Consider the following 72,089-nt stretch of genomic DNA (forward strand, 5'->3'; position numbering starts at 1 on the left):
TGGAGACCTCTACAACGGCAGGCTACAGGAGAAGAGAGTATAATTAAAGAAGAAATGAATAGAAGTCTGATTGCAAAGCAGGAGGAGGGGCCGAACCTGGTTGGCGACCGGAGATGCCGGATTAGGGGAAGACGGCGTAGTTTCCCTCCGGACCTTTCTGACAAGAACCTTCCTCGTCTTAGCGCGAGCCCGGGGGGCGACAGCTTCAGAGAGTCGTTTTCGTTTAGGGGTCAACTTAACGGTGCTCGGCTAGATCTGCATCACGCTTTTTGAAGGAGGAGGTGCATTCTTGCCGAAGAGGACCACAGGAGCAACTGGCAGGAAACAAAAGGGCGTTCCATCATCGTTCATCGGCTCTGGGCCATCTTCTTGCTGAACAGACAAAAATGGAGTCAGGAGGAGTCTAGCAAAAGTTAAAAGAAGAAACGTTAATCAAAAAGCGGTACCTCTCCGGCGGGAATGTCATACTCGGGATGGATTTTCTGTAGCATCGGACCCAAAGCTCTTCGGAAAACGTGAGTTTTCCACATCGACCACCATCCCTCAAAGTCGACAGCCGAAGAAGTGAAGGTAAGATTGGCAGGGACAAATAAGGGAAGGTCTGTAAACAGACTGTAGCACCTTTGGGTGGTCAAAGCATCAGGGAGGTCCACCCTGTTTGATGTCAAGAAGTGGAGAAGAAAATGGGGAGGCACCTGCCCCAGACCAAGCTGCCAGGCTGCTACGACCGGCTGATAGAATTCGTAACCGGGCTTGAGGATCCGATTAGAGGTACTCATGCCAACTGGGAGAAGGCAGGGCCGAACCATAATGGAGTAAAGGCGCCTAGTGTCGGCGTCATGGGCAATATCGGCCAATCAGAAGGTAGCCGGGTTCTCGAAAAGTTCAGAATCGGCATAAGGAAGAAAGTTTGGGTTATCAAGGCCTTTATAGAAAATCCTGAGCCAGCTGGAAGCATCTGGAGGATTCAATTTCCCACCAGGGAGACTGTACAAAGCCTGCCCGAAACTAGTGCACCTAATCTATCTCCCACTCAGATCAGGGAAGGAATTGCCGACCAAGGAAGGGAAATTGGGGTCAGAACTTTGGAAATAAAGATGGGCCCACAATTGGATGAACCACCATGGACCACCAGTTCTGACTTTCTTCTGAGAAAGAAGGCTAGAGGTCATCAAGTGGAGATATCTGTAAAGTTCCCCAAGAAATAGTTTACCAAGGCCAATAGGTTGACCCCTGGCCAGCTCATATGCCAAGGAGAGGTAATTCTTGGTCAGGGCAAGGGAAGGGCCACAGAAGAGGAAATGTTCAAGCCATAGGTTTAGAAAGGCTGTGTGCTCCTTCTCCGATACAAGACCCTTACTTTTCTGGTGTTGGTTCATGTATGTGCTCCAGTTGGTACATTCAGTTTTGGAAGACAGTTTGAAAGGGACTACACGGAGGCTGTAAGCGGAGGGGCAGGCTGATGATATGTCCAAGCCGGTGATCATCACAACATCCAGCAGTGTTGGTGCCAACAGGCTGTGCCCGAAAAGAAAACAATTCAAGGCGTCAGACCAGAAATAGCCGATGGTCTTCAGAAGGTTCTCATCTTTTTCAAGGGGGGAGAGGGACAGAGACAGAGCATCGGCTATTCCGATGGATTCCCATAAGGGCTGGTAGGTGTCCACTACTCTGTTGTACCAAACTGTCCAACCTTCAGGAGGATTTGGCCAAGCGCGGAGACTATCCGACCAAGATTCTAGGTCTATATCCTGACTTACGAAGGGTATTCGATTGGCCTTAGACGAGATCAGATCTATGGGTTTCTCGTAGGAATGAGGCCCGAGGCAGAAAGAATTGGGGGAAGAAGGGTGCGGCAAGAAGATATCGGAAGCCTGAAAAACCCCAAGAAAACAAGATTGCCGAGGAAAAAGTCACTGAACCGCGCAGTAAAATGTATGGATGCCGCGTTAAATTAATGGGGGTCGGAGTTTACCTTCAGACCGAAGACGGCGGCGGCGGTACGCGAAGATTCTGCCATCGGGAATCCTGAATCGAGACCTTGGAGAGTGGATCTGGGTTTGGTGGCGCAAGATCGGATATGCGTCTCAAGGACCAGGGGAGAATCTTGCGGCTAGGGTTTGCGAGCAAAAGGAGATCGGAGTTAACCTGGATCTCAAAATCTCCAGAGATTTGTGTCGGATTGAAAGACTGGCGGGGGGTAAAGTAAATTGAAAGGTTATTTCGGATCCGGATCGGTATATTCTAAGGCCGATGCGTTGCCATCGGCACTTAAACAGATTGTTGTGCACAAGAAAAGTTACTGATACAAAAGAAGATTTTGTTCACAGCGAGGCAATAAATACAAAAGAGGAGCTAACTACTCCTAGAGATAGCCTAGTGGGGATACTACGGCCTACCACCAGTACGCGCCAGAAGTCTTGCGGCGTTTGGACGGCAGAGCAATGCTAGTGCCGCTGCTACTGCTATCACTGCTGCCGTCGACGTCATCCCCGCTACCATTGCTAGTAAAGCTGTCATCGTCTTCGGCTCCTTCGGTGCCGTCGGAAGTTTCGTCCGATGACCTGCCAAAAAGGAAGGTACCTGCCATCGGGTCTTTCTCGGAGGAGAAGGAATCGGCTCTTTCTTCCGAGGAAGAGAGGTCTTCTCCCCAAGATGCGTCGTCTTCATCTTCTTCCAGCTCGGCTCCGAGGAAGAACGCGAGATCTTCGCCATCAGTCAGGGGCTCATCATCCTCTGACTGGTAACGGAAGTCCCACTCCTCTGCATCCCAATGCAGGGGGCACAGACTTCATAAGCGGCGATTGGGTCGTATTCTGGAGTTGGTTCTCGGGAGGATTCGGATTCATAAGAAATAATGGAGGAAGCAGAGGAAGAAGAAGCCATGGCGAAAGAAGAGGAGGAGTGTAGTTGATAATGGCTGTGAGAAAAGATGTCTGGGGAGGTTGCCGAGGGTAAGTTTATAAAGGTAAATCGAGGGGTGAAGTGAATCGGCACCGTGACGGTTCCCGAGGAGATTGGTACAGGGCAGTCGTATTGGTTGGAAGTCAAAAAGGCATATACGGTTCGGAAGTTGAAGGGTCGAGGTGATTTTAAAATAAATGATTTCGGAATTACCATCACCGAAACCAGGCGGGCATGTGTTATCGCCATATTCTAGACGGGCCAAAAGTGGGCCGTGGAGCAAGAAGGGCCTAGGACATGGTTACGGTAAGCTTGCGGATCGAACCTTGTACGAGTGTTTGGGGCCAGTAAGGCCGTGTAAACTCAGATATAGGCAGTTAGGATTCGTGTCATGTTTGGTTAGGGTTAGTTAAAAGAAAACAAGTCTACGGACTATAAATATGTACTGCGAATAAACAAGAAAGGGAATCATTCATCAACAACTCACGGCGTATCGCCTCCCCTGTTACAGGGTTTTCATCGGGTAAGTGTCATGCGGCCCCGATCACGCTCTGCGTGATCGGGGGCGCATTGCGCTTGCTTGTTCGTTTCATATGTTGCTCGTTCTGAAGCCTTGTAGCATTAGTTATCATAGCGCGCATAGAGTAATGTTATTTTCTTTATATCATGATCATGCTCTGTTCGTTGTTCTTGCGCGCCCTGCAATCATCATGTTCAATCATGAATGCGATGATTGCGTCTTGCTTTGTTTGTATTAATAGATCCAATCTGTTATGGCTGGTTTCTATCTATTAGAGATTTAGCTCGATATGTGCATGATTAGGCCTTGCAAACGAGTTGAAAGTTCCGGCAGTATGTTAGTATCGGATCGTAGCCTGAGTAGAGGTTTTTCTAGGAATCGGCTCTTCAGCTGTTTTTAGGATCTTTATTTAGGTTGATTATTCTGGTGCTTCTGCGTATTCGTTAGGCTCAATCACGTGTAGGATGTTCCGATCGTGTAGTGAGGGCTTAGTTGTCGTAGATTGGATTGGATTGATATCTATGAAGTAAGCTTTACTTCATTATTATATATGTACATTGCCTGTCCCAAAGATCCGATCCGGTGTTGATGCAATCGGCTCTTCATAGCCGATACCGGGGAGGAGCGATGAGCCGATCACGGCTCGGACTAACCTTTACAAGTGTCTGCGCTTACAGGAATTTTACGAATCACACCTTCCTGATCGGGTGCAGGATCAGGTGGCACGCCTAGCGACTCCAAGCCAGGGTGTGCGCCAGATCGTTGGGCCGTTGACCGAGGGACCGGGGCCCACCAGCCGTCCCGGGAGCCTCCTGGCTCCTCGTGTTGCCTGTCGTCATTCGCCGGTGGGTTTCGATCGACAACAATCCCCATCCTTGCTAACCTCCACATCAGCTTCGCCTCACTGCCAGGAAGCTCCCCAAGCCCGCCACTCACCACCCCGGCCCGTGCAACGGCCAGAATTTCACCCGACGTTGCCACCGGTAATTTGCTCCGCCACCTTGATTCCTCACTGCCAGTGGTTCTCTGACCATCTTAACCCCCGTAGCATCTCCGCAGGAGCTTCACGAGCCGAACCGTGGAGTCCAGGAGCCCAGAGGTGCCCTGCATCACCCTTCCCCACGAGCGCCGCCCCGTCTCCGCCGCCGGTCAACGTCGCCGACACCCCTACACGTCCATCCAGCCCGGACCAAGCCCTCGGTGAGCATCAGCATGTCCCCCTGGTCCTTTTGGCGCTAGATTTCATAGACCTTAGCCCTTGCTTAGGCCGGTACAGCGCGTGCCGGCATGCACAGCCGTGCAGATCTGCCCCCGCCGTCGTAACCGCGTCCCCGAGCCTTGCCGAGCCCCGTTAAGGCCCTAGGTGGATTACCCATGTCGCACTGACCCTCCCTGACGCAAACCCGAGCCTTGTTGACCCCTGGAGCACCGTTTACAGTGAAGTCCGGCGAACCCCGAGCCGCACCGCCGTGGGATTTGGTCGCCGGCGTTGCAGCACCGCCGCCCCGCGCACCCAGCTGACCCGAGCCGTAGGATCCAGAGCCAACGCCCACGATTAGATCGCGGATCACTTACATCTGAGCCGCGAGATCGGGATCCAATGGATCAGATCCAAACGTACCGGTTCGCCCCGACGCTTTTGTTAAAGAGCCCCTGAGTTTCTTCGGAATCAACCCGCAGTCCACGTTAGTTCAAAAGTAATTCCAGTTGAGCCCCTGTTTTTGCACCGAAGCCCCTGAGCTTTCACGATTTGGGGTCTGCCATTTTAATACTGTATGCCTATAAGGATGTCCTAGCCACTTTTATCCTTTATATAAATACCTTGGATTGCATATTGGTAACTTGTGCTAGGTGCTGCGCTCTCACACATTTTGGTGCTTTTTAATTAAATTTGATTAATGGTATATGCAACTTGATTCTGAGAGTGGCCCTCTGTGCTGTATGCTTGAGCGGCTCACGTCTCGTTAAAAAATGTTTTTATTAGAAACATGGTTTAGGGGGCCATCACGGTGCTTAGTTCTTGGTTGGCCACTCTCCCTAAGGACCGGTTCATAGAGGGACAACCTGGGACAACCGCATAACCACAAGACTGTAATGGGACGGTCTTGACTTACCAATTAGGTCATTTTGGTTTGGGAGTAACTTACCTGCAGGGCAAGAGGGGTGGTAAGCTTCAATGGTCCCTGCTCCTCCGGCTTGGTCTGTGCTGTGTGCTTGTATCCCCGTGAGGTGAGCCCCATCGTTGCCGATCCAGAAACCTTAGCGGTTACACCTTACTAACGTAATCCTATGTAACAGTCTTGTAGTGTGTTTGCTAGTCATCTCACCTAAGGAAGTGTGATGAACAACTAGCGTAGCTCACGGCTTGTGGGTAAAGTTGTGCAACCTCTCGAGAGCGTAAAACTGGTATACTAGCCGTGCTCACAGTTATGAGCGGCCCAGATCCTCCGTCTGATTAGTGGGGTTTATCTTTGGTGGTTTGGATTGGTTCTTAGTAAACTCATGATTAATTAATTATTTCTGTAACTTGGGTTATGGTAATTCATCCACTTATAGAAAATAGCTTTAATAAAATTTGCTAAGATTAAAAGCTAACGTAGCTGAGTCAGCTAACCGTAGAGCCTCATCATTCGTGTTATACTTGTTGAGTACAAGTTGTGTACTCACACTTGTTTTCTCCACTCTTCTGTTCTCTTTGGGATATCTTCGACTGTTGCTCAGTACCAGGCGACGTGGAGGACTACATCAGCGGACTAGATGATTACTAGGCGTTTGTCTCCTAGCCGACGTCCCTGTGGCGCCCTGTTCTTCATGTATTTACTTTACGCTTTCGTACTTCTTGAACCGATTCTTGATTCGGTTGTAATAAAGATATTTATTTATAATTTATACGCTTTTATTTCGTGATATGTGTTGTGATATCTTGATAATTCTGTTGTATATATGCGTAACTTGATCCTGGCTCATATATGATTGCTCGGTTTATGTCTTTATAAATCGGGTGTGACACCGTGCCCAAGCTCCTTCCCCCAACCTGCAGCCGCCGCTTTCGCTGAAACCCTAAGCACCTGAGCCCTTCCGCCGCCGCCATTGCCGCCGTACTTTAGCCGCTCGCCGCGCTGACGCTCCGCCGCTCCCCACCATCGAGCCAGCATTCTAGAAGCTTCACGTTGTGGTGAGGATAGTCGCCAGCCGCTTTTCCCTCTCTCCCCTGCCTTCCCGTGCGCACGATTGCTCGCCGGAGCAATGCGGCCACGACTCGCCGTCACCTACCTCCCTCGGTCGCCAGCGCTCCATCTTAACCTCGTAGACGCATTCCTCACATCACCCTTTTGCTCCCAGGCCAAACCCGAGCCTAAACCGAGGCCGGAGTCGCGTTTACATGAAAACTCTAGCGAGCTGGCACCGCCGCCATGAAACCCCGCCGCCGGCACCCCACGCCGCCGCCCGACGCCGTTAGCCACATCACAGCCGTAGGATCTCGATCCAATGGGTTAGATTAGATCTAACCCAAGTCAATAGAACCAGGTACTGGTCAAACCAAGAAAGTTTTGCATTTTTGCCCCTGAGTTTCATAGAAATCAACCCGCAGTCCACGGTAGTTCAAAAGTATTCATGAATAGATCCTTTTTCTTCCATTTAGGCCCCTTTCTTTTCCAAAAATATAACCTGCAGTCCTAAACCTTTCTGTTTTACAATCTAGACCCTAGATCTAATGTTTAATTATGTTCTAGCCCTCGGTTTCTTTGGAATCATAACTTCTCCATTTTAACTCCGTTTTCATCAATTCTTGCGCTCATGCGATCCTCGCGACATATACAGTAGCTTTATAATGATATTTTACTATGTTTATATTGTTTGGTGTATTTTTTCTTATTTATTCTATTTGTTTGCTTGTATGTACTTGTGTGTTATGATAGACGGTACGCAGTTCAAGGGTCCGCAAGAGCCAAGCTTTGAAGACGTTCCCGAGCAGCAGCAGTTCTTTGATGAAGGCAAGTGGTCCTTGATCATACTTCAGTCCAAATAACTTTATAAATACACATATTTACTTCATATGCATGCATGTGTCGAGAATATGATGGATCCCAAACTAAGGATATGCCTAGATTCTATTGAACTTCCTTGATTAAACCTAGGTTATTATATTATTGTTGTAGCTACGCTAGTTGCTATTACTTAAACTTTGGTTGGATAGTCTGATATCATGCTACACTGGTTTACTCATGTTCTGGAATATTTTATTGGTGATAACTAAGATCATTGCAATAATTGGAATATGGAGAACCACCTAGGAAAACAGTGCAACCACAATACTACATGGCTCTGGTCTTGGCTAATTAATTAGAAACTCTAGCTTATGATGATCTTACCGAAAGGGCAAGAGGGGTGGCATCGTCGGGGTATAGCTCGGTCCTCTTGAGGGTGTGCTATGGTCCTAGGTAAGGCGTCTGCCTCATTAGGCAGAGTTATGACCGCTTTGACTTGAAACCTTAGCGGATTGTCATAAGTTAGGGAATCTTTGTAAAGGCCTCGTAGTGAATCCCTGCCACTCACCTCGGAAGTGTTTAAGGGCCTTGTAAACCCGGGCATCAAGGGAAACACGAGTTGTGGGTAAAGTATACAACCTCTGCAGAGTGAAAACTGATATATCAGTCGTGCTCACGGTTAAGAGCGGCTTGGACCCTCATGTGATAATTGAACTTAAAGATGATCTAAATCGATGTTCTTTATTTATTTATGTTGTTGATTATTTGTTACTGATATTTGTTTAAGGGTTGGTATATACTTACACTTATATAATGCTTGCTTAATAAAACTTGACAACCTAAAAATGCTTATCGTAGTCAAACCATGTCAGCTTTTCCTTGATTATAGCCTTGCATGTCATATAATTTACTCCACTTGCTGAGTACCAACCATAAGTGTACTCACACTTGCTTTATTAAAACCAATGCTACTCAGAACAAGATAACTATCCGGAGTTCCCTGAAGATTTTGAAGAATACTAGGCGTATGTCTCCCAGTCATCTGCCTGTGAAGTCAGAGTCCGCTGCTAGTTATCCACGTTTATTTATTCGCTTAAGATTAAGATTGTCGGTCATGTAATAAAGCACTATTATAATCTATTTCGTTAATGCATTGTTTTGGGTATACACTTATGACGTGTATCATATGTATAGAACTTGATCCTTGCGCACATATGGGATGCATTCAGTTACCTTTTCAAAACCGATTGTGACAGAAGTGGCATCAGAGCAGTGTTGACTGTAGATCGTTAGCCTAGTTAGTAATGATCGAATTTTAAGACTTATCTTGCTTAGTAGCCTAGCTTCTACTTGCTTGCTTTTGAAAACTACTTATTTCTTGATTATATTGCTATTATCTCATCCTTGGCTTCATACTTGCCTCTCAAGTGTGTGGGTGTTTTCCAAAACTCAATCTTGCTTTAAGGTCACCTATAACATTTTCTAAATATCCTCTATCTTACGTTGTCCCCACTTTTGCTACAGATGGCCAGAACCAGGCAGACCGCCCACAAGAGCACCTGTGGACCGTCGCATCTGATCCATCATCCGCAGGAAGTGCCCGACCAGGAGGAGCCCGAACAGCTAGAGCCCGAGTTTGTGATACTCAAAGATGACGATGATGACTACTACGACTACCACGTAGAAGGCTGGGTGGACACTGACACTGAGGAGGAGCCCATGGAGTTGCCTGAGGACCACCCTAAGGTCTCAAGTGGCAGCAATGAGGATCCTGTAGGAGGAGACAGTTCCGATCCAGGTGCCACAGGCGGAGACGAGGATGAAGATGGTGACGATGACCCAGCCGCACCTGATGGTGGTGACGATGACCCAGATGATGATCCAGAGCCAGCCGTTGCCGCAAGCCCACCGCCACCTGAGCCCCACTACAAGAAGCAGATACATCGCTTGGACTTTGCTGAAGGTCCATTCCCCGCACTTCTCTAGAGGGCTATGCAGAGAATCGGCTTCCCGCTGATGCCACGCTATGAAGCTTGCTTGTACAAGAATGCCCAGCAGGAGGAGTAGTGGTTGGTGGCAGTGGTGATCAGTGTTCTAGATGAGAGATATGGCAGTCGGATGGAGTATGACAAGCACTTTGATGACGTGCCCAGGAGGACATTGGACGCAGGGACTAGTGAAGCCGCCAGGAGAGCGCTCTACTATCTCTGCCATGCTTACAGGGATGAACTTCAGGGCACTGAGTTCCAGCTATTTCCATGATGCAAGAAGGGAGCCACCTGTGTGCAGATTCCTACCCTACCCCTTGGGGAAGGAAGCTTGCTCATGGACACTACGCAAGAGTTGGTACTATCAGCACAGACTTGGATGCTGCCAGAGCAGAGATCCAGGAGGTCAAGAGAAAGCTGATAAAGACCATCAGGGAGAAGGCGATTCTAGAAGCTCAGCTGAGGGGAGATCCCGAGTTACCCCCGGAGTACGACAGCGATGAGTCCATCGAGTACCTGCGAGAGTCACCTCCTCACAAGCACGTTCACTACGGAGAGCACGGCTACTGCACTCGCTATTGTTAGAGATGATAGGTCTAGGAGTTAAGTTAGGAGTGTTTCTAAGATATGAGTTCTTCTAAGAGTCCTTTGTAATCGCTAGTTCGAACGGTCTTTATAGTTTGTTTAATTTAGGTTAATGTGCTTGTGTGCTTGGTTTTGTGAGAACAACATGATTTGGATCTTTGTAATGATTGCGATAAATTGTGGAGTGATGACCAAAATTATATCAAATTTATAATAAAGATAGATAGTTTAGTAAAGCTTGGGGTTGTCTATCTTCTTACTATCTTTATCTTATCCTTGCTCTTACCCTTTTTGCATGATTAATTTCATGAGTCTTATTTTTCTAACCGATCAGATAGTGAACACCAGGTCTGGGTCAGGAGTTGATCAGCCTGCAGTGCCGACATAGGGAACGAGCAACAATACCAACCCCGATCCTCAGCAGAGCCAACAGCCCCAGGCGCCACCTGCAGGGATGGAGCAGTTTCTCGCCGCCCAGACTCAGCTGCTTACCAACATGGTGAACACTATCGCCAACATGCAGGCTCAGATGAACCAAGCTCCACCATCGCCACCACCACCAGCTAGAGACAGGCACAAGAAGTTCATGAGCCACAAACCTTCCTCATTTTCACACTCACCTGATCATCTGCAAGCTGATGACTAGATCAAGACGGTGGAGAAGATGCTGAACATCGTCCAATGTACTGACATGGAGAAGGTCCTTTATGCTTCAGGCAGATTAGAAGGAACCACAACAGATTGATGGGATGCTTACACTGCAGCTCATGACACCCCCAACACCATCACCTGGCAAGAGTTCAGGAGAAAATTCAGGGAGCAGCACATACCTAAAGACCTGATGAAGCTCAAGAAGCAAGAGTTCCTTATGCTGAAACAGAGATCAATGTCTGTGAGTGAGTACCGGGACAAGTTCATCCAATTGTCTCGCTACGCTCCTGCAGACGTAGCAGATGATGCAGAGAAGCAGGATCACTTCAGGGATGGTCTGATTGGTCCTATCCAATATCAGCTGATGGTGCACACCTTCAAGAATTTCCAGAAGATAGTGAATAGTGCCATCATGGTGGAGCATGCTCGCAAAGAGATGGGTGAGCAGAAGAGAAATTTTGAGTCATCAGGGCAGTTCAGCAGCAACTCCCGCCCTCGTTTCTCGCCCCCGCTAGGGACACCTTTTCGCACTGGAGGATAGAATGTCAACTACAGGCAGAATCAGTACCAGCGCCCCAACCAACAGGTTCAGCAGCAGCAAGCTCAGTGTGCCGGTCAGTCAGCACAGCGTCCCAACTTTTCGTAGAATCTCCAGGGCACCACTACTGGAACACCTGTGAGGAACAATACCCCTATTTCCACTGGTGGTAACATGTGCTTCCGAGGTGGTGAAGCGGGGCACTACACCAATCGTTGTCCCAAGGGAAATGCCCAGAACACTCCAGGCCAGTTCAACAACAGTGGACAGAGGCAGACTCCATAGCAGCAACAGCCCAGGAACAACAACCAGGTACCGCAGAACAACAAGCGTCAGCAGAACTTCATCCGCGGGCGAGTGAATTATGTGGCCGCGGAGACCGCTCAGGAGGCTCAGGACGTTGTGTTCGGTATGTTCCTCGTCAACTTATCCCCTGCATCAGTTTTATTTGATTCTGGAGCATCGCATTCTTTTATTTATGCTCAGTTTGTCGCAAAACATAGCATTCCCATGCATTCCATGCCCAACCACATGCTAGTTAGTTCGCCTCGGGGAAATATGAAGGCCATGTATCAGTGCCTAGGCGTCAATTTCAAGATTGTGGGCAGTGAATTTCGTGCAAATTTTGTGGTGCTGGATTCCAAGGGAATAGATATCATACTCAGGATAGGATGGCTGAGCAAGGTTGATGTAGTTATTCAGTGTGCCAGAAGGTCAGTGGTCCTCACAAGCCCAGAAGGTCAATGGTTTGAGTTCGTTGCAACACTCCCGTCAACAGTAGACTGTGCAGTGAATCAGTTGAAGGCAGATTCGATTGAGGATATCAGAGTCGTATGTGACTACCCAGATGTCTTCCCTGATGATTTGCCATGTGTGCCACCTGAACGCGATATTGAGTTCATCATAGATCTTTTACCTGGTACTGCACCTATTGCTAAAAGGCCATATAGAATGTCAGTTGGTGAACTAGAAGAACTTAAGAAACAGCTAAAAGAATTGTTAGATAAACAGTTCATCCATCCTAGTTCTTCACCTTGGGGAGCACCCGTGATATTCGTTGAAAAGAAAGATGGTACATAGAGGATGTGTGTTCATTATAGAGCTTTGAATGAGATTACCATCAAGAACAAGTACCCATTGCCTCGTATAGAAGACCTGTTTGATCAGTTGAAGGGAGCCAGAGCATTCTCCAAAATTGATTTGAGGTTAGGGTATCATCAGCTGACGATACAACCCTCAGATATTGCCAAGACAGCTTTCACTACCAGATACGGGCTATATGAATACACGGTCATGTCATTTGGGTTGACTAATACTCTAGCCTACTTCATGTATCTGATGAATAAAGTGTTTATGGAGTATCTTGACAAGTTCGTGGTGGTATTCATTGATGATATTTTGGTGTACTCCAGGAATGAGGAGGAACACAAGGAACACTTGAGGCTTGTTCTATAGAAACTCAGAGATAATCAGTTGTATGGCAAGTTCAGCAAGTGTGAATTCTGGTTGAAGGACGTCTCGTTCCTTAGCCATGTTATCACAAGTGGAGGTATTGCAGTGGATCCAAGAAAGGTTAGAGATGTGTTGAATTGGGAACCACCGACGACAGTGTCATAGATCCGGAGTTTCTTAGGACTCATGGGATATTACAGGAGATTTATAGAAGGCTTCTCTAAGATAGTGAAACCACTTACATCACTACTAGAGAAAGACAAGAAGTTTATATGGTCAGAGGCATGTGAGAACAGCTTTGATGAGTTGAGGAAAAGGTTGACTACCGCACCAGTGTTGGCTATGCCTGATATTCACAAGAGTTTTGACATCTACTGTGATGCTTCAAAACAAGGTCTTGGCTATGTATTGATGCAGGAGGGACACGTGATTGCATATGCATCCCGTCAGTTGAGGAAGCATGAGTAGAACAATCCTACACATGACTTGGAGTTAGCAATAGTGATACATGCTCTGAAGATATGGAGGCACTATTTGTTGGGTCACAGATGTCAGATATATACCGATCACAAGAGTCTGAAGTATATTTTCACTCAGAATGACCTCAACCTAAGATAGCGAAGATGGTTAGAGCTCATAAAGGATTATGACCTGGAGATACACTATCATCCAGGGAAGGCAAATGTGGTTGCCGATGCTTTGAGTCGCAAGAGTTATGTGAACACAACAATGGTTAGCCAGATGCCTTGGGAGTTATATAAAGAGTTTGAACGACTCAATCTTGGGTTCATTGCTCATACGAAAGGAATCACTATAGAGGTAGAGCCAACTCTCGAGCAAGAGATACGGAGCGATCAGCTTGAGGATCCTAAGATTCAGGAGATAAATGAGATGATAGAAGCAGGCAAGGCACCTGACTTCACATAACTGTGTGGTTCTGAAAGAGGATATGTGTGCTTGATGTGGATCATCTTCATAGAAAATTTTGCAGGAAGCTCATAACTCAGCTTATTCTATCCATCTGGGTAGTACCAAGATGTATCAAGATCTGTGGTGGTATGGCATGAAGCGTGATGTTGCAGCTCATGTGGCAATGTGTGATGTGTGTCAAAGGGTCAAGGCAGAACATCAGAGACCAGCCGGTTCGTTACAGCCATTGAAGGTGCCATAATGGAAATGGGAAGAAATTGGTATGGATTTTATCATGGGATTACACCGCACATGTGATGGTTATGATTCTATATGGGTTATAGTGGATCATTTGATCCAAGTAGCTCACTTCATACTAGTGAAGACTACCTACATAGGGGCACGATTACTCGGAGTTATACATATCTCGAATTGTGTGTTTGCATGGGGTACCTAAGAAGATAGTGTCAGACAGAGGTACTTAGTTCACATCTCGGTTTTGGTAGAAGTTGCATGAGTCGATGGACACAAAGTTGAATTTCAGCTCTGCTTATCATCCACACACTGATGGGCAGACGGAAAGGACCAACCAAGTGTCGGAAAATATGCTTAGGGCTTGTGCCCTAAAACACAAAGGCAGTTGGGATAAGTGTTTGCTGTTCACAGAGTTCTCCTACAACAACAGTTATCAGGCGAGTTTGAAGATGGCACCGTTTGAGGCATTGTATGACAAGAAGTGCAGAACTCCGTTGTATTGGAGTGAGACAGGTGAAAGTCAGTTGTTTGGGCCTAAGATCATTAAAGAGGTTGAACGATAGGTACAGGTTGTCCGTGAGAATCTGAAAGTGGCTCAGTCAAGGCAGAAAAGTTATGCAGATACTCGATGACGAGAGTTGACCTTTGAGGAAGGAGACTTTGTGTATCTGAAAGTGTCGCCTATCAGAGGTTTGCACAGATTCAAGGTCAAAGGGAAGTTGTCACCTCGTTACATTGGTCCGTTCAGGATATTGGAATGGAAAGGCAAGGTAGCTTACCATGTAGAGCTACCTGCGCGACTGTCAGATGTTCACAACGTGTTCCACATATCATAGTTGAAAAAGTGTTTGAGGGTACCAGAGGAACACTTGGCACTGGAGGAGTTGAGCGTACAGGACGATTTGACTTACACGGAGCACCCGGTCAAAATCCTGGACAAAGGAGATAGAATCACCCGGAGTAAGAGGATACGGATGTGTAGGGTTCAGTGGAGTTACCATGCAGAGGATGAGGCTACTTGGGAATGAGAGGACAAGTTACAGGCAGAATTTCCTGAGCTCTTTGCTAGCCCAGCCGAATCTCGAGGACGAGATTCCTTTTAACGGGGGTAGGTCTGTAACACCATAATTTTTAATTTAGAAATCTAAATAAATTTTGCTAGAATTCCTTTTAGGATCCATAAGGTTTTATTCCATCAGTTTGAATTTAGAGCATTTACTGTAAATTAATAGCAAATTACTTAATCATAAAAAGAAATATAAGGAACTATAGATTTTGTGCATTTCATGCCCCATTGCATTATTTTATTGTTTGCCTTCTATTTGAATTTAAATTTTAAATTCAAATTCAAATGCATTTGAATGCAATTCTTTTTCTCCCTTTTTTTCTAATTGGGCCCAGCCCACTCCCTCTTTTCTTTTTTCTCTTTCTTTTTCCTCTTGCAACCCGGCCCATCCAGGCCTTTTTCTTCTCTCTCTCTCACCGCACGGCCCAACCCAGCTGGCCTTTTTCCACTCCACCGCGCGGCCCAGCAGCCCACTAGTTTCCTTCTTTCTTTCCTTCTTTCCCCTCCCGCACGCGGCCCAGCCAGCTCCTTCTTCCCCCGGCTCAGTTCCTCCTGCGCGGCCCGCCGTCTTCCTCCCTTCCCCTTTCTCTCGCTGACGGGTGGGTCCCACCTGTCGGGGCCTTCCCCTTCCCCGTGCCCGACTCGGACTCGAGTCCAAGTCCGGCCGGCGTACGACGCCGCTCCTCATTGTGCGGAGCCTCGGACCCACACGCCTAGGTGCCTGGCCGCCCTATTTAAGCACCCCCATGCCCTAGCTCCTTCCCCAAAGTCACAGGAGCCACCTTCGCTGAAACCCTAAGCACCCAAGTCATTCCGCCACTGCCATTGCCGCCGTACTTATGCCGCTCGCCGCGCCGCCGTTCTGCTGCTCCCCGCCGTTGAGCCAGCACTCCAGAAGCTTCACATTGTGGTGAGGATCCTCGCCACCCGCTGTTTCCCCTCCCCCCTGCCTTCCCGCGTGCACGATGGCTTGCCGGAGCAATGCGGCCGTGCCTCGCCGTCGCCTGCCTCCCTCGGTCGCCGACGCTCCGTCTTAACCCTGTAGACGTGTTCCTCACATCACCCTCTTGCTCCCAGGCCAAACCCGAGCCTAAACTGAGGCCGGAGTCGCATTTACGCGAAAACTCTGACGAGCCGCCGCCGTGAAAGCCCGCCGCCGGCACGCCGCGCCGCTGCCCGACGCCATCAGCCGCATCACAGCCGTAGGATCTTCATCCAACGGGTTAGATCGAGTCAATAGAACTAGATACTAGACAAACCAAGATAGTTTTACATTTTAGTCCCTAAGTTTCATAGAAATCAACCCACAGTCCATGGTGGTTCAAAAGTATTCACGAATAGATCTTTTTTCTTCTGTTTAGGCTCCTGTCTTTTCCAAAAATAGAACCCGCAGTCTTAAACCCTTCTTTTTTACAATCTAGACCCTAGATCTAAAGTTTAATTATGTTCTAGCCCTCGGTTTCTTTGGTCAAAGCCCTTTCAGTTTCAAATCTTCCACAAATAAGCCCCTAGAATCATGTTTTACCATAACTTCGTCATTTTAACTCCGTTTTTATCGATTCTTGCGCTCACACGATCCTAGCGACATATACAGTAGCTTTGTAATGTTATTTTGCTCTGTTTATATTGTTTAGTGTACTGTTTCTTATTTATTGTATTTCTTTGTTTGTATGTACTTGTGTGTTACGATAGACGGTACGCAGTTCGAGGGTCTGCAATAGCCAAGCTTTGAAGACGTTCCCGAGCAGCAGCAGTTCTTTGACGAAGGCAAGTGGTCCTTGATCATACTTCAGTCCAAATAACTTTATAAATACACATATTTACTTTATATGCATGCATGTGTCTAGAATATGATGGATCCCAAACTAAGGATATGCCTAGTTTCTATTGAACCTCCTTGATTAAACCTGAGTTATTATATTATTGTTGTAGCTACGCTAGTTGCTATTATTTAGACTTTTGTTGGATAGTCTGAAATCATGCTACACTGGTTTACTCATGTTCTGGTCTTGGCTAATTAATTAGAAACTCTAGCTTATGATGATCTTACCGAAAGGGCAAGAGGGGTTGCATCGTCGGGGTATAGCTCGGTCCTCTTGAGGGTGTGATATGGTCCTGGCTAAGGTGTCTGCCTCATTAGGGAGAGTTATGACCGCTTTGACTTGAAACCTTAGCGGATTGTCATAAGTTAGGGAATCTTTGTAAAGGCCTCGTAGTGTATTCCTGCCACGCACCTCGGAAGTGTTTAAGGGCCTTGCAAACTCAGGCATCAAGGGAAACACGAATTGTGGGTAAAGTGTACAACCTCTGCAGAGTGAAAACTAATATATCAGCCGTGCTCACGGTTAAGAGCGGCTTGGACCCTCACATGATAATTGAACTTAAAGATGATCTAAATCGATGTTCTTTATTTATTTATGTTGTTGATTATTTATTACTGATATTTGTTTAAGGGTTGGTATATACTTACACTTAGATAATGCTTGCTTAATAAAACTTGACCAACTAAAAATGCTTATCGCAGTCAAACCATGCCAGCTTTTCCTCGATTATAGCCTTGCATGTCATATAATTTACTCCACTTGCTGAGTACCAACCATAAGTGTACTCATGCTTGCTTTATTAAAACCAATGCTGCTCAGAATAAGATAATAGTCCGAAGTTCCCCGAAGATTTTGAAGAATACTAGGCATATGTCTCTCAGTCATCTGCTTGTGAAGTCGAAGTCCGCTGCTAGTTATCCACGTTTATTTATTTGCTTAAGATTATGATTGTTGGTCATGTAATAAAGTACTATTATACTCTATTTCGTTAATGCATTGTTTCGGGTATACACTTGTGACGTCTATCATATATGCGGAACTTGATCCTGATGCACATATGGGATGCATTCGGTTACCTTTTCAAAACCGTGTGTGACACAGCCCCACCAAAACAAGCCTTTAGGAGTAGGATGAGAAAGAAAGGCACAACAAGAGCCTTGGTGAGGAATCAAACACAATGAGCGATCCAAGAGATCAACCGAGGAACTTTACAATTTCTTATTAAAAATTTACAAAACCTCCGGATTGGCGGTTGAACAAAAGGAATGAGAAAAAAATGGTACTCTACAAAATAGTTCTGACTCTCACCGCCAAAGATGAGGTGAAGCTATGTGCCCCATAGGAGTATGGTAAAAGGGTAAGATCAATGCCAACATATTCAAAACTCATGGTAAGAACACCTAGTTGTGCCTATGGTATAGGTTGGAAATGCAACATTACAGCAACTCCTGATCAACAACCTAAGTCTAAAACTTCGCTCGGGATGAGCGAAGGGCTAGCTTGGGGGAGTTGTTCACGGTCTTTAAATGCCAAATTCGACCATCAACCATACTCATAAATAAAGGAAAATTATACACCTTACTCACATATTTGTATCACTAACCTAGTTCCATAGTTCTTTTGGATAATAAGCCATTTCAGGGATACAAGTCTGGAATAAGAAGAAAACAAGCAGAAGACGCAACAGAAATGCACAGAAGATCATCGCCCAGTGTCACACTTACAAAGAAGGTCCACCTAACATAGCAAACCACCTTACCAAGGGGGAATCACCGAGGATCACAACCAAGACCCACATGCCAGCCAGCTAGAGAAAGGTGGTGCTGGGGAGGCACCACCTGGGGTCGGCCGAACCCCAGGTTTGGCCAAACGTGGATGCCTTCCTGGTTGCTAGATCTTTGGCAGGAGGATCATCCTTATCTTGTCAAAGGTGGTGGCTAATGTTTCCATACTTAGAGATGGTGGGAACCGACCTCTCAAGCTATAAAAGGTGGCCTCCCCCCTCATTCGCACACAACACACTTGAAGCCTCTCTCCCTCTCTCTCTTTTGACTTGTAATCCTTAGGATAGTGGAGCTAGGTTAGTTATCTTCTTTAGTGTACTCCAAGTCATCCTTAGGGTCGTGGAGCAACCCTCGACGTCTAGTATGGCTTTGTATTCGACTTGTCAGAAATATATCTATAATTTAGATTATCTTCATGGTTGCTATGCTATCTTGGTAGTATGTCATACCATGTTGTATGCCTTCTCAAATTATGCAATTCATATGCTTAGACTAGAAATCCATGCAAAAGCAACGGTTTGGTGTGCCCTATGGGCTTGCTCTAGTTCATTACTTGTCCATCCGAAGGGTGGGAGACCGGGGGGACTAGAGCCGGTTCCATATACACAAGTGTGGTGCTCGGGTATCACAGGATCCATCGAATATGACCATATCCCATGGTGTTGCAGGGGCAGGCGGCAGGTGGTGATAGCCCTGCCCATCCGCCACATTAAGGCGTGGTCTGTGCACTCCCCCACGTTCGATTATGGTTTAGGAGTCTAAAATACTACTTCAGCTTGCTGGCAGCCTAGTGCTGGGTAGTCTTCCCGTTTGCTGGAGGCTTAAGTCTAGTCCTAACCATGTGTTTTGTATAACCTTTGCTAACTTAGACAAATTCCTTTATAGCCTTGTTTGTATGCCTATGCTCCCACTAACCTTTGGTTTATTCGTTATTCTTTATCTTGAGATTGGCTTGTGTGTGTCACATTACCCTTATTCATATCATTTATCATGACTTACCCCTGTATGAAATATAGTCTATAGCTTATTCATGTTGTCCTGTAGACTCTTTTGCACCATGCCATCCTAGGGAAAATATAAATAACAATACCCGAATACTCTCCAGGTGATATGCTACAACAGTATATCTGTGCACTTGCGGATTCATTCTGTAATCGCTAAGACATACCACCACAGTATTTCCGGCATCATTGCATAGGACTAACAATCCTGGTGATGATGTTAAGAAATACCAACAAGCATTTCCGGTGCTGTTGCCGAGGACTAACAATTCTAATGATGATGTTAAGAAATACCAACACTTTTTGTGTTCTTTCTTCTTGGGGTGGGACTTGTTGTGGATGATGAAATCGATGATGGGTGTTCGCCAGTCGGACTCGATGATGAGTACTTCTTGGCCCTCGGCTAGCACCAAGTCTGGCTTGGTGGGACGATCCTCCTCGAGCTTCACTGTGGGGCTGTTGAGCGCCCCGACAAACACTCCTGCCTAGACAAGAGCTTGTTTAGATCCAAGCTTTGAGAGGACGTCTGCTGTGATGTTATAGTCCCTGAGGATGTGGTGGAACTCTAGGAAGTAAAATTTGGCTTCGAGCTTTCTTATTTCCTTACAGTATGCATCCATCTTCTTCCGGGAGCAGTCCCAATCTTTGTTGACTTGCTGGATGACAACCTTGGAGTTGCCGTAGGCTAGAAGCTGCTTGATGCCAAGCGAGGCGGCGATCCGGAGACCGTGGATGAGAGCCTCATACTCGGCAGCATTGTTTGTGGCCTTGAAGAGTAGCTGGAGGATGTACTTTAGTTGTTCGCCTTTCGGTGATATGAAAAGGACTCTAGCACCGGCGCCGTCAAGGTTGAGGGCACCGTTGAAATACATCTTCTAGTGCTCGGGTTGTTGCTCGGGCGGTGGGTCTTGAATCTCAGTCCACTTGGCCACGAAGTCAACCAGGGCTTGTGACTTGACCGTAGACTAGGGGACGAACTCGATGGAGGGTGCACTGAGCTCGACTGACCATTTGATGACTTGGCCATTGGCGTCTCGGTTGTGAAGGATGTCGCCGAGTGGAAAGGAGGAGATGATCTTGACATTGTATGCTTGGAGGTAGTGCCGAAGTTTCCTGGACATGATCAGGATAGCGTACAGGAGCTACTGGACTTGTGGGTATTGCACCTTTGAGTTGCTGAGTACTTCAGTGATGAAGTAAACGGGTCATTGCACCTTGTAGGTGTGCCCTGGTTCATCTCGTTCGATGACCAAGACGGTGCTAACCAGATGAGAGGTAGCCGCGATGTAGAGTAGTACTTTGCTCGGGTCCGGGGCCATCAGCACCAGTGGCGTGGATAGGAACTCCTTCAGGTTGAGGAATGCCTTGGAGGCATAATTGTTCCACATGAACTTGTTGGCCTTTTGTGGAAGCTTGAAAAAGGGCAAGCCCTTGTCGCCGAGTCGGCTGATGAATCGGCTGAGGGCCGCCACGCACCTTGTCAGCTTCATCAGATCCTTCTTGCACCGAGAAGGGTTCATACCCTACAACACATATGACCTTTTATGATGAATATCTAGCAACAACATATCAAAACATCATAAAGTCATTTCCTTTTATGACATTTTGCAGGAGCCGGTACGCTTTAGTGATGAAAATGAGCCATTTGTCACTAAGGCCAATCAGAAATCGTCATAAACTGTTACGATGAAAGTGATTATCGCCGCCACCGGTGGTCAATAGCTATCACCACCGAGCCGGTATTAGGGCCGGCGGTGAAGGCCCAAACTGTAAAAGGCCCACACTGCGCACCGCGCTCCACATCCCGCCACCGCCGCCGCCTCCCAGCTGCAGCTCCACCCCGCTCTCGCCCTTGGCGCGGCCGCTGATGCCTCCCAGCCGTAGATCTACCCGCTCTCTCCCTTGGCGCGGCTGCAGACACCTCCTCCCCACTGCCCTCGCCCGCAACGCCCTGTCGCCGTGCTCGCCCGGGCCTCTCCTCCGCGCGCGGCCTCTTTGCGCCGCCACCGCGTCGAGGCCTCCCCGCAGCTGCGCCGACTCCTCCCCGCCGCCGCAGGTCATCGAGGTAAGCAGCAGCATTCGCATCCTCCCCTCTCGAGCCCTCGCGCGCGCTGGTGTCCTTCGCTGCGGATCTGAGGCTGTTGGCTCCATGCGCAGGTGCCGGAGTCACTGCTGCAGAAGGGCAAGTGCGAGGAGCAGTGGGCAGCGGACAGGAAGGAGAAGGCGCTCGCCGACAGGAAGAAGGCGCTCGAGAGCTGCAAGATCATTCTCACGCGCGCCAAGCAGTACGTGCAGGACTACGACGCCCAGGTCAGTGACCTAGCAAAACCCTGTCTCCATATGGCTGTCTTCCCTGACCCATCTCGATCTGGCTGTACCTTGGCGTTAGTCTCTCGTGTTAAACGAGTGATTTGGTACGATTATCTAGCTGACGCTTGCGATCTAGTGTAAAAAACCATTTGCCGTCTTGGATTGTGCTCGTTGGAATTTGTTGTGCGCATAACAGTGGAGGCTTAGAATGGGAGTACTAATCTCTGATGGCTCGTTTTGCTGATACACAACACCGTACTGAGAACGCTATGGCATCTGAACTTTGTCATTGAATAGTTTAATGTAGTGTTTGGATTTTTAAATCATCTCGTACCATCAGTAATAACTACCGATGAATTTATTTTGTAAGGCTTAAACCTGTGGTTTTGGCCTGCATATTGATCTACTGCCTTAACCTTTTTCTTATCTAGCTGAAATAACAAAAAGAACTGTGTACATGATGGGATAAATCACTAAATGTTGATAATTCACCTGCATAATGCTAAGGAAATAACTGTTGATGATTGAGTAGAGCAATATTTTTAGTATTATCCATCAATTTTTCCAGGGCGATAGTATAGTGACAGTGGCACGATAAACGGAGCGTGGCTACTTTAGTGCTGAAAGTGGGAATGGTGTAGTGACCCTAGGCTTTATCAATTGATTCCAGCAGTATCTTTGATCTTGATTTGCAGGCTAGTTGGATGCCGCACCCCTCTGATAGTTAAGTTAAATTGTCAGGTTTAAACATGCATTCTCGTGTACAAGGTTGACTATTGTGTGATGATTAGTTATGCAGTGGAGACCTGTAGAGAGCACTTGATAGTACTTTTCTTGAAGAACATATATGCATAACTAACATACTTTTCCTTGACATATAAAGCAAGCAGTCTAAACTGTATAGTACTTCTGATTCAGTTTAATGTTGAAAAAATATAGCTCACATCTGAACTAGAACTGAATGTTTAGCCTGTTAATTTGTAACCTATTTCTGCTTTGTTCTTGTGGTTCAATTAATAGTGACTTCATATAAAATTTGTAATCTCTAGTTTGAACTTTGATACTGTGTGTTAATTAGCTCAAGACTTTGATAAGATGCTAACTTATAATTTTTCTATGATAGTAATGATGAGCATTGAAACAACCAAAAAGCCCTACCTTGGCCTGCTGATACAAGGGAGAAAACTAATTGCATGTCTTGATGGAAGTGTGCAGCTGGACTTGAAGTGATGTGGCGTAAGGAGCTACTGTGTTGTTCCATGTACATGTGTGATCTGTTGTTTGATGTGATTTGACAATGGATGTGAACATTTTGATATTTGAAATCATTTCAATATATGCTTTGGGCTTATGGTCCGTCAAAATGGTCTTCATCCACATTTGTCTGGGTTGTAATGCAAATGTAGAATTGGGCCTTGTTCCGTTTTGTGACAGTCAAATTGTCGCAATGCCCTTGCCACATCAGATCCTAATCATTGCCTTATCACACAGCATAAAAAATTTATGACATTTTCTATCCTACATGGAACCTATACAATTATCCACATCTAAGGTTTTGTGACATTCTTTAGTATTACTAGTGACGAAAAATGAGTGCCATAAATTAGTGACGATAGAAGAATCATCACGAGATTTATGATAAAAAAACTTATTTTCATCACAAAATACCTTTTATTGCATGGTATAGGCCATGAAGGGATTTTCATCACGCAATTATCACAGATTATAAAACATAACGAAAATATCACTTTAGTGACATAAATAGAATGTCACAGAAGCCCATATGTGTTGTAGTGATGCTTCTGATGGCGTTGACCTTTGTGGGGTCAGCCTTGATGCCTCGATTGCTAACAATAAAGCCAAGGAGCTTCCTCGAGGGAACACCAAAAACACACTTTGTAGGGTTTAGCTTCCATTTGATTTCCGGAGATTTTCAAACGTTTCAGCCAGGTCGGCGATGAACTGGTCACCGGACCTTATTTTTTGGCAGAACTAACCTGAATTATACCGGCTCAAGTACGTGAGTCCACTCTTGAGAGCTCCAACGTGCTTCAAACGGTATAATCCCTTTGCCTGTCGGGTAACGTCCCGATAAACCACCGAATGCAGAATCAAACAAGGTACCCCGCACGAAAGCGAGTTCAGAGATACAAATGCCATCACATTTTACATCACAGGCATTTATATTACATGAGTGTTTAAAAGTAGCATTAGTTCCCAACTGATGGGAATTATTACAAAACAGTTTATGTTTCAAGTCATGGCAGCGGAGTTTTAAGCGCGGGCATTGTACACGTTGCCAGTTCAGATATCATGCTAGCCCTGGCATGATATCACTCGGAGGGATTTGCGTTGCCGGCGACGGGTCCCATTCCACGGACCAACCATTGGGCAGAGGGTAAGGCCACGGCATAGGCAGAGCAGAGTCGTTAGGGGGATTACCTGAACAAAAAGTCGCAATGCAAGACTGAGTATGCTAATACTCAGCAAGGCTTACCCGTTCATGGTATACTTAGCCATATAACTAGACTTATGACGGTTTTAATGGTTGTGGGTAAAGTTTGCAGCTGAAAAGCAACAAAGAGTAGATCCTTATTTTCAAAGTTTTAGCTTTCAAATTCTAGGTGGATAATCATACTAGATAAGCACCTATAACTATTCAAGCATGGTAGAATCATTAGCCAAACATCATCTTTGATAATCATAAGTTGCTCTTGTTAGTCTATGTGGTAAAGGGATCAAGCAGTCTCAATCTCCGCGAGAAACGGATGATTCCTGAACCGAATTTCAGCCTTGCAAGGGTAAACCTAACTCACACGCTTGGAACATCCAACGATTGTTCCAAAGCAACCGTTTGCCTTTCATTCCGACTCGTGGATCAGATTCACCACAAGCGACTACAGGACCATACGCACATCCAATGTGCAGGACGTACGTCTGTAGTGCGACTACACGCCCGTACTCCTGGTTGCCCGGCAACACGTATTCCCACACGTCGAATCGAGTAACAGGAAAAACCAAATACGAGTGGTGGGAGGTATGTCCACTCCTCGGGCTGATTGGTTACTAGGCTTACCGCTTACCATATTTCGCGGCATGTGGCTAGTACTTTCAAACGCTTAACCACCGCTACCACACGCTGCGACCTTATCAAATGCATCAACACAGACGGGGTATCATCTAAACCATGATACCTCACATAAGTCCCGTCCGTCATGCTTATAGTGATTACAGGAAGGTAAACATTGCAATTTCTATATCGCGCGAGTGACAGGAAATCACCCGACTTCTACCGGTCCTATTAGCATAGCGGCTATTCGAACTCAAGTGCTAATATTCAATACATTGGTTCCTAGGAAAATGCTACTAGGGTTTCTCATACAATTCCTTTGAACGTAATGCATAGATAGATATAAATAATATAGGTTGCAGTGTAAATAAAGTAGGGGTTATGTCCGGGGCTTGCCTTCTTGCGTGGGGTTGGGGGCAGTAGTGTCAAGGTTTTTCGAACTTTGGTTTGGAGCTTCAGTTAGACCTTCGACGGCGTTCTCGGGGTCTTCAGCTGATTCCACTCCTTGTTCCAGGATTACTTCGTAGTCACCGTCGGCGACATCTACATGGTATGCAAAGTTATAAGTTAAGGAATGCATATTCTTTTATTTTACTTCACGATAAAGTTGCAATCCAACGAAAGTATGATTTACTTTTTACACATATCATTTATCTCTCTACTGTGCAGTCATTTATCGAGTATTAACCATTTTACCTAGTTACTTTAAGTAACAGGGTTGGTTACCCTAAATATTTAACTAATGGGATGAGGTAACAGGTTGAGTTGGTTTCAAATATTTAAACCAATTATTAATAACTTTATCTTTTTGCTTGCTAATTACTTATACTAACCCTAGGTCATCATTTAATCATGGACTTATTTTATTTAGAAAAGAGCATAACATTATCATTGCATGTTTTATTTGTCCTGGTGTTTTACACTTGATCTTAGGGTGAGAATTTAGTGACAGATTACACTACTCAAGAACAGTACCTCAAAATATTTTCATGATTTTTGAACATTTAAAACCATAGATATTAAATATACAAGGTTAAATAGGTATTATTCATAATTAAATTCACATATTATGAAAATATTACACATACAGTATGTGACAGTTCGTGTACTTGCAATGCTAGAAATATATTTTGTTAGTGTGAACTATGTATTTGTTAGTATAAAGCTCATGTGTGTTTGTGTGAAGCTTTTAAAAATTTAAAGTGCAAGTAAAAAGAATATTTTTGTAATTACAGAAAAATCTAGGGTTGTTTTTGCAAAAAGTATTAGGATTAGGGTAATTTCAAAATAAGTGAAATATGTTTTTCTTACTTTATGTCTTGTAAAAATATATATTTATTCAAAAGTTTAATTTCAAATGTGTGTGGTGAAGTGTGTAAAAATTTTGGGTAAAATGGTAAAATTAAGGGTGTTTATGTAATTTTATAAAAGTACAAGTCCTTTTATGCAAGTTTCTGATTTACAAAAGTAACTTTCAAAATTACTCAGGACTAAGGTGTAAAAGTACAAGTCATCATGACATGTCTATCCCGTCATTATGACGTGTCATAAATTCTTGCATTTAGGTCCTGAATATTTTGAAATTACACTTTTAGGATAAAAGCAACTCAAATCCGACTTTTATTCAAAGATTCACGTGTAAAAATGTAAATTTTGAGTTTTTGAACTTAGGCCCTAAAGCAATGTTGTAGAGTTTGAAAAACTCTCCAACTTTCGTTTTGGGCATTTCTTCATTTGGGTTTTAAATCAACGGAAAATTTTATTTTACAAACAAGTCCCTACAGTTTTCTAAAATTACGTTTAGGTCCTTGGGAAAGTCCATCTGTTCTTCTTCTCTTCTCCTCCTTATCCTGATGCTTCCCTTCTGTTTCTTATTTCCTACCGGCGGCACATGCTCTTGCCTCCATTCCTATCCACACCCGGTTCCATCCCTCCTCTCTCCTCCACGCGGTGCAGCTCGGAATCCAGGAGCTTGGGGCGACTGTGCGCGGGGCCAAGGCGCGTGAGGCGCGGGCAAGGCGCGCGAGGCGCGGGCAAGGCGCGCGGCTAGCGGTGGCCCAAGCACGGCTCCAGGTGGCTCGGCAGGCGCGGCGCGCAGGCGGTGAGCGGCTCGCGCGGCTGCGCAGGGCGGCGGCTCGGAGCTGGAGCAGGCCGGGCGAGCGCGAGCGGGCTGCGCGGGAGCCAGGGCGGCAGCGCCAGAGCAAGGCAGGCCTGAGCAGCGCTGCGAGGCACCTAGGTGGTGGCTCGGCGGCAGTGCGCGGGAGCTGGGCGCGGGCTGGTGGCGGCCCAGGAGCGCGCAGGCGTTGGGGCGAGCGCACGCGGAAGCCGGCAGCGGGCGCCGAGCGGCTCGGCCCGAGCGGGGCGCGAACGCAGCCCAGGAGGTAGCGCAAGCGGGGGAAGAAGCACGCGGCGTGGAGGCGAACGCAGGTGTGGCAGTGCAGGTCAGGCGCCGAGCTGGGCAAGTGGCTGGCTACCCCAAGCGAGCTGGTGCAGGCGCGTGCGCAGGGAGTTGGCGCGGTTCGGGAACGGCGGCCGCAACAGCACGTGCGCAGGTGGAACAGAGCGCCGGCGACTCCAGGCGGCACGCGTGAATGGGCAAGAGCAGGACTGGAGTGGTTCGCGGGCGGTGCAGGAGCGGAACGTGAGCGACGCTGAGCGGGTGGCGCGAGCGTGCGCGCGGTGACGCGCGGAAGCTGGCGGTGTGTGCAGGTGTTGAGCGGCCGAAGCAGAACGGGACCATAGGCACGAGCAGGCAGTGCCGGAGTGCGACGTGCCGAGCAATGGCACGCGGTGGAAAGGTGTTGCGCAAGATGCGGGAATGTGATGGCCATATCGAGGACGCAGTTCAGGTGTTCGACGAAATGCCGATACGCGTGGTGCTGGAGAACGCGAGGGTCCTGCTGTTGGGCGAGGCGTCAAGGGTGCAAGACGCCGTCGGGCGGACATTGCGATGGTGTGTAGATGCGGCGCGACAAGGCCGAGGCAACACCGGTCCAGCAGATGAGAAGGAAGAGGAGCAGCAGCACGAGGTGGTCGAGGCGGAAACAGTGGGCGGATTTGACAACAGCTGGTCCGCAAACAGCATGGCGTCTAGGGTATCCTTCCAGGGTTTGACCACGTCGAGTGCTCAGCGTGGGGCGACGGAGGCCACAGATAGTGATGCGGCTACGAATTTGGCGAGGCGAGTCGGAAGGAGAAGCGGCGAAACGAAGGCGGCGGTTATAGCGCGGCAATTTCGAAAGGAGCAACTGCGCGGATGTGCCGACCGTGTCTCAGCGGCACACGCGCATAGGCAGTGAAGGCTTAACCGGTGAGCAGGAGGACCTTGAGGTTCGCGAAGGAGTTGTCCTAGCGAACCAATCCGGCTCTGTCATCTCATCCTAGGGTCCACGACCTCCAACAGTTCGTATCCCTCGTGGCTCACTCAACCGCTATCACCATGAGTCACCACGAAGACTACTCCTTCGGCCATCTTCCACCCACGGCAACCCTCCGCGATGAACTTCTTCGTCATCCACGGAATCTCGTCATCGTCGAGCTCTTCTCATCACTTATCCTGTTCACCGCGGGAATTCAATTTCCGCCCATTCTCTTCGTCACAATCAAGGCTACCCCAAGGTTTGCCCTGATTCGCTGAATCCTTCTAATACCGGCGATTTCTTTGCCGGAATATCGTCGTTAACTTCCTGTTATCTGTTTTCCCGGACCCGGGACTTGATTGCTATGTTTTAGAAAGTTCTAGGGTGTTTTCTGTAAGATTTCCAGAACTTTCTTTATTTCAAATCCGTGAACTTCTACATTTCATAGATTTTCGTAGAAAGTTCATAAAAATATAAAATCAGTTTTGTTTGAAACCCTAGGTCAAAATTTACAAGTTTTATGTTGTGACCTTGAGTTGAAGTCTTTGATGTGTGGTCTAATTGTCTAGGTCAAATGTTAGGGAATGAATGTTGTATTTTGCTTTATATTGTATGCTTGTGTTATAGCTGAAAATTAAGCCATAGAATATATGTCTTAAATAGAGATGTATGATGCTTAGTTAATCCTTTCATATGAGTGCTCTTATCCCTGTCATCAAGACTTTAACCTGGTCTTGAATGCCGTTTCCTTAAGATCCTTTTCGTAAAAGGATCCCTGTTAGTTTATGTATTTTTGCTGCTTAGCATATATATCTCTGCAGCTGCATTTCAACATCAGCTTTTGATTCAGCTGCTAAGCATCCATTTTCCCTTGAGTCTAGGATGTCTCTGTGTAACAGCTGTCAGTCGATACTTCTACCATCGGCTGGTTAGCTGATACGGTTGATACTTTTCTAGTATCGGGTACTGCCGGTAACATTTCTGTTGTCCTATCCTACATCAGCTACTACGTAGCCGATCAATTTGAGGTGCACACACGATCTTAAGGTTCTTACTATCGGCCGATCCAAGCCGATTCTAGTCGTTTTCCGTATCGGTCAAACACGGCCGATCGATCCTTAGTTTTCCCACCCTTATCTATACGCTTCTATCAGTCGATTTATCAACTAAGAAATCGGCTACATATCTATCAGTTCTATACCCTTAACCATACCCCACCGGCTGTACGTCACTCAATAGTTGTGCTGACGTAATCGAGTCGATACAACCACACTTAGTTACCTAGATAACACCTAAGCACATCTCAGTTAAGACAACTACTTTAGGAATCATCCTTCTGCCAAGGTAATCGATGCTTTTATCGATCACCTAGGAAACCGATGCACCTTTCCATCGGCTAAACCTCTATAGTTTCCAATCGGCTCTGTTGTAATCTTCAACGAGTAGCCGAATCTAATTAGTTGTCCACCTAAAGCTCTGTTTAAGTTTAGCTTCAAATCTTTTTGGTTGTTAGGTGAATAGTGTGTTATATGAATGCTAGATTGCAATTGTATTGTGAAGTAAGTTAGTTTTATATGCACACTTTGAATGTAATGTCGCATTGCATGTAGATACGACTACTTCTGCAACGGTACCCACAAGATCTCCCAGAAGTCTACGGAGGATATTTCTAAAGATCAAGTGAACGTCACCAAGGGATTAACTGAAGCCCCGAACCAAAGTTCGGAAGATATTAACATATCTAACTTCAGCCCCACCAGTAAAGGCAAGCCCCGGACATAACCCACTATTTTAAATACACTGCAATCTATATCTACTATGTAATTCTATGCATTAAGTTCTTAGGAATTGCTTGAAACCCTAGATGCATTTCCCTAGGAACCAAAGTATTGAATGTTAGCACTTGAGTCCGGCTAGCTGCTATGCTAATAGGACCGGTAGAAGTCGGGTGATTTCCTGTCACTCGCGCGATATAGGAGTTGTAATGTTTACATTCCTGTTATCACTATAAGGATACCGGACGGGAGTTTTGTAAGGTATCATGGTTGAGGTGATACCCCGTCTGTGTTGTTGAAAATGATAAGGTCGCGGTGTGTGCCGATCGGGGTTAAGCATTTGAAAGTACTAGCCACATGCCGCGAAATATGGTAAGCGGTAAGCCTAGTAACCAATCGGCCCGAGGAGTGGACATACCTCCCACCACTCGTCTTGCTTCTTCTGGTTACTTATGTTCGATTGGGGAAATACGTGTTGCAAGGGCAACCAGGAATACGGGTTTTGTAGTCGCGCTACAGACGTATGTCCTGCACTTTGGAAGTGCGTATGTTCCTGCAATCGCTTGTGGTGGACCTGTCCACGAGTCGGAATGAAAGGCAAACGGTTGCTTCGGAACTATCGTTGGATGTTCCAAGCGTGTGAGTTAGGTTTACCTTGCAAGGTTAAATTCGATTCAGAATCGTCCGCCTCTCACGATGATTGAGACTACTTAATCCCTTTATCACACAGAGTAACAAGAGCAATTATATGATAAGTAATACTGATGGTTGAGATAAAGAGCTCTACCTTGCTTGCTTAGTTATAAGTGCTTATCTAGAATGGATAATCACATAGAACTTGGAAGCTAAAAGTTGAAAATAAGGATCTACTCTTAGTTGCTTTTCAGCTGAAACTAAACCCAGAACCTTTACAATGCCTTCATAAGTCTAGTTATGGGCTAAAGTATACCCAACCCCGGGTAAGCCTTGCTGAGTATTAGTATACTCAGCCTTGCTAGTTTTATGTTTTTTAGGTAAAGCCTTGAAAGACCCTACTCTTTCCCTGTCATGGCCCTATGCTCTTCCAGAAGATTGGTCCGTGGAATGGGATCCGTCCTCGGCCAACACCGATGATTCCGAGTGATGTCGTGCCTGGGCTTAGCATGACATCTGTCTTGACGACGTGCTGTAATCATCGCGTATGTTTTCCGCTGCTAAAAACCATAGTCTTAACGGTTTGTAATGTCTTTTCTAAATTTAAAACTTCGTACTTCTTTTGGAAACTCTTGTAATGTAATTCTCTGTGTTGTAAAATATGATGGTGATTGTATCTCTGGACTCACCTTCGTGTGAGGTAACCTTATTTGATCCTGTGTATCGGTGGTTTATCGGGACGTTACCCGACAGGCCAAAGGATTATACCGTTTGAAGCACGTTGGAGCCCTCTGGAGTGGACTCGCGTACTTGAGCCGGAATAATTCAGGTTGGTTCTGCCACAGCTGGTATCAGAGCTATAAGGTTACTCTGGAGATACATTTTACCTTAAAAATGCTTTCAGTATAAAAGTTTGACCAACAAAATGTTTGGTAAAACTACGTTAGATTCGTTAAGGATTGAGCTTAGTACGTAAAGCCCTAGGGTAATGCTTATGAGGGAACTAGAGGTGGCTATAATATATATATATAACCCTAACTACCTGCATTACTTTTCTGTCAAAATTTAAATTTATGCACAACTCGACCTTATATTCTGTAACGACATCTTCGACGATGAGGTAAGAAGGTAAGGATCCTCAGCCAACTGAGGGAGCTTGGCCTTCCCGTCGGTGATGCGAACCGAACGCTGTTTCTCAAGCAGTGGCCTACTTGAGATGCTGCCAATGTACCAACTTCGGTTGACTACATTGGGAGTATATAATTAGGTAAGGGGGTATGAACAGCAACATCCCCGCATTTTGCGGTACCCCCGTGAATACGTTGTTTCCACGACGTATGTTAACGTTGTCTGTACGGCGGTAATTGTATAGATGCTGTTTCTATAGTGAACAGTAATGTTTGGGAATGCTTTCATGACATGCTGGCATGAAAGGTTCAGTATATACATATTGTGACTTTCTGCAGGTATGCTAACCTCGTTACGTAAGCTTGAACGTAAGAACGACTAGTATATATATAGGGAGAGACGTATTTATATGATGCCACCGTAACTAACCATGTAAGACCAAGATTACTTGGCAGTTATTTTTGTTTGTGAGGACGTGTAGAACGTGCATGCATCATGACATCTTGGATTGACCTGATTGCCTTGTTTGTTACGTTGATGTACTGAAATATGTGTTTGTATCTGAATGCCTATTTTGACTTTGTGTGGTAGGAGCCAACATAATCTGCTAGGCTAACCTGAAGTGAGAAAGTCTTTTGTGAATCAAGTGAATTGGGTTATGTTTGAACCCTATCACCGATCTTAGCTTGACAGCCAAATCAAATCCTTGATTTTGCTTTAAATCTGTTTCGGCAGAACCATTGAGCTTCTCCTTTGATGATTGAACCTTGATAACTATCAGCAAACCCTTCAATTCATCATTTGATGATTCATCTATCCTCTCTCGATGTTGTACCTTATATTCTTGGCTATTCTGGTTACAACATCCGAAAATTTGTACCTTCGATTTTTGCTCAGATGATTTTGGATAAATCAAAAAGATTTATGACAATAACTACTTTTTTGAATACAATTCTTCCAGCAAAAATTGCGCATCATAACACATACCATCTTTGGTCAGTGCATGGTGTTGCATCGTCATCGAAAATCCGTAGACTGACTAACGAGTGTACTTCCAATACAACTTCGGGTTGTCTTTGGTTTCCTAAATCTATCTTGTTGCTATCGGCACTACAGGGTTGTTATTCCTCTTTTGTGGTGGTGTTTAATCACATGACCATGATGCCGTGTCGGAACCTAAGGCCTCATGTGCGCTGCAGCCATATGATTGAGCCATTAGGGGCGCACTGGTGACTAGGTATATGTGACGTAACCCCACTGCAATCTCTTTTTATGCAACCTTACCTTCTAATCTTTGTTTAAGGCTATAGGACTATTCAGGTGTTAGTTACGAGCGAACGGTTGTAGGATGCGAGTCATATGCATCATCAACTCATGAGGGTATGCACCAAAATTCATGCATTTCATACGTGCATACATTGCAAATATCATCATCCTTGCATCATGGTGTATGCATCATTCGGTCAGCATCATGGTAATTGCATTGTGTCATATGCACCATTTTGGTCGTATATGAAATCCTCCATCCTCATGTTGCACTATCATTACAATCATATATCTCAACAAATGCACCATGTTCATGGCTATATATCGAGCATTGCACTCTAAATTGGAGCATTTTTTCATTATCCCTTGATTGCATCAGTATAAATAGGCATGTTTTGCAATCAACACCATCCAAATCATTCAAGTAATAAACTCTAAGCAGAGATGTTTCACACATCACTTATCAATCTCTTGTACTATCCTCACTTACTATTCATAAGTTTTGTGATGAATGTCGCCGACTTTTATCGTCCTCATGTTGTGATCGTAGCTCCATAAGAATTTGATCACCTTTCTCTCTCTTCTCTTGTTATACTCATCCATGCACAATCTATCTATGCTTTCGTTATACTCATCTCGTGTAATTGCTCTTTGTCACTTCTAATGTGTGATTTGCTTTTCTTCCCTTAAAGAGTCTTTCGTCCGAATCTCGGGACCAGATTCTTTTTAGGGGGGAAGGCTGTGACAGTTCGTGTACTTGCAATGCTAGAAATATATTTTGTTAGTGTGAACTATGTGTTTGTTAGTATAAAGCTCATATGTGTTTGTGTGAAGCTTTTGAAAATTTAAAGTGCAAGTAAAAAGGATATTTTTGTAATTATAGAAAAATCTAGGGTTGTTTTTGCAAAAAGTATTAGGATTAGGGTAATTTCAAAATAAGTGAAATATGTTTTCTTACTTTATGTCTTGTAAAAATATATATTTATTCAAAAGTTTAATTTCAAATGTGTGTGGTGAAGTGTGTAAAAATTTTGGGTAAAATGGTAAAAATTAAGGGTGTCTATGTAATTTTATAAAAGTACAAGTCCTTTTATGCAAGTTTCTGATTTACAAAAGTAACTTTCAAAATTACTCAGGACTAAGGTGTAAAAGTGCAAGTCATCATGACATGTCTATCCCGTCATTATGACGTGTCATAAATTCTTGCATTTAGGTCCTGAATATTTTGAAATTACACTTTTAGGATAAAAGCAACTCAAATCCGACTTTTATTCAAAGATTCACGTGTAAAAATGTAAATTTTGAGTTTTTGAACTTGGGCCCTAAAGCAATGTTGTAGAGTTTGAAAAACTCTCCAACTTTCGTTTTGGGCATTTCTTCATTTGGGTTTTAAATCAACGGGAAATTTTATTTTACAAACAAGTCCCTGCAGTTTTCTAAAATTACATTTAGGTCCTTGGGAAAGTCCATCTGTTCTTCTTCTCTTCTCCTCCTTATCCTGATGCTTCCCTTCTGTTTCTTATTTCCTACCGGCGGCACATGCTCTTGCCTCCATTCCTATCCACACCCGGTTCCATCCCTCCTTTCTCCTCCACGCGGTGCAGCTCGGAATCCAGGAGCTTGGGGCGACTGTGCGCGGGGCCCAGGCACGTGAGGCGCGGGCAAGGCGCGTGGCTAGTGGTGGCCCAAGCGCGGCTCCAGGCGGCTCGGCAGGCGCGGCGCGCAGGCGGCGAGAGGCTCGCGCGGCTGCGCAGGGCGGCGGCTCGGAGCTAGAGCAGGCCGGGCGAGCGCGAGCGGGCTGCGTGGGAGCCAGGGCGGCAGTGCCAGAGCAAGGCAGGCCTGAGCAGCACTGCGAGGCGCCTAGGCGGTGGCTCGGCGGCAGTGCGCGGGAGCTGGGCGCGGGCTGGTGGCGGCCCAGGCGCACGCGGGCGTTGGTTTATCGGGACGTTACCCGACAGGCCAAAGGATTATACCGTTTGAAGCACGTTGGAGCCCTCTGGAGTGGACTCGCGTACTTGAGCCGGTATAATTCAGGTTGGTTCTGCCACACAGTAGGTTAATTATTTTTTCTAAGTACTACATGTCAAAACAAGATTAACACAATTGGTTTCACATTTTTACCATTTTTCTGCTAATTACTATACATTTCTTTAGTCTACAACTAACTAGCATTTAAATTAAAGCACAAACTACTCAGAAACTGAAAGTCAATCTATAAGGAAAGTTGTAGATCTTAAAATGAGGATTCCAACAAATTTTAGATTGCATTTTTATGATTTTTCCTTGAATTGATATGGAATTTTAAAATTGACAGCACAAATAACACAAGGGGGTCCTTCTAGCACTATTCACATAAGTCTTAAGCCTTGCAGATAGCCCCCTGGGCTTTCAATTCTTTTAATCCCGAGGTCCTTGGCTAGAGGCAGAAGGGGAGCAAGGATGGGACGGCCGTGTTTCGGTGAGGAGGATCGCCGGCAGCGAGGTCCGAGGGGAGGGAGAGCTTCAGGGGCTCACGGCGGTCAGATTGAGCCACGTGTCGAGGGTAGAGGTGGTCAGGAAAGGGGATCTCGACGAGAGCCCGAAGCGGCGGCGGAGAGGTCAACGACGACGGCGATGCTCCGGCGGGCAACACCGGTGAGGAACCTGCGTGCAAGCACCAGTGAGTCGTGGGGAAGGTATTGGTGCCGTCAATTGGGAACATAGGCTTCGGATTAGGGGCGACCAGTGGAGACAGTGACGATGGCGGTGGAGGTAGACGCCGGCGAGCGTCGGAAAGTCGATGCAGTGCACTAGGGAACCAACGGAGGGGTCGTAGAGCTTCACGGGGTTGATGTGGTGCTAGCTAAGGGGTTGTTGTGGTGCGAAAGGGCTCGGAGTGGGCTGCCCATGGTGAGCAGGAGGCGGCGGCGGAACTTGGGCTGGCCGGAGCTGTGGAAGACGAGGCTCGGATGCGAGAGGGTGAAATTGATCGGGCTGGAGAAGTGGGTCACGGCAGTGCTCTAGCAGCACTAGATTGGGGTTCAGAGGGAGTGAAGGCGGCTGGCGACGGTGGGCAGTGGGGGCGGCGGAGGTCTGGTGAGGGATCGAGCTCGGGGAATAGAAAATGCTGCGGCCTAGGGTGCTCGGGGGAGTAAAGCAAGTCGCAAAGCAACAGCTGAGCATGCCTTAAGCCCAGGACGGGCGTTACGCGTGCGAGCAGGAGCTGGCGACGGCGGTGAGGTGCGTGGCGGCCGGCGGACGGCTCGGGATGCCGTGGCGCGCGCAGAGGAGGGCAGCAAGGAGGGGAACAGAGCCGGGATTGGGGAGAGAACGACGCGTGGAAGGAGGAGAAGCAGGAGGTGGAGCGGCGGCGGCGGCAGAGCGGCGGCCAGGAGTGGGGCTCTGCGCCGGCGGCAGGAGAAACAGAGCAAGGTAGCATGTGCCCGAGGAAGAAGAAGAGAGGGGAGGGGGTCTGGGGGACCTGTTTGGAAATTCCAAGAATTTTAGGGACCTCACGGTAAAGAAAGATTTCCCACTGATGTAGGGGCCTAATGAGGAAATTCCCAAAATGAAAGTTGGAGAGTTTTTCAAACTCTACAATATTGCTTTAAGGTTCAAGTTCAAAAACTCAAAGTTTATAGCTTTACATGTTAAGTTTTGAACAAAAGTAGAATTTAAATTACTTTTGTCCTTACCAAGATGGATTTGATGAAATTTTGGATACATTGTAAGTTTTCATGGGATGTCATGATGACTTGTGTTCTTGCATTTTAGCCCTTAAGTAAATTTGAAAATTACTTCTATATTTCAACTATTTTGCATAAAAGGACCCATATTTTTACATTAACCACATCTAGGCCCCTGCTATCACTTAAAGATCTATTTTTCTTAGGATTTAACCTATCTTTTGCACTTCCTTTCCTATGGTGATATAGATTTAACACTTAGTGTTATATTTTCCCTAGCTTTGAATGCTATCTCCCATTTTACCCAATTAACACTTAAGGACCTATATTTTACAGAATTACAATTATACCCCTATTCCTTTGTGCTATACACATACACCATAGCAAACATACACTTTTCACACTAAAACCTAGTGTCTATATTTCTAATTACCTGAATATCACAGCCTTCCCCCCTAAAGAGAATCTCGTCCCGAGATTCTGAAGCAGAATAGAATCGGATGATTAGATTTGGGAATTGGCTTGAAGGAAGTTCGGGAAGTTTCGTTGAAGATAGGATTCTGTTTCCCAAGTTGCTTCTTCTTCGGTGTGATGATCCCATAAGATCTTATATATTTTGATCTTCTTCCTTCTAGTGACTCTCTCCTTTGTATCCAAGATTTGGATGGGTTGTTCGGTGTAAGATAGATCAGGTTCAATCTCAATGGCATGGGTTTCAACAATCTCTGTAGGTACCTTGATACATTTCTTGAGTTGAGAGATATGAAAGACATCATGAGTGGCAGCCATTTGAGATGGAAGATGAATTTTGTAAGCCACTGGGCCACAGACTTTAAGGATTTCGAAGGGTCTGACATATCGGGGTGCTAACTTCCCTTTTATGCCGAAGCGCTGAACACCCTTGGTAGGAGATACTCGGAGATAGACAAAATCTCCGACTTGGAACTGCAGAGGTTTCCTTCTTCGATCTGCATAACTCCTTTGTCTAGATTGGGCGGTTTTAAGATTGGCTTGAATAACCTTGACCTTATTTTCGGCTTCAATGACTAGGTCTAGTCCAAAAATTTTGCATTCGCCGATCTCAGACCAACTCAAAGGAGTTCAACATTTTCGACCGTATAACGCTTCAAAAGGAGCCATCTGAAGACTAGATTGGTAGCTGTTGTTGTAAGAGAATTTGGCCAAGTCAAGACATTTGTCCCAGCTTGTACCATAGTGAATAATACAAGCTCGGAGCATGTCTTCAAGTATTTGGTTGACTCGCTCAGTCTGTCCATCAGTCTGAGGATGATATGCAGAGCTTCGAATTAGTTTGGCTCCAAGAGCATACTGCAATTGTTCCCAGAAGCGTGCAATGAATTGGGTCCCTCGATCAGAAATGATGGTCTTGGGAACACCATGCAACCGAACAATTTGATCAAGATAGACTTCGGCATACTTCTTAGCAGAGTAAGTGGTATGCACAGGAAGAAAATGAGCAGTTTTAGTAAGTCTATCAATGATTACCCATATGGAGTCATGTGTTTTGGGACGTGCTAGGAAGACCGACAATGAAATCCATACTAATGTCTTCCGACTTCCATGACGGAATGGGTAGTGGTTGGAGTGTACCAGATGCTTTTAGATGACTGGCTTTGACTCTCTGGCACATATCACACTCGGATACATATTTAGCAATTTCTCTTTTCATTCTGGTCCACCAAAAATTTTGTCGAAGATCTTGATACATTTTGGTGCTACCAGGATGAATAGAGAATTTAGATAGATGTGCTTCATCAAGGATTTGTTTACGAAGTTGATGGTCTTTAGGTACAACAATACGATTGTTGAACCATAGAACTCCTTGATGATATGTGTGGAAACACTTATATTTGGCTTCTCCTTGAGATAGTTTTGATTTGATAATTTTGATACCCTCATCATGTAATTGCGACATGATGATTCTATCTTGAAGAGTAGACTCGATAGATAATAGATTTAGACTACCTTGAGGGATGATCTCTAGATTAAGTTTTCTTATCTGATTGCAGAGAGTGTCACTGAAAGTTTCTATGGACAAGCAATGACAATGTGCCTTGCGGCTAAGTGCATCCGTAACCATATTGGCTTTGCCAGGATGGTAGTGTACCTCAACATCGTAGTCTTTGATCAGTTCTAACCAACGCCTTTGCCTCATATTCAGGTCAGCTTGGGTAAAGATATATTTGAGGCTCTTATGGTCAGTGTAAATATTACACTTGGCACCCATAAGATGATGTCTCCAGATCTTGAGAGCATGAATAACTGCTGCCAATTCAAGACCATGGGTTGGATAGTTTTGCTCATGATTCCGAAGTGCTTGGGATGCATAAGCAATGACCCGGTTGTTTTGCATAAGAACACAACCAAGGCCAGTTCCAGAGGCATCGCAATAGACATCAAAAGGCTGGGTATTATCTGGCTGAGCTAGCACTGGAGTGGTTATTAGAAGTTTTCTCAAGGTGTGGAACGCTTCATCACATTTGTCGTCCCAACGGAATTTAACTTCTTTCTTAAGTAGCTCAGTCATGGGTTTGGCTATTTTGGAGAAGTCTGGAATGAATTGGCGATAGTATCCCGCCAATCTAAGGAAACTTCGGATTTGATGGACTGAAGTTGGAGGCTTCCAATCCATAACTTCCTGGACTTTGGTTGGATCAACTAATATGCCTTCACTGGAGATAGTATGTCCCAAAAATTTCACACTGTCCAGCCAGAATTCACATTTTGAGAATTTGGCGTAAAGGCGATGATCACGTAGTCGTTGAAGAACGACATGTATATAATTAGCATGGTCTTCTTTAGTCTTAGAATATATCAGAATATCATCGATGAAGACCACAATGAATTTGTCGAGTTCCGGCATAAAGACTGAATTCATGAGATACATGAAATATGCCAGTGCGTTAGTAAGCCCAAAGGACAGAACCAGATGTTCATATAATCCATATCTGGTTGAGAAAGCTGTTTTTGGTATGTCACAAGGCTTGATTTTGATCTGGTGATAACCAGAGCGTAAGTCAATCTTGGAAAAGATCTTAGCTCCAGCTAGTTGATCGAATAAGATATCAATACGGGGAAGCGGGTACTTATTTTTGATAGTGACCACATTGAGTGGACGATAATCGACACATAACCTTAGGCTATTGTCCTTCTTCTTGACAAAGAGAGCAGGACAACCCCAAGGTGAGGCACTTGGGCGTATGAAACCTTTATCGAGAAGATCTTGAAGTTGGATTTTTAGTTCGGCCAATTCATTTGGAGGCATGCGATACGGCCTCTTTGAAGTAGGAGCGGTGCCAGGGTGAAGTTCGATAATAAACTCGATGTCTCTGTCTGGTGGCATTTTAGGCAAGTCATCTGGAAAGACATCGGGGTACTCACAGACTACAGGAATATCTTTTACTTTGATGTGTGTGATGGCATAAGTGCAAGAGTGCAGATACTCCTGCTGAGGCAGATAGAGGGTAATAACTCCTTGATATGGTGAGTTAATCTCAATAACTCGGGAAGAGATGTCTAGCAGTACTCTATGTTCAGTCATCCAATTTGTCCCAAGTATAACATCAATACCTTCTAGGTTTAGCAAAACCAAATCAGTTTTGATTACTTGGCTACCTAACTGAATTGGCACACTTTTAATTTTTCCTCCAGGGGTAGAAATCATATATGACCCCTGAGTAGGGCAAAGATCAAGTCCTATTCTGGTACCACAGTTGTTACTAATAAAATTATGAGTTGCTCCTGAATCAAATAATGTAACAACTGGTTAGTGGTGAATAGAGAATGTACCCGACATGACGGGAGCTCCATCCGGAAGTTCTGCAAGGGTGGTGAAGTAAACTCGCCCTTGCCGGACTTGGATCATCGACCTTTTGCCCTTGTTCTGGTTACCCTGATTGGAACTTTGCCCTTGATTAGGTTTCTTGGGCTGCGGACAATCTCTGATGAAATGATCCGCACTCCCGCAATTGAAACAGCGATAAGTGTTGCTTCTCTATTGGACTTGTTGAATATGTAGCCGTGGGCCAGATTGTTGTGGTTGTTGCGGAGGTACGGGAGGTCTATACCCTCCTGGTTGTTGAGGCGGCCTGAAAACCAATCTACCAAACGGAGCATTCCGCTGTGTCGCTCTAGGCAGTGCATTCTGAACGAATCGATACCACGAGGGTTGAACGCTCGCGGGTCCAGTGGAAATCCTTCGCTTCTTTTCGGCACGGTGTGCCGTGATGCAATCCTCCTGAGTCAGGGCCATGTTAACCAGCTCACTGAAGGTATTTGCCTTTATAAGGTTCAGACGTTCTTTCAGCTTAGTGCTCAAGCCCCGACGGAAGCGGTCCTGCTTCTTGGTGTCACTATCCGCGTGATAGCCCGCGTACTGACACAGGTGATTAAAAGCCTGTGCATATTGCAGTACGGTGCAGGTGCCTTGAGTAAGTGCCAAGAACTCATTCAGTTTGCGCTCCATTAGTCCTTCAGGTATATGATGTGCTCGGAAAGCATTCAGGAATTCTTCCCAGGAGATAACATGGCCTTCAGCTTGCATGGCACAATAGTTATCCCACCAGATACGGGCAGCTCCGCGTAGTTGTTGGGCAGCGAAGTGAGCCTTGCTAGAGTCCGCACATGGAATCGTAAGTAGAGCAAACTTAGATTCAATAGTGCGAAGCCAAGCATCAGCATCAAGGGGCTCCTCCACTTTACTCAATAGCGAGGGATGGGTACTGAAGAAATCTTGGTAGTTTGCCACCTGAGGTTCATCACGACCTCCTCTTGATTGCTGGCGCTGTTGGTTCTGCTATGCTTGTACCAGCAGATTGAGAAGTTCGGTCTGCCGAGCCATAACCTCGGCTAGATTTGGAGGTGGTGGTGGCGGTTGTTGAGAACCGCTGGCCTGATCTGCCCGGAAGCCTTCCGGGGTTCCGCGCGTGGCTCCAACCATCTGAAACAAAGGAGATATCCATTATTAACCACATAGTCTTACTCCCAACTTCAGAAGGTACACCACTCAGATAAGTAATGCATATACTCCATTCAATCATCTCATTTCAGAAAATAAAGATATTGGATAAGATTGTAAAACACAAGGCTTATATTACATCACGGATTCTGGTTATCCTTAACATCACCCATCCTAAGGATCCATACATAAGCCATCTATATTACATCAAATGGCACAAGGTCTAAGCAAGCTACTTACTACCTAAGTTATTATACTTTACACGAGTTACATCTAGAGAGTCGACGATTTGACAACTAGAAATCGTCGAAATTGCCTACAGAAGACTGGCTGCCAGATGAAGAGTAATCTGGCTAAGGATTGGGCTCCGGATCTCCATGCTCGGAGTCAAGATCTGAGACTCCCTCAATTTCTTCCGGATCTTCTTCTCCACCTTCAGGTACTGAGGGTGCAGCGGGAGGTACCGGTGGCTGCTGTAGTTCTTCAATGTGAGCCTGGGCATCATCGGCCTCAAGGACCAGATCATGAATTTATTCCTGGAGGAACTCAAAGATTGTATTGCGCTGAGTGATGATAGCATCACTCTCGTTGATCTGATCGTCTCGATGAAGGATGGTCTCATCCCGTGCTGCGATGATCTCATCCTTCTATGTCACCAAGGCTTGAAGTTCTACTATCTGAGTGACTTGACGGTCAGCATTCCGATAGTGACTTTGAGCCACATTAGTCAACTGACCCATGCCACGAAGCAGCAAAATCTGATAATGGTGCTGAACATTCATGAACCTGGTGCCATTACGGACCGTTTCTTCAGCCAGATCTCCCAACAAGTGACCAAGATGGTCTATCCGAAAGTTCCATTCTGGATCACTGGAGTCTATAGCAGGGAACAGACTAATGGGATACGCAGCAACCTCCATTGGATGCTGGTTACAGAAAATATTGATAGCCTCCAGAGCAGCAGTTTTGATGGTATCAACAAGACGATACCCCACCACATCAACTTCTATGGGATGCCACTAGGAGCGGAAAGGATGTTGAGGAATCATCATCCTAACCCGGCATCGAGGAATACCTTCTTCTCGATACTCCACTCCATCATATTGGGGAGGCTCAGTGTAATGGAACAGACTTAATGATTCCCATAGAAGACGAGGGAAACCTTCCCAATGCAAGACATTAGTGTGAAGATGCCCTGCATGATCCCAGGAGACGTTTGAAGGAGCAGCCATCTACGACAAGAATGCAAATGGTAAGATATACTTACCCTGCTGAGAACTCACAAGGTAAATAGAATGAGACAATCAATTCTGATAACAGCAAAGGCTGGAAATCAGATGGATACCTAAGGTACTCAACTAAAAGATTCTTTTGAAACCTTACTAAGAATAACTAACATGTTACCTATCCTTAGAGAAACAACAGATTTAAACACTCATTTTGGTTAATTAATGTATTATGCATGCACGTACTATTCGACCTCACAACCAAAACAGTTGCCGAATATCTCCGGACTTACGTGGTTAGTTTCAGTGGCATAATATATGCGTTTCTCACTAATAATTAATTGATAAGTCCTATCTGTCCTAATTTCATAATCGTGGTTAGTGTACCTGCAGAAAACCACAATATATATCCAATGAACCTTTCATGCCAGCATGTCATGAAATCGACCCCAATCATTACTATTCACTATAGAAACAGCATCTGTACCATTACCGCCATACAGACAACGTTGACATACGTTATCGAAACAACGTTTTCACGGGGATACCACAAAATGCGAGGGTATGAACAGCGATCGCCATACCCTACACCGAACCATATACTCCCAATATAACCAACCTAAGTTGATATATTGGCAGCATCTCAAGTAGGCCACTGCTTGAGAAACAGCGTTCGGTTCGCATCACCGACGGGAAGGCTAACTCCCCAGTTAGCTAAGGATCCTTACCTTCTTACCTCATCGTCGAAGATGTCGTTACAGAATGTAAAGTTGAGTTATGCATAAATCTAAGTTTTGACAGAAAAATAATGCTGGGAGTTAGAGTTATATATACATATATTATGGCCACCTCTAATTCCCTTAAATATCACCCTAGAGCTTTACGTACTAAGCACAATCCTTAACGAAACCAACGTAGTTTTGCAAAATACTTTGTTGGCCAAATTTTATACTAAAAGTATTTTTAAGGCACTTCATATCTCCAGTGTACACTTGTTAGTTCTCATACCAGTTGTGGCAGAACCAACCTGAATTATACCGGCTCAAGTACGTGAGTCCACTCTTGAGAGCTCCAACATGCTTCAAACGGTATAATCCCTTGGCCTGTCGGGTAACGTCCAGATAAACCACCGAATGCAGGATCAAACAAGGTACCCCGCACGAAGGTGAGTCCAGAGATACCAATACCATCACATTTTACATCACAGGCAGTTATATTACATGAGTGTTTAAAAGTAGCATCAGTTCCCAACTGATGGGAATTATTACAAAACAGTTTATATTTCAAGCCCTAGCATGATATCACTCGGAGGGATCTGCGTTGGCCGGGGACGGGTCCGACTCCACGGACCAACCATCGGGCAGAGGGTAAGGCCATGGCATAGGCAGAGCAGAGTCGTCAGGGGGATTACCTGAACAAAAAGTCGCAATGCAAGACTGAGTATGCTAATACTCAGCAAGGCTTACCCGTTCATGGTATACTTAGCCATATAACTAGACTTATGACGGCTTTAATGGTTGTGGGTAAAGTTTGCAGCTGAAAAGCAACAAAGAGTAGATCCTTATTTTCAAGTTTTTAGCTTTCAAATTCTAGGTGGATAATCATACTAGATAAGCACCTATAACTATTCAAGCATGGTAGAATCATTAGCCAAACATCATGTTTGATAATCATAAGTTGCTCTTGTTACTCTATGTGGTAAAGGGATCAAGCAGTCTCAATCTCCGTGAGAAATGGACAATTCCTGAATCGAATTTCAACCTTGCAAGGGTAAATCTAACTCACACGCTTGGAACATCCAACAATTGTTCCAAAGCAACCGTTTGCCTTTCATTCTGACTCGTGGATCAGATCCACCACAAGCGACTGCAGGACCATACGCATATCCTATGTGCAGGACGTACGTCTGTAGTGCGACTACACGCCCGTACTCCTGGTTGCCCGGCAACACGTATTCCCACACATCGAATCAAGTAACAGGAAAAACCAAATACGAGTGGTGGGAGGTATGTCCACTCCTCGGGCCGATTGGTTACTAGGCTTACCGCTTACCATATTTCGCGGCATGTGGCTAGTACTTTCAAATGCTTAACCACCGCTACCACACACTGTGACCTTATCAAATGCATCAACACAGACGGCGTATCATCTTAACCATGATACCTCACATAAGTCCTGTCCATCATCCTTATAGTGATTACAGGAAGGTAAACATTGCAACTCCTATATCGCGTGAGTGACAGGAAATCACAAGACTTCTACTGGTCCTATTAGCATAGCGGCTATTCGAACTCAAGTGCTAATATTCAGTACATTGGTTCCTAGGAAAATGCTACTAGGGTTTCTCATACAATTCCTTTGAACGTAATGCATAGATAGATTTAAATAATATAGATTGCAGTGTAAATAAAGTAGGGGTTATGTCCGGGGCTTGCCTTCTTGCGCGGGGTTGGGGGCAGTAGTGTCAAGGTTTTCCGAACTTTGGTTCGGACCTTCAGTTAGACCTTCGACGGCGTTCTCGGGGTCTTCAGCTGATTCCACTCCTTGTTCCGGGATTACTTCGTAGTCACCGTCGGCGAGAGTAGTTGAGTCTACATGATATGCAAAGTTATAAGTTAAGGAATGCATATTCTTTTATTTTACTTCACGATAAAGTTGCAATCCAATGAAAGTATGATTTACTTTTTACACATATCATTTATCTCTCTACTGGGCAGTCATTTATCGGGTATTAACCATTTTACCTAGTTACATTAAGTAACAGGGTTGGTTACCCTAAATATTTAACTTTATCTTTTTGCTTGATAATTACTTATACTAACCCTAGGTCATCATTTAATCATGGACTTATTTTATTTAGAAAAGAGCATAACATTATCATTGCATGTTTTATTTGTCCTGGTGTTTTACACTTGATCTTAGGGTGAGAATTTAGTGACAGATTACACTACTCAAGAACAGTACCTCAAAATATTTTCATGATTTTTGAACATTTAAAACCATAGATATGAAATATACAAGGTTAAATAGGTATTATTCATAATTAAATTCACATATTATGAAAATATTACACATACAGTAGGTTAATTATTTTTCTAAGTACTACATGTCAAAACAAGATTAACACAATTGGTTTCACATTTTTACCATTTTTCTGCTAATTACTATACATTTCTTTATTCTACAACTAACTAAACTTACCATTTAAATTAAAGCACAAACTACTCAGAAACTGAAAGTCAATCTATAAGGAAAGTTGTAGATCTTAAAATGAGGATTCCAACAAATTTTAGTTTGTATTTTTATGATTTTTCGTTGAATTGATATGGAATTTTCAAGTTGACAGCACAAATAACACAAGGGGGTCCTTCTAGCACTATTCACATAAGTCTTAAGCCTTGCAGATAGCCCCCTGGGCTTTCAATTCTTGTAATCCCGAGGTCCTTGGCTAGAGCAGAAGGGGAGCAGGGATGGGACGGCCGTGTTCCGGTGAGGAGGATCACCGGCGGCGAGGTCCGAGGGGAGGGAGAGCTTCAGGGGCTTACGATGGTCAGATTGAGCCACGTGTCGAGGGTAGAGGTGGTCGGGAAAGGGGATCTCGACGAGAGCCCGAAGCGGCGGCGGAGAGGTCAACGAAGACGGCGATGCTCCGGCGGCCAACACCGGCGAGGAACCTGCGGGCAAGCACGAGTGAGTCGTGGGGAAGGTATTGGTGCCGTCAATTGGGAACATAGGCTTCGAATTAGGGGCGACCGGTGGAGACAGTGACGATGGCGGCGGAGGTAGACTCCAGCGAGCGTCGGAAAGTCGATGCAGTGCACTAGGGAACCAACGGAGGGGTCGTAGAGCTTCACGGGGTCGATGTGGTGCTAGCTAAGGGGTTGTTGTGGTGCGAAAGAGCTCGGAGTGGGCTGCCCACGGTGAGAAGGAGGCGGCGGCGGAACTTGGGCTGGCCGGAGCTGTGGAAGACGAGGCTCGGATGCGAGAGGGTGAAATTGATCGGGCTGGAGAGCACCAGTGGGTCACGGCAGTGCTCTAGCAGCACTGGATTGGGGTTCAGAGCGAGCGAAGGCGGCTGGCGACGGTGGGCAGTGGGGGCGGCGGAGGTCCGGTGAGGGATCGAGCTCGGAGAATAGAAAATGCTGAGGCCTAGGGTGCTCGGGGGAGTAAAGCAAGTCGCAAAGCAACAGCTGAGCATGCCTTAAGGCTAGGAGGGGCGTTACGCATGCGAGTAGGAGCTGGCGATGGCGGTGAGGTGCGTGGCGGCTGGCGGACGGCTTGGGACGCCGTGGCGCGCGCGGAGGAGGGCAGCAAGGAGGGGAACAGAGCCGGGATTGGGGAGAGAACGACGCGTGGAAGGAGGAGAAGCAGGAGGTGGAGCGGCGGCGGCGGCAGAGCGGCGGCCCGGAGGGGGGCTCTGCACCGGCGGCAGGAGAAACAGAGCAGGGCAGCACGTGCCCGAGGAAGAAGAAGAGAGGGGAGGGGGTCCGGGGGACCTGTTTGGAAATTCCAAGAATTTTAGGGATGCCACGGTAAAGAAAGATTTCCCACTAATGTAGGGGTCTAATGAGGAAATTCCGAAAATGAAAGTTGGAGAGTTTTTCAAACTCTACAATATTTCTTTAAGGTTCAAGTTCAAAAACTCAAAGTTTATAGCTTTACATGTTAAGTTTTGAACAAAAGTAGAATTTAAATTACTTTTGTCCTTACCAAGATGGATTTGTTGAAATTTTGGATACATTTGTAAGTTTTCATGGGATGTCATGATGACTTGTATTCTTGCATTTTAGCCCTTAAGTAAATTTGAATGTTACTTCTATATTTCAACTATTTTGCATAAAAGGACCCATATTTTTACATTAATCACATCTAGGCCCCTGCTATCACTTAAAGATCTATTTTTCTTAGGATTTAACCTATCTTTTGCATTTCCTTTCCTATGGTGATATAGATTTAACACTTAGTGTTATATTTTCCCTAGGTTTGAATGCTATCTCCCATTTTACCCAATTAACACTTAAGGACCTATATTTTACATAATTACAATTATACCCCTATTCCTTTGTGTTATACACATACACCATAGCAAACATACACTTTTCACACTAAAACCCAGTGTCTATATTTCTAATTACCTAAATGTCACAGTTTTTACCACTGCGTCGTCAACATAGGCCTCGGCGTTGCGCCCGATATGCCCCTGGATGCATTTCTGGATGGCCTTCTGGTAGGTAGCACCTGCGTTCTTGAGTCTGAACGTCATAGTGTTATAGAAGTACGCCCCGAAGGGGGTGATGAAGGAAGTCTTCTCTTGACCCGACTCCTTGAGGGCGATCTGGTGATACCCGGAGTAGTGGTCAAGAAAACAGAGCAGGAGACACCCGACCGTGGAGTCAACGACCTGGTTGATGCATGGAAGTGGAAAGGGTTCCTTAGGGTAGTGCTTGTTGAGATCAATGTTGTCGACACACATTCTCCATTCACCATTTTTTTACAAGGACTGGGTTTGCCGGCCATTCTGGGCGTATGACTTCTCTAATAAATCCAACGTCCAGGAGCTGTGTAACTTCTACCCTAATAGCCTCCTTCCGATCCTGAGCGAAGCGACGGAGCTGTTGCTTGATGGGTCAAGCCTTTTCATCAACATCCAAGGAGTGCTCAGCCTCCTCCCTCGGAACGCCTGGCATGTCAGAGGGCTTCCATCCAAAGATGTCCCAATTGGCGCGGAGGAAGGAGGTGAGTGTGTCTTCCTATGCTTGGTCGAGCCTTGTGCCGATCAGGGCGGTCTTGTTGGGGTCGTTCTCCCTGAGGAGGATGACCTTCGTCCCATAGTTAGGCTGCAGCTGTGACTCGACGGCCGAGTCCTTTTCTGTGATTGTGAGATCCTCTTCTTTGCCGACTCGACGACCAAGACAACATTTTTTGATAGTTCCAAAGCCTCGGAGAGGTTGATGTTCTCCATCTCACAGGAGTGACAGGTCTTTAGGTCATGTAGACGGAGAGGACTCCATTTGGCGTGGGCATGTTGAGGACAAGATACGTGTGGTATGGTATCACCATGAATCTAGCGAGGGCAGGCCTCCTGAAGATTGCATGGTATGATGTTTCAAACAAAGCCACCTCGAAGTGGATCTACTCTGTTCTGTAATTCTCCTAGGTCTTGAAGGTGATGGGTAGAGTCACTTGGCCAACCGGGGTCAAGCCTAATCCAGGGATGATTCCGTAGAATGCCTCCTCAGTGGGGACCGAGGAGGTCATGTCATGCCCCATGCTCTCCAGTGTCTTGGAGACGATGAAGTTGAGGCTGCTGCCTCCGTTGACAAGCACCTTGGAGAGGCGAACCTGGCTGACCACCAGGCTAACCACGAGTGGATAAGTGCCTGGATTCATGAGGTGAACCCAGTGGTCGCATCGATCGAAGGTGATGCGGACCTAGGACCAGCGTAGGAGCTCTACCGGGTGTTGAAACACCGAGTTGACCTCGCGCTGATCAAGCTTGAGCCGGCGGCGACACTTTGGGGCTTTGGAGCCCCCGCAGATGAAGTTGACAGTGCGATCAGCTTCTTGGAAGTCTCCTGTGACTTGTCGGATGCATCTTCATGATCATGCCTGGGCGAGTCATTTCATCGTCCACGGTTATAGGAGCCTGTAGAGCCGCTGGCCTTGTCCCAGTCGTCGTAGTGGGGTTGCTTGAAGTCGTCCTAGGCCACACTATTGCGGAGTGCATGACACTCGCGCGCGTTGTGGTTGGCATCCTTGTGCTAGGGACACTTGCCGTCAAGGAGCCGATCCAGGTCCTCCTGGTTGAGGGAGGTCCGTTGTCGGGGTCGTGTCAGATCCGGGTACACGGGACTGTACATGTGGCATACTTTTCCTAGGATAAAGGTTGGGACATAGCCCACGCCCTACATCTGTGTAACTACTCGTAGGCTAGTAGAACTGCTCCTACAGTAGTAAAACTAGTCGAATACAGTAGAGGACTACCAGAAAAGTACTCGGGTAGGACTCTAATGCACGTATCCAATTAGGACTTTCATGTAAACCTGTCCTCCTAGACTATATAAGGGCGGACAAGACCCCCTCCAGGGACAAGGACCCAGGGATCACCCAGGGAATCACCCAGGAGATCACTCAATCACCATCAAAGGCAACACAAACCACACAGAACGTAGGGTATTATGCTCTCGGTGGCCCAAACCTGTCTAAACCTTGTGTTCCTTTGCACCTTTGAGTTCCTGATCTCGGTGACACCCTACCTACAAACTCACCACCTCGGGGGTATCCCTCGGTGGGCATGGTGGTGAAACACTGACAGATCCATCTGCTACAGCGATGGTGTTCTCAGGGCCGCAATTGTGATCCTGCTTCTTGGACGACTCGGGACAATCGTGGTTCTTGTTGGAGTTGTGCCGAGGAGGTCGACCGTCGACGCATGGACGATCGTCATGATGTGGCTTGGGCCGGTTGTCGGAGTCACGGTGATCCTTGTGGTGGCGGTGGGCTTTCTTGGCGTCCTCCATGTCGGCGTGCTTGTTGACCACCGTCATCAATTCGGAGACCGTTTTAGGGTTGGTCTCGAACATCTTGCACCAGAGCTCAATGTTGTGCAGCCCTTGGTGGAAGTAGTGGATGACGTCCCTGTCATCAACCTTTGTAATCGTGTTATGGTTAGCAAAGTACCTCTTGTTGTAGTCACGGAGGGATTCGTTGGGCTGCTGGGTGACATTGCCTAGATCCCATCTTGTTGTGGGACCTGGACAAGACTCCTGGAAGTGCTTGATGAAGGCTGTGCAGAGGTTTTGCCAGCTGTTGATGGAGCCGGGTCGAAGTCCTTCGTGCCAGTTCAGCGCCTAGCGGCTCATCATCATCGGGAAGTAGGCACCATAATGTCGTTGGTGCTATTGGCAGTACGTACGGTGATGGAGTAGGTGCGGATCCAAGTCTTGGGATTGGAGTCACCGTCGAACTTGTCAATGCCAACTCGCTTGAATGTGGCAGGCCATGAGATACCTCGGAGTCGGTTGGAGAAGGATGAGAAGCCATCGAGGTCGCCGTCGGTGTCGTTGTCGAGGAAGGTGGGTGCTAGTGGTGGCGGTCGAGGTGGTCATTGCTGGTCATCATGACCACGTCGGCCCTGACTCCCACGATTGGCGCTGGGGCAGGCCATACTCCTCATAGTACTTGTGCTGCCAATCCCGCTCGGCCTCGTCGCACTCCCTATGAGCGTGCTAGAGATCTCGGTTGTTGATGTTGGCCCGGAGATCCAGTTGGTCGACCTCGTCATTGCCGGGGCGATGACCCATCGAGTGGTGAGAGTTGCTGGATTGAGCTTGGAGGGCCGAGTAATCTTTCCACAAGCGTTGGACTTGTGCAGCAGCAACGTGGAGATGTGTGTGAGCTCATTCAAGCTTGGACGTATGGGGGAGAGTATCGAGTACCTCGAATGCGGCAGCCAGATTGGGCGAAGGCGTGGTGAAGATGTTCTTGCCATCGCACTCCGAGATGAAGTCGTCATCGAGGTTCCGTGGAGTTGGTGGAGCGGGTTGAGGTGCCGTGACCCTGGGGTGGCGACCTTTTGCAGTATGTAGATCTGCTTGGGCTTGAGCGATGGTTTCCTCATCCGACGCCTATGACTATGAAGACTGCGGTTGCATCAAAGGTTTCGGGCCTTCGGGCCCTCTCCCTCCATGGAGTCTTCATCGGAGGAGACAACCGAGATCCGACAGTTGTCGAGTGAATCTGGAGTGTTGATGCGGTTGGGTGGGAGGGTGAAGAGGGCCTCCTGGAAGCCGGCAACTAGTCCTGGGACTGCTTCAGATCTATTCTAGTCGACGCTGGATCGAACCAGATTGGAAACGTGAAGATTTTTCATAGATACTCGGATCTGGTCCGAGTAAACGGTGGAGTTGTTGTGGAGCCCAAATAGGCTCTGGAAAGCTGAGTTGTTCGGGCGGCGGAGTGCAGCCTCCGTGAGCTCGATGCACTCGAAGATGGAGTGGCTCACACAGTCCATGCCAGAGAGGAAGTCGTCGATGTTGATCCTAGGGCGACGAGTCGCCCTGACACAGCTTTGGGCCAGGTCGTCGATGGAGAGCTCATCGACTCGGCAGGTGATGGAGCCGGAAAGGGTCAGATCGGATCTGGGACCCTAAGAGCTTTCTGCCTCGGATGATGAGGCGGAGGCAAGTGGGCTCCTAGGAGCAGTTATCTCGGGAAGTGGCTGCAGTGGCTGGCGGCGGCTTGGATCTGCAGTGTCACTTGTTTGGAGAAGAAGATGCCAGAGTTGCTATCCATCAAGTTCGCCAAGAGGACCCTGGGGATCCCCCTACCTAGCTCGCCAACTGTCCGATTTGTACTTTGGCAAGTCCACCTGAGGTATGCTCACGTAATAGATTTGTAGGTGAGGGAGATCGCAGAGCTAAGAACTTGATGGTAACACATAGATGTAAGGGTTTTGATAGGTTCGGACCGCTTGGAGCGTAATACCCTACGTCCTGTGTTCGGTGTTGTATTGACTGGTTTAGGGTTTCTGGAATGCACAGGCTAGTTGCGTTGTCTTTGGTGGGTACGGGTACCCCTTATATAGCCAAACAGCCGTGGGTTACAAGTTAGGTTAAGATCTACTCACATTATTTACAAGGAATCCCGAAGGACCCTCCCGCCGTCCAGCCGAGTGCCCTGTCCGCCGGGTTGTTAAGCAGCGTCGTTTCCTGATGAACCGGACTCCACTCGGTAAAGAGGTACCTAGGTCTACCTCCGTTGATTAGGTTAAGGTTTGGAAGTGCTTGTTTGGTTTTATACTTGTCTAGTTAGACTAGGCCGGCTGATTATTTCGAGCTGAGATATGGGCTAGTTTGACTAATGGATCGGGTATAATAAAGCCATGGTCTATGGATTCGGGTTTTATATTTCTTGACCCATGCACGTAAACCTAATGGGTCTAACTTTTTGCTGGTTAATAAACCCATAGGTTGAAAAATTAACCTGCACCTATGCTCTAATAGAGTAAAAACCCGTTGGACTTCAGATTTCGGATAAGCATCGCCAACCCTACCCCTGTCAGATCCTGGGAGTGGCAGCCCATTGCCGGTAACAAGTTGCTTGAGAAGGCCGCAAAATTCAGGCACCTAATAATGTGTAGGACGTGTGAAAATAGTCAAAAACAAAGAGGTTGTGTAAGAACGGAAAGGTTTTGGATTATATGGGTGTGTACTTCTTGTTCATCTCGATCCTAGTGATTATACTACTCGATTGAATTGGATATAATATAGAAAAACACTGTCTTTTTCTCTGACTCGTTCCGACAGTAGCGTGACACAAAATTAACAAATGCAGATGCCGTTCGGTAAGAAGACCGTCCAAGAAATACTACGATCTGTCCATTGCAAGCCTGCATTATGAAGATCACAATGACATCAGACCGCACGTGACATCCAGCCCGACAAATGTATCATACTCGTTTTACCTCTTTCCCCATTGTTGTCTCATCGTGAGGTCAGCAAGAATTCGCTTGACACTGATTGCGGACCTTGCGCCGGCAGGATGAATGGCCCTAATCAATACAAAAACAGTAACAAATTCAATTCGGTGTTGACCTCTAACAATTGATTCAGATGAGCTTCCCATTAGACATAGATGGAGGCTATGGAGCAATCGCCATGGCGGGGAACTATCACCACCTGATCGACATCGCGCCGGACGCGAACATGGGCACCGCCCCTGGCACCACCGATGGTGGCGCGGCGCCGGTAGGTGGCGACGGCGGAAACGAGAAGTGGCTGCGCAACCTCACGTCGGCGACGGTGAACACGGCCGTGCTCCGAGACCTCATCTCGCGGACTCCGATGCTGTGGTACCTCGGCGAGCGCTCGGGGACAATCTTCCGCCCGTGCGCCCGGCGCGAGCGCGTGGAGGCGCTCCACGCGGTGCGCGCCGTGGCCATTGGCCCGTTCCACCGTGGCGACCGTGGCCTCCCCTTCTCGGAGGACGCCAAGCTGCCGTTCATGCGGTACCTGCAGGACCAGTGCGGGCTCGACGTGGACGGGTACGTCGCGGTGCTCTGCCGGGAGCGCGACCGCCTCCGCGACGAGTTCTCCGGCGACGGCGCGGACGCGGCTGCCGCGGGGACCCTGGACGACGAGAAGAAGTTCCTGGAGATGCTGCTGCTTGACTGCTGCTTCGTCCTCGTGGTGAGCATGATGCTCAGCAAGACCGGTACCGGCGACGACGCCGACAGCGTGGCGCGGGCGGCGTCCATCAACAGGGACTACTTCATCCTGCACATGGCCGTGGCCCAGCACGCCGACGACATCAAGCTGGACATGCTCGTGCTCGAGAACCAGGTCCCCTTCGCGGCCGTCAAGCTCCTCGCCGCCTCGTGCCCGGGGCTCAGGCTCCGGCACTCCGTCGAGGAGCTCGTGCTGGGATGCTTCGACGACATCTGCCCGAAGCGACTGCACCGAGCCGGCGACGCCGCAGCCGCCGCCAGCGAGTTCCACCATGTCCTGCACGTCTTCCACTGGTCCCGCGTGCCCAAGGACAAGTACTGCGTCCTCTCGACGCCGCGGAAGCTCCTCAAGATCAAGAAGGAGTCGGAGCGGCTGTTCCCCTGCGCCATGGAGCTCCGGCGCTCGGCGGTGTGTTTCCGGCAAGCATCGTCGTCGAGCTGCGGCGACCTGGACATGCGGTTCTGGCGCCACCCGGCGAGCCCGGTGGCCGTGATGAGCGTGCCGTGCTTCCACGTCCACGAGTACAGCGCGGCGGTGCTCCACAACCTCGTGGCCTTTGAGAAGCACTTCTACTGGGCGCACGGCGCGTGCGTGACGGCGCACGTGGCGCGGATGGAGGGCTTGGTCCGGTGCCCGCAGGACGCGGCCATGCTCCGCAAGCGAGGGGTCCTCGCAAGCACGCGGAGCACGGACGCCGATCTGGTGGCCCTGTTCCGGGAGCTCGGTGATGAGACCATCGGGGCGCGGCTCCCCGACGAGTACGGCGAGATGCTCGACGCCGTGGCGCAGCACCAGGGCCGGCGCGTGAGCGACTGGTGCGGCGGCTTCGTGCTGCACTTCTTCCCGTCGCCGTGGGTGGCTGTCTCCCTCGCCGCCGCCGTGGCGCTCATCTTCGTGCCGTCGATGCTGCAGACGGTCTACACCATGCTCGGCTACTTCAAGAGTAGCTGAGAGCTTCAGAATAAAAATCGACACCGCTGCCAGTGTATCATTTGTCCAATAGTCGTGGAAACCAGTTGAATAATATAATATATATATTCAGGTAAAGCTTTGCTGAGTGAAAGAAATTCTAAACTTCGCTGCCCAAACTTCTATAGTAAATACAATACACCTCACCCACCAGTTGAAAGTTTTCAATATCCAATCTAACTGAGCTCCTTCACTAGAGATCCACCATACAGAAAAAGAAATTCAACAGCATAATGGTTCTTTCTTTAAGCTTGCAAGGTTATGGCAGGTGTACCCATAAACTTTAGCAACTGGAATCTATGTATGAATGTAGCAAACAAAGAGGACTCTGGAGTCCTTAATATGAAAAAAATTTGCTCGGGCATCTCGTTGATGTTTTGGACCATACAATTGTTATGGAGCGAAAGTGATCGAGAAAGGCTCCTTGTTGATGTGTCTTTGGTTGCCCTAGCGACAGAGTTAATTCTATAACCTAAAAAGAAATTTAAATATTACGGATTGTTGGAACTACTACCTCCGGTTAGAAAACATTACGTTATGATAAGATGATTAATGAAAATTTACGTGTCATATTTTCATGACTGGAGCGAGTATATGATTAACAAATGTTGGTTTATAGAAAGCCATTTACCGAATTAATTATATTCACATGCATGTCGAGAACAAACCCTAAATTCAAGCAAAGCAATCCAAACAAGCAAGGTGTACATACGGCTTGATTTACCAGCTAAGCTATTGCTTATCAGTCTGGAAATCTAATTATTGTACATCCAAAAATTTTGAAATCATTTCTTTCTCAATCTTACAATGATAACAGGCCGGGGCTAGCTTTTAAGAGAAATAACAAGCCGGGGCTTATTTTGTTAACCAACCCAACTCCTCGGAAGTACCGGTGTGCCGTCCATCTCTAGTTGTTACCAGATCTGAATGAAAACTTAAGTGAAAGCTAAATGACACCTGAGCATTTGTTCCATCCTCCGCACTTGAATTTCTATTCGTCCGATTGTCTCCGTCTGTCATCTGCGGCCGTCTGATCTAGCCGGATCCTTGGTGAGCTTCCTCTGCACCTCCGGCGAGATCTCCAGCGAGGTTAGGACTCGGGCGCGGGGCTCCGGCGAGACCCTCCCGCGCCCGCAGCTGGGGACGAGGCGGGGCGGCAGCACGGAAGGAAGAAGAAGGGTGAAGGAAGAAGATGAACAGTGCAAGAAAGGAGATTCACTGTCAGATCTTGATCTAATAGCAAAACAAATTCGGGTGTGGAGAAGGAAAAAAATACCCGGGTGTGTTGGAATGGTACAATGTAAATGGTAATCAGAAACTATATTTTCGTTTGTAGAAGTGGGCTAAGTGTCTTTTCTCACATTGTCAAAATAACCATAGGATTCTATATAAACTATTCTTTTGTAGAAGTGGGCTGAATGTCTTTTCTCACATTGTCAAAGCACAGCAAAGAGGCTAGATTCTATTGGGTTTTTGATGAGTGATTCAGTTTGTGAGAGTCTCCAATGTTGTCTTAAACTTCCCATTTTGCTCCTTTTCTTTGTTGCTCTGTCTACCGAGACTTCTAGTTCTCTGTTGGTGTTATTGTTGGATTAGTCATAGGAACGAGAGGTATCTGGATAGTGAGTTACTTCAAAACTTCCATACTGGCAGCATCCTCTGTTCTGATTCGTTCGAGCATTAATCATGGCCCATTTATTACCTTTATGATTGCCCGTAAGTATATGGCCCAGTGGGGCTTGGAAACAGTAATATTTAACAGCAGACCATTGCATTTTGTTGTCTGATCCAGGTTCATTCAACCTGCTCCTGCTCTTCAGGCACCACTCCCAATACTGCTGAGGATTTAGTATAACCTGATGTTACATATCGCTGTCTATCCTAGCGGTTAGTAGGGAAAAACTGATATCAATAAAAAGGGGTAAAACTACTTTTGCAAATGAGGGTTAATCCATCAAATTTTTAGTTGAAAGGAGTTATCGATTATTGTCTGAAGTGAAAAAACTGTACCCTACATCCTATGTTGGGTGTTTTGTATTGCTTCGCCTAGTGTGTGTTCAGGTTCCTTACCTTACCTGCCTTATATATCCGAGAGGGTAGGGTTATAGATTTCCCGAATCCCGACTAGAAGTCCTACTTAGTTACAGTGAAACGAATCAATCATAAGTTTTTCTAGTATTTGTCGGTGTATGTCCATATACCAGCTTCATACGGTGCCTCCTTTGATCCTTTGATGGGCCTCATATTTCGATATGTTTAGGCCAACCCAAGAGGCTAGCACATGACATATTTCAATTGATGAATAAAACTAGGGGAGCGTTTGGTTGGGCTTTCCAATCTGCTTTTACTTTTGCAAAAGTTAAAAGCCAACCAAAGAATTTAAACGCCCTAGGTGCTTTTGCTCAAAAGCAGCTTTCACCATAGTACAAATGCAAAAGCACCTCTTCCCCTACTTTCAATGGCTTTTAGGGTAAAAAATTACCCACCTGCCACTGTTATGGAAAAAATAGTTCGTTTTCTAATCTCCCAAATCCCTCTCCTGTCCCATCCCCATCCCACCCCGACTCCCGCCCCACCTCGCCGCCTCCCGCCCCATCCCACCGCCGCCCCGCCCGGCGCCGCCCGGTGCCACCCCGCCCGGCGCTGCCCGTCGGCGCCCCGACACCCCCGCCCGGCGCCGCACTGGCCCGTCCCCACCCCCGTGCCGCCCCTGCCCCGGCGCCACACCGGCCCGCCCCGGCACCGCACCGCCCGGCGCCGCCCCGCCCCGCCACCGCACCGGCCTGCCCGTCGCCTCCCCGCCCCGCCCGTCTCCTCCTCCTCTCGCAGTTCGCAAAGCAGCCAGCCTCCTCCCCTCTCGCAGCGCAGCCAGCCTCAGAGCCCTCCACCATCTCCTCTCCTCGAGTCAACAACAAAGCACCAGATTTCCAACACTCATTCCCGTCGCAGATCAAAGGGTCTTACCTCGAGTACGGATGGGATAGGAAATAAAATCTTTTCATCATATATGAAAAATTTAGAAAATTTAACATTTTCTTTCTAAAAGATACATTTACATGTGAAATAGCGAACATATTAGATTTGTATGAGTATTTTCGTATATAGATAGTCCTACAAACCTTCAGGGGTATTATAGGTATTTCACCCATAGCACATAGTTTCCCACAGCTCACAGCTGCTCTAACCAAACGGTCTTCTGCTTTTCCCACAGCAGCATTTTCACAGCAGTTTTTCCACAGCCCACAGCTCACAGTAGCTTTTTCAAAAGCCACAGCCCAACCAAACACACCCTAGATCTCTCAATACAAAGTTTTATTTCTAAGCTAGCATATCATTTAAATGTTGTATGCATGTGACCAACAGGAGTTGATGAAACATGTGGACATTAAATGCAAACCCTCTCCATGAGAATTTCACACGGTTTCTAATGTATTGGATAGGGTGAGCACTAGTTTCATCATAAGGAAACGGCTCCCATATTTCTCCTTATAACTTCTTTGTCATATCTGAAAAGAATCGGTGCTCGTATAGCCTAAGAAGGGGAGGGGTGAATTAGATAAACTTAAAACCTTAACCTATGGCTTCCAGTAATAACTTGCACAAAATATAAACTAGATCATGCTACCTAAATTTGTGACTAAGGTTCAAGAGTTCTGCAACCTGTAGCCAATCCTAGCAAGAACTACTCTAAGAAAGTAAAGGCACACAAGTTGCAAGTATAAAAACGGAAATGTAAAGGAGTGGGTTAGAGAAAATGCAAACTCTGCATGATGATTTATCACATGAAATTGGTAGGCAAATGCTGCCAACCAAGTTTATGTTGGAGCTCCACCAAGGATATGCTTCTGGTCATGATCTTGGGTTCGCCACTAAGCCTCTTACCAAGTCGGATGTAAAGCTTGCCACTGAAGCAAGGCTCACCACTTCCTCTCTTTCAGTCACCTTGACGTCATCTTCACTATGGAGCTCCACCAAGGAAGGGGTCTCCTCGTCTCCTGTACATGGTTGTCATCACCGCTCCACACAAAGTCGGAGGGTCGACGACTTACCGGTAAGCCACCAGGACTCCAAGAGGCCTATCATGAAATTTACAAAATTGGTTCACTTCGAGAACCAAGCACAAGACAATAACACCTTGCTCGATCTCTCTCACTCTAGCTAGGCCCAATCTATCACTAATCACTCTCTGAGCTTGTGCTAATTGACTTGGATGATCAGCTTGACCACTTTGTTGGCGTGGATGCTTTCCCAACGTGTATGTGCTTTCTCTGGACTCCAACAACTCTAAATGTGTGAGTAGAGCCGAGGAGGTATAAATAGCTCAACAACTCAAAAAGAACATTGCTCCAACAGCTATTATTAAACATATAGTAGCACAGAATAATCTTGTACACTCATAAAGATGGCGCGTTAGATCATTCGGTGCCCCTGTTGAACCTTATAGCCATTCGACCCCTGCCTAGAACTCCTCCAATGCTTCATATTCTATGGCGTCGGATCATCCAATGCTGAAGAGAAACTCCGAAAATCCTTCTGGAACTTGACAATGCTTATGGTGAACCGTCTGATGCTAGTCTGCTACCAGCGGATATAGTACTGGATCATCGGCACTAGTACCAGATTATCCGGTACTACTGAGTTTTCCACTTCTTCTCACACCATTAATCCGCTGCTCATAAAGAAGATACCAACGGATCATCCGGTACTTCACTTCTTCGATCATTTGAATATCCTAGAATTATTCTTTCTTTGGATTTTTGGTACAACTTTCTTTTACTATGAATTGGATCACTTGATTTGGATGGTGGTTTTCCTATGTCTTTGAATTCATCCATGGAATCTAAAATGTCTACAAAAATACACTTAACAAATTTGTTAGTCCCTAACAATATTGTCAATCATGAAAATCACAACTAATGACCTAGTGAGGTTATTTTTCTTACAATCTCATCATATGAGCTGATGTGGCCCCTCGACTATATAATTTGAGTGAAACCCGTTTGAAACTCCCACCAGTATCTAGTAATGATGGTAGTACTTTTCGTAGTTCGTGTAGCAAGTAAACTACTGCCGCGTAGCACCTGGAACTTCTGTTGGAAATATTTTGCCAAAATGCCAAGCTCCATGGAAAAAACAAGTTCCCCAAGTCAAGAGGTGTTTCAATGGATTGATCAGAAAAGTAGATAAATGTTAATAAGGAAATTTAGATAACATTTGGTTCAACATTTTTGGCCCATAATCAATTTCCACTGCAATAAGGTCCGTGTATTTGGTTTGGGCCGGCCCGTAACAGATCACGGCAGTAGGAATTTTTTCTAAAAAGGGGTTAAAAAAATTAAATTTGAAAAAGGGATGCCGTTTTGGAAATTTTCGAAAAATGGGTACCTCCCGCCAGATCAACGGGCGTGAGGCGTGGGGCCGGAGACCTCCTGCCCATCCAATGGGCGGGAGGTCCCAAAATATTTCCCAGGCCCCTCCCGAGGGTCTCTTCACGAATAAGAAACTTTTCTTATTCGCGAAGAGGCCCCAGACGCGGCCGCGGCGGCATCCCGCCCTCCCAACGGGCGGGAGGTCCCCCGAGGGGCATCCTGCCCTCCCAACGGGCGGGATGTTCCCCCACCACTATTTAAGCCCCCACCCACCTCCAAATTCCCATATTATTCAGCAAGAATCAAGAAAAAAAGAAAGGAAGGAGAGGAAGAGAGGAGAGGAAGCGGCGAAGCCCTGTTCACACATCGGTTTAGAGGTATATTCTCGTTCTAGTCGTATAATTGTCAATTGTTTTTAGGAATATTTGTTAGGGTACTTATATTTTGAATAGTTTTTAGTATTTTCAATAAGTTTTAGAAATATTTGTTACGGTAGTTATATTTGAATAGTTTTTAGTATTTTCAATAGTTTTTAGAAATATTTCTTAGGGTAGTTATATTTTGAATAGTTTTTAGTATTTTCAATAGTTTTTAGGAATATTTCTTAGGATAGTTATATTTTGAATAGTTTTTAGTATTTTCAATTATTTGTAGGAATATTTCTTAGGGTAGTTATATTTTGAATAGTTTTTAGTATTTTTAATAGTTTTTAGAAAAATTTCTTAGGGTAGTTATATTGGCGCAGACACCGGAGCTCGTTGACGCGAACACCGACAAACGGCACAGGTCGTACCTTGCAGCGGTGGAAGGGCAGCAGCTTCACGAGTTGCGCCCTCGTGTAGCAAACGAGTTGTTGCACCTGGACGTACCGAGGCCTTTGCCAGGCATGTTTCAAGACGGAGAGGACCGCCGTCATCACAGGCTGTCCACTTCTGCTGCAGCTATGGTCGTACGAGCGATTCGTCATAGCACGCCCCCTAATCAGCGAGGAGACTTATCCGCCTGAGATTTATGGGATGTGGCACGAGGATAGCCCCATGATGGGTTCGCTTTGGACTGATCGACGGGTAAACTCTTTAATTTACTGTTGTACGTTTCTGTATATGCAAAGTACCGACTCAGTTGTGTAATTTTGCAGATGAGCTGGGCACATCGGCAGGTCCGAAAAGCATACCCGCAGTTCGTGTCCGAATTTGATCGGATGCAGCCACAGGATGTCATCTGGACCCCGTACACCGCTGCGGCTGTCCAGACACGTGCGCCGCATGGGTTGTCCTCCCTCTGCACGCGTGACGAGGCGTACTGGCTCACAAAGGCGAACCTAGTGTTCGATATTGTCGTCGAGCTGTACTGCGTCGAGCGAGTGATGAGGCAGTTCGGATGATGACAGCACTTCCCTCTCCTACCTCGAGCGTTCCAGGCCGTGTCGCGCAATGTACACGAGTAAGTTTGTGATAACACATTTTGTATTAATTATATAATCATTATCATGAAATAATGTTGTCTTTCAAATGTTTGCAATAGATATTCGCGCAGGGGATATCATGCCAACGAGGTCAACTGGGTTGTCAAGCTGCAGGAGTACGTAGGAGGGTGGCTAGACGCACCTGACAATGTGTGGGATGAGCCGCAGCCACACACGGAGGCGTCTTACGGCGCATACCTCCGCTGGTACCTCACTCGCACGCGTCCGTACGTCACTCTTTCACATATTGATGATGCGGAGCATCAGCACCCGCCGACCATCTCGGACACGTATCCCTTGTACCATGATCAGGCGCAGCGTGGCGCGGTACGTCTTTCGCAACTTTAGTTATTAAATCTTTTTTTATAAAAAATCGATAACAATATTACTCTGCTTCCCATTACTCATGCAGATCGATCTGATCTACTGCGCGGAGGTCGAAGCTGCATCTCAGATCACGTTGATTGAACGTAGAGTACATGTACCGGACGCACAGTACAAAGACAGCTTTCGTCGGATTCATGACAACTTGATGCGAGCGTTACGTGCACTGACGTGTCGCAGCAGAGATGACGTGGGGGCCTCCAGTTCATGTTATGTATCCGCCCACGTGTACACAGCTGGCCCGTTGACCTCTGTAGCACCGGACGCAGCGTCCAGTGGTACTGCCGCCATTTCGATCAACTTTGATTTACACGACTAATTTCGTTTGTTTTTATAGTCATGCACTCGATAGCAATGGGACCTCCTCCTGCAAGAATGGAGCCTTAGACGTTTGGCGCCTATGCTCCAGGAGCGTCTCTCCCATCAGGTTCGACGCCAGCTGCTCCGTACTCTCAAGGCTATACTCAGCATGCTTGGTCGATGGGAGCTTCTCCACACGGTGGTCTATTCAGTGTGCCGGATTGGGATGATTGGGAGGGCGGCTTCGTTAGTTGGTCGGAGTTGGTGGGTGGCAGCGCCGGGCCTGACATCATTGGTCCCTCCCAGATGTATGACGCTCCAGCTGCACAGTCCCAGGATGACCCGTTCACGCTGGCGCGTCCTCCGCCTCGTCCTCACCGTGCTCCAGATGCACTCACGTACTCGGAGGGCCACATACGCCGATGGCGTAGGACTAGGGGGGGAGGACCAAGAGAGCGTGAGGTTCGGGACAGGCGGAGTAGATACTCCTAATTCGGTGGACTCTATATATTTAAACTGTTTTTTGTATGATACTATTTTATTTTTAATGGGTTGATGTATCGTAGTATGGTAATATTTGGATTCTACGTTGCAAAACGTTATTGTTTAACCATCTTTATACGAGGTTTAGATATAGTAATCTTCTTCATAAAATTGAATTAAAATTTTATATGTATACAAAAGAGTATGGTGAATAAATCTTGTATTTGAAAAAACTATGAATTTTAAATAGTATGTAAAACAAAAATTTGAACAAAAGATAAGAAAATGGGAACTTCCCGTCCGTTGGGCGGGCGGGATGCCTCCCACCCGACAGGAGGGCGGGATGCCTCACGTGCCTTTTCGCGAATAAGAAAAGTTTATTATTCGCGAAGAGGCCCGCGGGAGGGGCCTGGGAAAAATTTTCGGACCTCTTCGCGGGAGTAGCGTATACAATGTTGATATCGCTCAGCATCCGGCGTTATCCGATCTTGCCCCTCCCTGTCGCATGACTCCCCCCTCCCCTCCGCCCCTCCCTATCGCACGACTCCCGCCTCCCCTTCCACCTCTCCCTGTCGTGTGACTCCGCCCCTCCATCTCCTCTCGCCGACGCGCAGCAGCACCGCCACCAGCAGTGGCTCAACCAGGCAGCAGCGGTGAGGGGCTGCAATGCGTCCACGCTGAGGAGCTGCAAGCCATCCACGACTCCCTCTCCTTCGCCGCTGCCGCCGCGCCGCCGGGGGATGTCCTCCTCGTCATGGTGGCCATCCTAGTCGCCTGCGTTGCGCTGATCTCTCTCCCTTTCGTCTTCTTCCTCCTCTCCCTGTTGCATCCGCTCCACCCCCACCTTTTCCCAAACCCTAACCTGCATGTGTTCTTGATTTTGATAGGGTTCTTTGTGATAGGCAAGCTCTGCGAGGAGAGGCTGAAGAGAAGATGTCCTACATCTTTCGGATCTAGGAGAAGACGACGACATGCATCAATTGGATCAGGAAGGCTTCGTAAGGTGTTTGTTTTCTTCCTTCCCCTTTGAATTCTTTTTGGTGTATTTGGGAAAAAAGTATAGCAGTAGTGGTGCTTGTCTCAACTTGGAGTGGGGAGAAGGTTATCTGGGGAAAATAAATTAGGTTTATGACTGTACTTGAGGCCGTACCACTGCTAAAAAATGATGTTTTGTCCTCCTCATTTATCCCAGCCAGTTTTGGACTCAAGACCAATGAAAGTATTAGTTTTGGACTCAAGACCAATGAAAGTCCCTCATTTGTCCCGGTTGGTGGCTCTAGCCCGGACTAGAGGCCACAGGCCCATTTGTCTTGGCTGGAGCCACCAATGGGATAAATGAGGGACTTTTAGTCGTATTTGGTGGGACTAAATTCTCCCGGTCCTTTTATCCCCTTATTCCTTTCTTGCTCAAACCATTCCTCCATTCGTGTTCTTCCTGTTCTTGGCTATCAGTTGAGGGGAGGTTATGTCAATTTTCTCCATGATTTGTGAAAGCTTTTGATTCTTCCATCCATCCAATAGTTTAAAGTTTAAAGGTTAGAAACTTCCTCTCATCTTCCATTTCTATTGTACCTCGTTTCATGGTTTAGGAATAAAGATTTTGAGGTTTTTTTAGATTGAGAAAAATGTTGGAGTTTTTTATTTATACACTATTTGAGCTGAAATTACTTAAGGTTTGCATAGAGTAGAATGTTATTTTTTGGAATGGGAGTATATACATAGAGAGAGAGGAATACTATTTAGAAAAAATATGGATATGAAAATGAGTATTGTAGGATTTTTTATTTTTAGAATGAGAGTATGTATATATGACCATATGTGGATTTGAATGTGAAATGTGAAATGTGTGAATGTGACATTTCAAATTGAATGTTTACGTGCAATGTGAAATGTCAAATTGAATAATTATTGAAAGTGAAAAAAAAGATGTATACTTGGTATTATACAATGAATGAATTACTTTGACACTCTAATGATATATTTATTCAGGTTTACATTGAAACCGTTGAGAAGTAAAAAAAATATTTATTTTGGAACATGTATCTGTCATTAACCTTGATCATGCGGTGATGACATTGCCATTCGGAGCCAACACGATATTCGCACACGGTGCGCTATAAGGATGTGATGAAAGAGTACGGCCTTGATCTCAATGAAGAAATCCTCACCTTTGAGCAAGGTGAGGATGCCGCCATTCGGACCAAGGCCATACTCCTTCACCACGTCGCTATACCGCATCATGTCGCGGATATCAATGTTGGCTCCGAATGGAAGTGTCATCACTGTATGGTCAAGGTTAACGACAGATACATGTTCCTAAACAAAAAAAAATTTCTTCTCAATGGTTTTTGCATATAGAGCCTGAAACAAAGTTACAAACCTTGATTGCATCCCATATCCTACAATGTTTAATCCATAGAAATGGCTTTGTAACATGATGCATTGGAGCGCCGTGCGTCCGCTCAGGCGTCGTGTGGCCGAACCGCCTGAATTATTCCGGTTCAAGTGCACTAGTCATCGCTATACGGACGATACTAACTTAACGCACTTCAAACGGAACAAACCGCTATCAGGTCTCCGCCTGACGCAACCACGGTTTAACAAGATCGAAGCAGGTTTACCTCGTATGAAGGTGAGTTTACAGTCGCACAACAGCTCATCAACTTTTAATTCACAGCATATTAAACATTATTACAAACCGTTCAAATTTAAGGTAATAAACAAACATTGTTTAAAGCGACAAGCTAAACATGCCTGTCAAGTTCACAGCGGAAGAAAATTAACACGCGACTACACCCGTCGCGAAGGTTGACACCACACTCAGCCCGAAGTATGGCGTCATTCAGGAGGGTCACTGCCAGCCGGGGACGGATCCTACTCCACCGACCAGCCAAACGGAATAGAAGTTGGCCATGCAGAACTATCCGTGGGGTTCTCGAGGGTTATACCTGAAAAATTCACTAGCAAGAGTGAGTATACTAATACTCAGTAAGGCTTAACCGGGTCATGGTATACATAGCCATGTAGCTAGACTTATGCTGGCTTGTAATAGTTCTAGGTTTAATTTTAGCTGAAAAGCAACAAAGAGCATGATCTACTTTCATATTTTAGCTTTTAGATTCTAGTCTCATTAATTATTCTAGGTAAGCACCTATTCTAGACAATCAAGGTAGAGATTAACATCCATCCAGATTATCCCATAGTGGTTACTGTTCTTACTCTATGTGGCAGAAGGAATAAGCAGTCTCAATCTCCGCGAGAAACGGACGATTCTGAATTGAATTTCCAAACCTTGCAAGGGTAAACCTAACTCACACGCTAGGAACATCCAAAGATCGTTCCGAAGCAACCATTTCCCTCATATTCCAGGTTATGGATCAGGGCCACCACAAGCGACTGCAGGACCATACGCACGCCAATTGTGCAGGACATACGTCTGTAGCGTGACTACATGATCGTACTCCTGTCTGCTATGCAGAATGTACTCCCACACGTCGGTGCGTGTGTATAACAGAAACCAAATAATCGAGTGATGGAGACATGTCCATTTGCCGGGCCATTCAGGTACTAGGCTTACCGCTTTACCATATTTTGCGGCATGTCGCTAGTACTTTCAAATGCTTAGCCACCACTACCACACACTGCTACCTTAACAACTTTTATCAACACAGACGGGGTAATCTTTCGAGTCATGACACTGCACATGACCCCGTCCATCATCCTTATAGTGACTGCAGAATAGTAAGCATTCAACTTCTATATCGCGCGAGTGATAGGAAATCACCCGACTTCTACCGGTCCTACTAGCAGAGCATTTATTCGATAAGGACTCGGGCACATTACATAGGTTCCTAGTATCAATGCATCTAGGGTTCCATTTCAACTCCTAGACTTAATGCAAGATATAATTTATAAGTATAAGATTGCATAAGGTAGTAATTTGAAATACTGGGTTATGCACCGGGGCTTGCCTTATTGAGCTAGGCTAGGGTCAGTGGTGTCAGAAACTTCCGAACTTGGTTCGGGGCTTCAGTTAATATCTCGGCGACGTTCGCAGGATCTTTAGATAATCCAAGCTTGGGTTCCTAAACCAGCTCGTAGATTCCATCATCGAGTGTTGCTGACTCTACATGATATGTAATGATTTAAGTGGGATGGTTCTTGAGTTAAGGATTTTACTTCACAATAAAGTTGCAATCCAATAAATTAACAAATATAAACTCATGAAACAAGGGGGTTTGGATTCAAAGCTACTATTTATACTTAATTTATGGTTATATTAATAGAATTACTTTGAAGTAATTTGACAAGTTTGATTTTTATTTTAAAACTATAAAGGATCTGATCTTGAATTTTTGTGGATAAACTTATTTCTAGTGGGTAGGCTTACTATGAATTTTTCATAATTTTCTGAAAATACAAACTAGTGTATTTAAATTTTAGTTCACACTTCAAGTTTAAATGCAAACTTTAAGTAAAACAGTGTTGTAAAATTCTAAAATATTTATCATGGACTATTCTGCTATAGGTCATTACATGGTAAAAAGTTCTAGGTATAAAGTCTTTAGTAGCATGCTTAATTAAATTCAAACCCTTTTCAAACCTAATTTGCAATAGTTTAAAAGAACATAAACTACAGAGCAGTACTAAGTATGAAATTTTCACACAAGCTTACTTATGACCTAAACATGCTACACACCAAAAAACACAAGAAAATAAGCTTGTATGTAAAAGTTATTCATAAGATACTCTTTTACTTAAGTTCAAAATACCTCAAAAAGTATCCAGTTTCAAACCAGACTTTGTTAACAAAAGTTGTAGAATTAAACTTCTAGATTCTAACAAAACTGGTTTGGTAATTTTTGCATTTTTCTACAAATTCCTATGGATTTTACAATTTGGCTGATTTGAATATAGAGAGGGGTATTGATTTTCTACAGAAAGGCCCCTGGAATCATTTGAATCCTTGCAATCAAGCCCTTGGTCGGGATTCAACAGGGGAACAGACCGACGGTGACCAAATCCGGTGAGGGGGCTCACCGGCGGTGAGGGGCAAGTAGGGGAAAATGACCAGGGACTCACGGCGGTCACGTGGGTGGCCGGTGTCGGGGAAGGGAGGGGCTGAGGCGGCGTAACGACGGTGAAGCCGAGCGGGCGGTGGAGCTCCAAGGGGGTTGACGATGTTCCGGTGGCTAGGGTGCCGGAGGGCGGCGGGGAAGTAGTCGAGGAGCTCCCACGTGATGATGTGGTGCTGACGGTGTGCTTGCCCGGGGCTAAGAGGCTTTGTATCGGTGGGTCGGCGTCGAGGCCAAGTGGCGGCGGAGCTTTGAGCTCACCGGCGCTACGGGAGATGATGTTTGGGTGCGGGAGAACGAAATTGGATGGGCTGGGGAGCACCAGTGGGTCACGGCGGTGCTCTAACAGCACTGGATCGGGGCTCAGGAAGGGAAAATGCTGTGGACTAGAGGTGCTCGAGTGAGTAAGGAAGATCGCAGAGCAACAGCTAAGCATGTCTTAAGGCCAAGAGAGGTGTTGCGTGCGCGAGCAGGAGCTGGCAATGCTGGCGGCATGCGTGGTGGCTCGGGCGGCGGCGGCACGACGTGGAGAGGCGGGAACAAGCCAACGCGAGGGCGGGGAGCGGCAGCGCGGGTGCTGGGATGGCACGTGACACATCTCAGAGCGGCTTGGGGGAGGTGGGTGCACGGCACATGGCCGGCGAGGGCGGCGGGGGCAGCGTAGAGAAGAAACAGAGGAGCCGGGGCTAGAGGAAGACGATGAGGACTGATCTGTGATTCTCCAAAAGTGCAGGGACTCCACTGTAAAGACTAGATTACTTTCAAACCATAGCTCAATTGAAAAAGTACCCAAAAGAAAAAGTGTAGGGTCTAATAAGATCTACAACTTTGCTTTAAGGTTCAGTTGCAGAAAAGCTAAGGATTTGAAACTAACATAAAACTTGGCAAAGTTTTAAACTTTAATTAAATCCTATTTAAAAACTACACTACACTTACATCCTAGGGGTAGTTTCACTTATATTTGCGACTTAAAAGCAAGTTCTTGACTTTTACCATACAACCTTCATATTTTTTGATTTTACCTCCCATTGTCTCCCATTTAACACTAAAGGACCCACATTTTTCAGAATTACATTAATGTCCTTTTCCCTTTTGCATTCCAATTTAAACACACATACACATGATCAACATGCACACTTAATACTAGAATTTAGTGGGTTTATAATTCTAATACCTGAATGTTAAAGCCTTCCCCCTAAAAAAAATCTCGTCCCGAGATTCCGGAACAAGATGGAATTGGATGATCAAGTTTGGAGGTTGGCTTGAAGGAAGTCGGGGAAATTATGCTGAAGATAAGGTTCGGTTTCCCATGTTGCTTCTTCTTCCATGTGATGGTTCCACTGAATCTTGTACATTTTGATAGTTTCCCTCCTAGTGCTTCTTTCTTTGGCATCTAGGACTTTGATTGGATGTTCGACATAGGATAGATCGGGCTGGATGTCAATGGTTTGAGATTCTATGATCTCAGTAGGAGTTTTAATGCACTTCCTAAGCTAAGATACATGGAAGACATCATGGATGGCCGCTAGTTGAGGAGGAAGTTGGAGACGATAAGCTACGAGTCCACGGATTTCGGTAATTTTAAAGGGTCTGACATAACGAGGAGCAAGTTTCCCTTTTACGCCGAACCTTCGAATACCTCGAGTAGGAGATACTCGAAGATAGATGAGGTCTCCGATTTGGAACTGTATCGGTCTTCTTCGGATGTTAGCGTAGCTCTTCTGTCAAGATTGGGCTGCCTTTAGATTAGTCTGTATAGTCTTCACCTTATCCTCTGCTTCAATGACCAGGTCAGGTCCAAAGATCTTACGTTCGCCGGTTTGTGACCAACTTAAAGGAGTTCGGCATCGGCGACCGTATAATGCTTCGAACGGAGCCATCTTAATGCTTGCTTGATAACTGTTATTGTAGGAGAATTCTGCCAGCGACAAGCATTTATCCCAGTTCTTGTCATACTGAAGTACACAGGTTCTAAGCATATCTTCCAGAATTTGGTTTACTCTCTCAGTTTGTCCGTCTATCTGAGGGTGATATGCGGAGCTTCGGATTAACTTAGTTCCAAGAGCATGTTGAAGTTGCTCCCAGAACCGAGCGATGAATTGTGCTCCAAATGATCATCTTGGGTACTCCATGAAAATGAACGATTTGATCTAGATAGATCTCGGCATACTTTTTGGCATTATATGTAGTATGCACGGGAAGGAAAAGGGCAGTCTTGGTCAATCGATCAACGATTACCTAGATGGAGTCATGTCTTTGAGAGGTGTTGAGTAAGCCGACGATAAAGTCCATACTGATATCCTCCCACTTCCAAGAAGGAATGGGTAAAGGTTGAAGAATACCAGCAGTTTTGAGATGACTGGCTTTAACTCTTTGGCATATGTCACACTCCGAGACATACTTTGCAATTTCTCGCTTCATATGAGTCCACCAAAAGTTCTGTTTTAGGTCCTGGTACATCTTGGTACTGCCAGGGTGAATAGAGAATTTGGACAGATGAGCCTCGTCCAATATCTATTTACGAAGCCTATGGTCCTTAGGTATAACGATACGTTCGTTGAACCATAGAACCCCTTCATGATCTATTCGAAAGCATTTGTACTTTCCTTCTTCTTGGGCCAACTTCTGCTTAATGATTCTGACCCCTTTGTTATGCTGTTGTGCTAGAACAATATTATCCCAAAGTGTAGCTTCAATTGAGAGATGATTTAAGCTGCCTTGAGGAATGATCTCAAGATTGAGCTTCCTCATCTCCCAACAGAGTGTCTCATTGAAAGCCTCTACTGATAAGCAAGAGCAATGTGCCTTACAACTAAGTGCATCCGCAATGACGTTGGCCTTGCCTGGATGGTAGTGTACTTCCAGATCATAGTCTTTGATAAGCTCTAGCCAGCGTCTTTGCCTCATATTTAGATCTGATTGTGTAAAGATGTACTTGAGGCTTTTATGGTCTGTATAGATATGGTACTTTGTACCCATCGGATGATGTCTCTAGATTTTAAGTGCATGGATGACAGCTGCGAGTTCAAGATCATGGGTAGGGTAGTTCTATTCATGAGTTCTGAGTGCTCGCGATGCATAAGCAATCACTCGGTTGTCCTGCATAAGCACACAACCAAGTCCGATTCCCAAAGCATCACAATAGATGTCGAAAGATTTTGAGATATCAGGTTGAGCTAAAACTGGGGCAGTGGTAAGATGTGCCCTAAGGGTATGAAATGCATCTTCGCATTTCTGATCCTAGGAGAATTTAACTCCTTTCTTTAATCTTTCAGTCATAGGCTTGGCTATTTTTGAGAAGTCAGGAATGAAACAACAATAATAGCCAGCGAGACCAAGAAAAGTACAGATTTTATGGACTGATGTTGGAGGTTTCCAATCCATCACTTCTTGGACTTTACTGGGATCAACAGATATACCGTCACTGGAGATGGTATGTCCCAGAAATTTAACGGTATCCAGCCAAAACTCACATTTAGAGAATTTGGCGTACAAGTGGTGGTCTCTCAATTTTTGAAGAACAACATGGAGATGTTTCGCATGATCTACCGGATTCTTGGAGTAGATCAGAATGTCATCAATGAAGACCACAACAAATTTGTCGAGTTCTTGCATGAAGACAGAGTTCATGAGATACATGAAATATGCTGGGGCATTGGTAAGACCAAATGACATGACCAGATATTCGTAGAGTCCATATCTGGTGGAAAAGGCTGTTTTTGGAATGTCACTTGACCTGATCTTGATTTGATGATAGCCGGAACGAAGATCAATCTTAGAGAATACCTTGGCTCCGGCTAACTGATCGAATAGAATGTCAATGCGGGGTAGAGGATACTTGTTTTTGATGGTTACCGCATTGAGGGGACAATAATCTACACATAGCCTTAAGCTATTGTCTTTCTTTTTCACGAATAGGGCTGGACAACCCCATGGTGAAG

At 46.2% G+C, this 72,089-nt stretch overlaps 2 protein-coding genes across 2 annotated transcripts; both read left to right on the forward strand.

The window, feature by feature from the left end:
• Window positions 1–21,280: 21,280 nt before the first annotated feature.
• Window positions 21,281–22,920, forward strand: LOC112883351. The gene is made up of 3 exons (XM_025948639.1): window positions 21,281–21,530; window positions 21,623–21,775; window positions 22,899–22,920. The coding sequence occupies exons 1-3, from the start codon at window positions 21,333–21,335 to the stop codon at window positions 22,899–22,901; spliced, it is 354 nt and encodes a 117-aa protein (XP_025804424.1). The 5' UTR covers window positions 21,281–21,332; the 3' UTR covers window positions 22,902–22,920.
• Window positions 22,921–53,258: 30,338 nt separating this feature from the next.
• On the forward strand, window positions 53,259–55,201 carry LOC112882541. The gene has a single exon (XM_025947621.1). It carries the CDS (start codon window positions 53,489–53,491, stop codon window positions 55,052–55,054), a length of 1,566 nt encoding a protein of 521 aa, XP_025803406.1. The 5' UTR covers window positions 53,259–53,488; the 3' UTR covers window positions 55,055–55,201.
• Window positions 55,202–72,089: the final 16,888 nt, after the last annotated feature.

Source organism: Panicum hallii, chromosome 2 (genome assembly GCF_002211085.1).
Source record: "Panicum hallii strain FIL2 chromosome 2, PHallii_v3.1, whole genome shotgun sequence".
Taxonomy (NCBI): domain Eukaryota; kingdom Viridiplantae; phylum Streptophyta; class Magnoliopsida; order Poales; family Poaceae; genus Panicum; species Panicum hallii.

Bases quoted from the DNA above. Each gene is read 5' to 3' on its own strand.
- LOC112883351 (XM_025948639.1), top strand. From the start codon at position 21,333: ATGCCTCCCAGCCGTAGATCTACCCGCTCTCTCCCTTGGCGCGGCTGC. The intron at 21,531-21,622 runs GTAAGCAGCAGC...CTCCATGCGCAG, and splicing joins CGCCGCCGCAGGTCATCGAG to GTGCCGGAGTCACTGCTGCA.
- LOC112882541 (XM_025947621.1), top strand. From the start codon at position 53,489: ATGAGCTTCCCATTAGACATAGATGGAGGCTATGGAGCAATCGCCATG.